Source organism: Xyrauchen texanus, chromosome 13 (assembly GCF_025860055.1).
Source record: "Xyrauchen texanus isolate HMW12.3.18 chromosome 13, RBS_HiC_50CHRs, whole genome shotgun sequence".
In the NCBI taxonomy this organism is placed as follows: domain Eukaryota; kingdom Metazoa; phylum Chordata; class Actinopteri; order Cypriniformes; family Catostomidae; genus Xyrauchen; species Xyrauchen texanus.
The window spans coordinates 36,125,661-36,197,749 of record NC_068288.1 but is presented as its reverse complement, the minus strand read 5'-3'; the positions used below and the strand labels follow the sequence as shown (position 1 = coordinate 36,197,749).

The 72,089-nt window shown below is 41.2% G+C and overlaps 1 protein-coding gene across 1 annotated transcript; it reads left to right on the top strand.

Moving 5' to 3' along the window:
• Window positions 1–43,490: 43,490 nt before the first annotated feature.
• lrrn1 (leucine rich repeat neuronal 1) lies at window positions 43,491–66,026 on the top strand. Its single transcript, XM_052140907.1, has 2 exons — window positions 43,491–44,280; window positions 62,854–66,026. Exon 2 carries the CDS (start codon window positions 63,095–63,097, stop codon window positions 65,246–65,248), a length of 2,154 nt encoding a protein of 717 aa, XP_051996867.1. The 5' UTR covers window positions 43,491–44,280; window positions 62,854–63,094; the 3' UTR covers window positions 65,249–66,026.
• The last annotated feature ends 6,063 nt before the right edge of the window (window positions 66,027–72,089 follow it).

Here is a 72,089-nt window from a genome sequence, read left to right as displayed (position 1 = left end):
TGTTGTCTGTGAAATTCATACATTTTTGCAATTTCCCAATTCAGTTTTTTTGGTACATATTTCAACTTGTTAAATGCCTGACCTGTATTCAAGATGATTGTAAAGCTTTAAGATTATCTGAGCTGAGGTGTAAAGACCATCACATTGTACAACAACTGAGTTTGACTGTTGACAACTATAGCATCATCAACAGCAACAATACAGTAATGTCAAGAACAATAAGAGGGTAAACAAAAATAAGGTCAATCATAACAGCTCTCTTGTATGAAGTAAGCATTTTCTGTCTATTGGAGTGTATGTGATTAAATATTAAAATGGGCCTGGCAAATGCTCTTACATTTTTCTGAAGGTGTATATCAAAAGTGGCATTGTGCCAGTACAAATATGAATGTGAATGATGATGGATATTACTCAGGAAACTAGAGCAGGGAGCAAAGAGGAACAAAACCCAGGTTGGAGATGTGACAGGAACATGTGCTGTTATTCTATAAAGCAGCAGCTTGCTTGGAGGTGACCTCTGGAAAACTTGTCACTATCATGTTTCTAAAATTTTTTGATGCAAAGTGGCTTTGATGACAAAGAACAGACTGTCATCTTTAGTGGTAAAGCTTTCATTATTCCACCAAAGCAGAGACTCTCAAAGCTGGTGCCATCATTATCTCAAAGCCAATTTTTTATTGTGCTGCCAGGCTGTTTTATATAAATGAAATGTTTTTTTTTTTTTTTTTTAGAATAAAGGGTTTTAATATATACAGAATATAAGTTCCCCGTCTGTCGCTCACTTCTACTTTGTGTCGAAGAAGCGACAGTAGGGGTCTCTCTTTAGTGCCAAATATACCTCTGATCTATAAAAAAAGGCCAATGAGAAGTTGGCGTACAGAATTTGCATGGTCCGCTCCCGGACATACGAGTATAAAGGTGGGGAAATGCATCTGTTTCATTTACAAATTTATCTTCGGAGCCGATGGTCCTGTATGCAGTGAGCTGCGACACATACCTGTTCCTCTACCTCTAAGCGATACTGCTGTTGGATCTACGGCGCACTTCAGTGGCTTTCTCCTTCTCTGCGCGACAGTGCAGTTTGCCCCTGGGCGCTTCGACAGTGCAAAACTTAAAAGACAATTACATAAAAGACTATTACATAAAAGAGTGATTTTCTCTAAAAGAGTAATTCCCTCTAAAAGAGCAATACACAGCTGCGTTGAACGTCCTTTTCAGGACTCATCTTTGTAAAGATGCCTTTCCGCACCTGTGTAGTTCCTGGATGCGGTAGAGTGCTCTCCACTTCAGACGGCCACAGGCGCTGTCTCGTGTGTCTGGGCTGCAATCACACCGAGGCAGCATTTGTGGATGGTTCATGTTCTCACTGTGAGAACATGACCATGGCAACGTTGCGTCGCAGCTTTCCTTCAACCGAAGGAACGACACTCCAGCCGCACCCCACATCGCTCCTTCTTCCCACGGGATTGAGGACGACGCGGCTGGTGATGGAGGCGATCCGGGGATGGCAGCGTGCACGGTTTCGCCGGGTACATCCCCACGAACCTCCCGACCCCCGGCACGCTCGTTGACTTCCGTCCGGGCTCGAGGCAACAGCGGCTCGCCTCACAGCCAGCCTGCCTATCCTCTTGAGCCCCCCGAGCTGGATGAGCTCACCGCTGCATCGGAGAGCAGTCCGGCATCTGACGCGGATGACTCGTCTGGGCTGCCGCCTTCGGGCAGCACGCCCAGGCTGAGGCTGATGCCGCCATGTATGCGGCCCACGCATACATGGCGATTCCCCAGGTGGATAGGGCGGTTGCGATCCACCTATGCCCCGAGAACGCCACCACCTGGTGGAGTCGCCCTGTGCTCGCCCCAAGGCCTGTAGGGCAACGTCATCATTGACCGCCAAAGCCTACAGTGCCACTGGACAAGCTGCTTCTGCCCTGCATGCCATGGCCCTACTGCAAGTCCACCAGGCCAAGGCACTTAAAGATCTGCACAAGGGTAGTCCTGATCCCGACGTGCTGCAGGAACTGCGCTCAGCAACCTACCTCACCCTCAGGGCCACGAAGGCCACAGCGCAGTCACTCGGGCAGGTGATGGCCACACTTGTGGTTCAGGAATGTCATCTGTGGCTGAACTTGAATGAGATGCGTGAGACGGACAAGACACCCTTCCTCGATGCCCCTGTCTCCCAGTTCGGCCTCTTCGGTGACACCGTTGAGGACTTCGCCCAGCAGTTTTCTGCGGTGAAGAAGCAGACGGAGGCCATTTCGCACATCCTGCATTTCGCACATCCCCTGGTGGAGGGCCAGAAGGAGAATACTTATTTGAATTTATTTCATTTGCCACACCCCTGCTGCCCCTGTGGCTGCAGTACCCACATTCTCAATAAAAGAGCGATTTCCTTTGTCTCTGGGTCATCTGGCCCACAAATGCTGTTCTCACGGCACTCTGCCGCCAGACCTCAACAGTCCCCTGGACGTGGACCCTCACAAGGTAAGTGCTTTGAGTCTTTTATTAGCACCAGAGACTCGGGACGCATTTCGTCTCCTGACGCCGTACTACCTGCTCCGCAAAAATAATCGTCCCTTTAGTGCCCCTAGCACGGAGCTTGGATGCATGGCTTTCACTTCCCAACCTGTCTCGCTGGCTGGCCAGGACCATCCGACTTGGTTATGCAATTCAGTTTGCCAGGCCCCCGCCCCCCTTCGTGGATGTCTGCTTTACTGCAGTACACGGCGAACATGCCAAGTCCCTGCACGCGGTAATCGTGACCCTTTTGCTAAAAGACGCGATAGAGCCTGTCCCTCCAACCGAGAGAAGAAGGGTCTCTACAGCCCTTACTTCATCGTACCCAAGAAAGGCGGTGGCTTACGACCGATCTTGGACTTGCGAGTTTTCAACTGGGCCTTACACAAACTCCCATTCAAAATGCTCACACAGAAACATATTTTAACTTGCGTCTGGCATCTAGATTGGTACACAACGTTAGACCTGAAGGACGCATACTTTCACGTCTCAATACTGCCTCGACATCGACACTTTCTACAGTTTGCGTGATGGCCAGTACCACCTGCTGACGTAGACACGATCAACCAAGCCAGAGCCCCTTCTACCAGGCAACTTTACGCCCTAAAGTGGCGCTTGTTCGCAAATTGTTGTTCTTCTCGTGGAGAAGACCCACAAAGGTGTGCAGTCAGGTCAGTGCTCTCATTTCTGCAGGAGAGGTTGGAGGGGAGGCTGACCCCGTCCACCTTTAAGGTGTATGTAGCTGCTATCGCAGCCCTCCACGACGCAGTAGACGGCAAGTATTTGGGTAAGCACGACTTGATTATCAGGTTCCTAAGAGGTGCCCGGAGGTTAAATCCCTCCTGGCCAAGCCTGTTCCCCTCCTGGGATCTCTCAGTGGTCCTCTCGGGCCTTCAGAGACCACCCTTCGAGCCGCTAGAATCAGTTGGACTCATGGCCCTCTCCTTAAAAACGGCCCTGCTGATCGCGCTCGCCTCCATCAAGAGGGTCGGGGACCTGCAAGCGTTCTCTGTCAGCGACACTTGCCTGGAGTTCGGTCCGGCAGACACACATGTGATCCTAAGACCGCGGCCGGGCTACGTACCCAAGGTTCCTACCAAGCCCTTCAGAGACCAGGTAGTGAACATGCAAGCATTGCCCCAGGAGGAGGCAGACCCAGCCCCTTCATTGCTGTGTCCGGTACGTGCTTTGCATACCTACTTGGCCCGCACGCAGAGCTTTAGATGCTCTGAGCAGCTGTTTGTCTGCTTCGGTGGACAGCGGAAAGGGAACACTGTCTCCAAACAGAGGCTCTCCCATTGGGTGGTGGAAGCCACATTTCATTGGCCTATCGCAACCAGGCTGTGCCCCCCCCTTGCAGGTCTGAGCACACTCAACAAGGAGTGTTGCGTTCTCATGGGCACTGGCCAGAGGCATCTCCCTGGCAGACATATGCAGAGCAGCGGGTTGTGCAACACCTAATACCTTTGCAAGATTCTTCAATCTCAGAGTAAGAGAAAAAGGCCAAAGGTCTGGGTAGAGTCAGTCTCATCCCTTGTTTTCCCAGGTCCGAGCCGGTAGAACTCGGTAACACGTTGACGGATTGACCGGGTGAATCGCTTGCACCTCGCACCCTTTCCCTCAGCTGAGGTAATACCGTGCACTTTTTCTCCCAGGAGAGCCCACTCACTGGATGACTCCTCCCTAGCGATGTGGGTCTGCAATTTGGCGGAGGAATTCGCCAACCCATTTCACTGCGGGTACTCAAATCTACCCTGTACTGGAATACTTGCTCCAAAGGTTAGGGCTTCTACGTGGATGTTCCGCCTGTGTGTATTTTCCGCGGTACGGTCTCCTTATGAGTGGACCTGCGTCTCACTTGAGCAGTTCCCACTGCCACCCGGTCGCCGTGTCTGTAGAAACTCCTCCCTCCGAAGAGGCGGGATCTACCACCGCACCACTTCCCACATGTAAACTGGGTAATAAACGCCTTCCCACGTTGCGTGTAAGTGCCCCAGCCGTTTTGCTCTATGTGAGAAACATAGACAGGAAATAGGCCCGGCTAGGCTCGGCCCGTTCCCAGGTTGGCAAACGTCGACTTGTTCCCCTGTCTAGGGTAACTATAAGGGTTCCAACAACTTTATGGGGCATTGAGGAAGGGTACGTGAAGTCTGATAAAGCTGGTCATTTTGGCATGTCAAGTACCTGCCCTACCGCTCCTGTGTCAGCAGAAAAGTACATGGCTCAGAGCATGGCATGATTTAAATTGGACCCCTAGTGTCGCTTCTTCGACACAACGCTGAAGTGAGCGACAGACGGGGAACGTCTAGGTTACGGATGTAACCTCCGTTCCCTGATGGAGGGAACGAGACATTGTGTCCTCCCGGCCATGTCGGTGAGCCGAGCCACTATTGTGGCCAGACCATTTCCGGCTCCTCAGAAAGATCCTGAATGAAACAGACGCATTTCCCCGCCTTTATACCTGTATGTCCGGGGCCGGACATGCAAATTCTGTCCGCCAACTTCTCATTGGCCTTTTTTCATAGAATAAAGGGTATATTCGCCGCTCAAGAGAGACCTCTAGTGTCGCATCTTCGACACAACATCTTGTTCCCTCCATCAGGGAATGGAGGTTACGTCCGTAACCTAGACTGTTTCAAGGCAGAAATGTGAAGTTTATCATTATAAAGAAAAACATTTATATAATTTTTTCTGTGAAATTTGGTTTGTCAACTTTTAGAGCTACAAAGTTGTTAAAATCTTAATTGTTGTGGTGGTCTACTAAATTACAGGGATTACAGGATTTACAGTGTTACGACTTCATGGCTACGGAGTTGAACAATTTGATAGAACTTTCCACAGAAAAGGTTAGTTAGTTATCAACTACAATCATGTTAACGGCTTGTTGCTATAACTTTGAAACAATGAGCATTTTAACGTTTACTGATTTGCCCCATTCACTTCAATTGTAAGTGTCTTTTTGTAACACAGATATTTTCTTTTTTGGTTTCGGTAACAAAAGTAAAGTACATTTTCATTTTTGGTGGGGTAAAGATCCATTTAAATGTAGCTTAGACCCAACAATGCAGTTGTACTAAAAGTTAGAATGCCTTTAATAAGTAATACATTGTAACCATAATATGTATCTTACAAAAGAGGAACTACTGATTTTATACACATATTGAAACATATTTTAATTTGACCATCATATGTGCAATTCTTGGAACAAATATTTACATTGCTGATCATATTTGATCTCATACAAACCCATTCAAGTTCTTGCTGACAGGGCAGACTGATAAATTGCAACCAAGGCCTGTTTTAACCCTATGTCATAACACATCACAAACACTCAGTCAGTTGTCTGTAATAACTCACAATAAAGTGTCATGGTAGAATTGACTGCAGAGCCAGATAATTCATTCTGAATAATATGTTGTCACTAAAATAAATAATGCTTTATTTTTAAATAGTGCTATGCATAAATCTTTGCTTTGATTGGGATACCCCTGTTCACAGTATGATTTAAAATTGACCTCACTTAGTGAAACGGCATTAATGTATTAACATGCTAAACCCCCAGGGGACACAGTCCCATCAATGCCGACAGTTTTTGCTCCACTGCCTCAGTAATCAGCACTTACCTGATATGAAATAGTGTAGCATTCAGAATACCCAAATGGAAAACCTTACAAGTACACATTTGGTGATTTGTGATTTTATTTCTGCCCTTTCTGAATTTATATTCAGTTGCATCAGAGATAACCATTGTCATTTTTGGAGTGAAATACAGCATGTTCCCTACTCTCACAGATGACGGCTTGTTCCCTCAGTCTTTTGGTACATTTAGGCCCAATTATTTTCCAGTAATCATAGACAGTATGTCTACTGAAATTGATGGAACTTTATATGGAGACAGCAAAAAATATTCTGTTCTGAAAATTTTTTAAAGATTGTGAACCTAAGATTGAGATATTCCCAGTGGATATTACATGCTTAGAAGAGTTTATTTGCAATTATTCCATATAGCTTGGTCAGTTAATAAGTCATCCAGCTGATTCAAACTCCCTGAAGAATAAGGGTTTCTAAACGGTCTTGATTTAAGCCAAGAGGCAAAGAAGTTTGTTTAACATAAGAGTTTCATCTGTGTCCCATAATGCACTTTTGAGAGCTATACCTGGCACACATTAAAGGGAGAGTCCACCCAAAAATGTAAATTCTATCATCATTTAGACACTCTTATGTTGTTTTAAACCTGTATGACTTTCTTTGTTTTATGAAATAAAAAAACAGTGATTAGGCAGAATGTTAGTGTCAGTCACCATTCACTTTCATTGCATCTTTGTTCATACAATGAAAGTGAATGGTTACTGAGGCTATCAGTCCCCAACAATCTGCCTAACATCTACCTTTGTGTTCCACTGAAGAAAGAAAGCCATTTGGGTTTAAAACACCATGAAGGTGAGTAAATGGTGACAGGCTTGTCATTTTTGGTTAAACTATCCCTTAAAGCACATGTATCACCAAATGTTGATATGCAGAGATTAATATATTATACACTTATAGGCACTTTAATGTTCCTTTTGTGATGTTGTATAGAAATATGATAGTTGGCATGCCTTTAAAAAGTGTCAGAATATGATTTTCAGCTGCTATTCAGCAATAATATAAAAAAGTGGATCAGCACTAAATCTCAGAACAGGCTGCTGGTCTTTCTGGATAAAGAATAGAAGCAGATATGGTGTTAAATGTTTCCAGACTATTGCTGCTAACATATTTTAGGAGGCCGAAATATAATTGACCGGTTTAAGTATTGTCTGAGCAACTGGAATACAATGAGTTGTAAAGAGAAATCAAATAATGATTTTATCAAAATCAGTAGCATATGCCCAGTCACATGCACCCATTTTATGATTAAACTGCAGCCCATTACTTTATTCAGGCCATCCCTTTGTAGGGAAAAATACAAAAACTTGTTTTGGCTTGGATTCCACCACTATGCAAGCACTTTTTTCTCAGTTGTTGGTTAGGACCACTTAACATGCCAGTTTTCAAGGTTATGTCCCTTGCACTGCCCAGGCTGGTTCATCCACTTCATTTAATGTTGCATATAACATACACTATACTCCTCATGCCCCATTCACAAACACCCACAGGCAAGCACTCTGTTGCAGAAACAGTGAAAGACATATTTATGGTGCAGGAGGAAGAGACATCCTTTAACATGGCAGTTCATTAAGATGACGCCTCCCGCAAGGAGACCTCATAGTCTCTGTGACTAATGTGTTTCCTGTAGCACGCATAGGAAATACAAACCTGAGGTTCATACTACGGCATAGCCTAATCACTATTAGTGATGGGTCATTCACAAACGAGTTGGCTCTAAGAGCAGGCTCTTGTAGGTGAACGTTGGGAACCGGCTCGCAGATCAGTAGAGCCGGATCTATTAATAAAAATATTGATAAAATTAAGATATGAATAATCAAAAGATTTAAATGAATAGAATTAACTAATTAAAAGAACGATAATATGCTGAAGCGCACACACATTTGTTCTGACTGTCTGCTCAGACTAAAAGCCTCACATGTTGTTCCTGTCAATCAGACACACAGTGTCAACCAATGAACCAAAGATGTGTGAGGAAGGGCTGAGCCAACTAATTATGTTGTTCAGATTGTATTAGTTTTGAATTGTTACATTTATATGCACTTTGTTTATACACATTAAAAAGTTATACTTTAAATGCACATGTGAAATACCAACCTTCTTTTTTACATTTATTGCAATTTGTGGGATGCTGCAGTTTTGCAAATTGTTATTTATTTTTCTTTGATATGGTGCAATATTCTATTATCAGTACCGCCGCTCCATACACGCATTCTACGCAATCTGCGTAGGGCACCAACTCCCTAGGGGGGCACCATCTTACCCTAGGAGGGCACCAGAAAGTCCACCGGCTGACTTACTCGCATGTTATACATTATTCAAGGTCCAGAGCCGGAATGCCCATCACTACTTAGTATAATGATAATTATTTTGTCCTCTCCTGTGACACTATGTAGTCTGCATTCCCCTGTGTTTAGTCTTGGACTTAATTAGGCAGGTCTGGCCTGATTAGAGGCAACTGGACAGGACATGAGCAGCAATTGCTGGTGGAATCTGTATTTTAAAGGGATAGTTCACCCAAAATGAAAATTCTGTCATCATTTACTCACCTTCATGTAAAAACAGCATGGCTTCCGTTGAACACAAAATGAGGGGTTTTGAAGAATGTTCATGCTTCTCTCTTCCATTCAATAGAAGATCATAAACATCCTCCATGTGGCTCATGCACTAAATTTGAAGTCTTCTGAAGCAATAAGATTGCTTTGTGTGAAGAAAAAAATGAAATTTAAATCATTATTGCATTGAAAATTGTGATTGATAGTGGTCACCATTCACTTTTGTTGTACAGACAAGAGCTGAAGAAAGAAATTCATATGGTTTTAGAACGACATGAGGGTGAGTACATGATAGAATTTTCATTTTGGGGTGAACTATTCCTTTAAGAAGTTCCTGCATTTATACACTGTCTGTGAATCATTTTTGATTCCCTTTGGTGTCATCTAAGTTCTTGTGTGTTTGTTTTATTTGCCCAGTGATTTATGGCTTTCATTATATACACTTGATGCAAATTAGCATAGACTTATCTTAGTTTATGGCTTTGCATTCATTCACTTTGGCAGGAACATCATGGGTTATATTTTGTTTGTAATTGGAGAGGTTAACTTTCTCTTTGTAGAGGATATTTTCCTAAATTTCTGGGGAGTAAATTTCTCTGTCATCCTTTCAAAACCCAAGAGTACAAGGCAAAAGGGGTTTCCCTTCTGTCAATCACTCGACGTTGTGTCGAATGAAGTGACACAAGGGGTATTCCTTGGGAGCCTCGGGTACCTCTGAACTTGCATGTCCCGCACCCGGACATACGGGTATAAAGGAAGTAAGCTGAGTTCTCCACTGTTCCACTCACATCTACGGGCAAGAAGCACTGCTGTTGGATCCTACTGCGCATTTCCAGCTGGTGTTCTCTCTCTTTGCACGCTGTACAGTCCACGCCCCTGGACGCTTCGACAGCGATTTCACTGCCTAAAAGAGTGTTTTCCCCTCCTAAAAGATTTTGAGTTTTCACTCATAAAAGAGCAATACACAGACAGGAGTTGAACGTCCTTTTCAGGACGTGTCTTTTTCAAGATGCCCCTGTCCTCCCTGAAGGTGAATGCCACTTCAGCCGACCCACTGCATTGCTCTTTTATCCCATGGGATTGAGGATGACCCGGCTGGCGGTGAAGGCGATTTGGGGATGACAACGGGCTCGTTTTCGCCGGGTAAATCCCCAAAAACCACCCGCCCCCCGACAGCTCGTTCGCTTCCGTCCGAGCCCGGAATGAGTGCGGCACGTGTCATGGCCAGCCGGTATTCTCCCTTGAGCCCCCGGAATTGGATAATGACATCGCCCCTGCATCGGAAAGCATTCAGGCATCTGACACAGAGGACTAGAATGGGCTGCCGCCTTCGGGCCAGCCCGCCTAGTCTGAGGATGACTGGTTTCTCAGCTCAGGACTGGTTTCTCCCCTCTCCCTGAAGACGGCCCCCTGAAAGAATAGGATCGGGAAAGATCACCTTCCCCGACGCATTTCATAGCGCTAAGATAGCCCCAGCCGCTTCACACTCTATGCGAGAGACATAGAGAGAGAAAAGGCAGCGACTGCCGGGCTTGCTCCCATGCTAGTCATGTAACGCCTGTTCCCCCTCAGGTGTGCTGGGAACCTAAGGTCTGTATATGACATCTCTTTTGGGGGCGTTGGGGAGGGTTACGTGCAGCCAATACAGTTGCCTCTAGCTTGCACCTGTCTCAGCAGTTCATATAACATGGGCTAGTGCGTGGCGCTTGTGAATGGGACCCCTTGTGTCACTTCATTTGACACAACGTCGAGTGAGTGACAGAAGGGTATGTCACGGTTACTGTTGTAACCTCCATTCCCTGAGGGAGGGAACTAGACCTACCACTGTAAAAGGCCGTACCTTATTCTCGGCTCCTCAGTGCAAAAACCTGACTGACAGACTCACGTACGCTTCCCTTTATACCTGTATGTCCTGGGGCTGGACATGCTAATTCTGTCTGCCAATTTCTCATTGGCCTTTTCTCAAATTCAGAAGTATGCGAGGCTCCCAAGGAAGATTCCTTGTGTCACTTCATTCGACACAACATCTCATTCCCTCCCTCAGGGAATGGAGGTTACAACAGTAACCATGATGTTTATTTGAATTAACTGTTGTAATACAATACACACAATACATTTTTTTCTCTTTCTATAAAACTCCAATTTCCTTCTTTATAAAGGTTAATTTGCCATAAATGGCATAGGGCTGGGTAAAAATAATGGTTTTAGTTTAGATAAACATTGCATTGTCCCTCCCACATTCAAATATAATAAGTAGAATCACAATATTATGCATATGACTCTGTAAATATATAATGATTATTTTACTGACTTTGCAAGGAAAGTTTCTTATTATTTTAAGAATGTGAATGACAGAATAATAGTAGAGAATTATTTCTTTCAGCTTTTATTTCTTTCATCACATTCCCAGCTGGTCAGAAATGTACATACAATTTGTTAGTATTTGGTTGAAATGCCTTTAAATGTTTTATCTTGAGTTAAACATATTGGGTAGCCTATCAAAAGCTCCTCACAATAAATTGCTGGAATTTTGGCCCATTCCTCCAGACAGAACTGGTGTCAGGTTTGTAGGCCTCCTTGCTCGCACATGCTTTTTCAGATTGAGGTCAGGGCTTTGTGATGCTACTCCAATACATTCACTTTCTTGTCCATAAGCCATTTTGGAGGTAAGCTTGGGGTCATTGTCCATTTGGAAGACCCATTTCCAACCAAGCTTTAAATTCCTGGCTGATGTCTTTAAGGTAGGGGTGGTGTTTTTCGGTTTGCAAGCATCACCCTTTTTCCTCCAAAAATAACGATGGACATTATGGCCAAACAGTTCCATATTTGTTTCATCAGACCAGAGGAAATTTCTCCAAAAAGTAAGATCATTGTCCCCATGTGCACTTGCAAACTGTAGTCTGTCCTTTTTATGGTGGTTTTGGACCATTGGTTTCTTCCTTGCTGAGCAGCCTTTCAGGTTATGTTGATATAGGACTCGTTTACAGTGGATATATATACTTGTCTACCTGTTTCCTCCAGCATTTTCACAAGGTCCTTTGCTGTTGGTCTGGGATTGACACTTTTCTTACCAAACTACGTTCATCTCTTGGAGACAGAATGCGTCTCCTTCCTGAGCGGTATGATGGCTGCATGGTCCCATGGTGTTTATACTTGCATACTATTGTTTTTACAGATGAAAGTGGTACATTCAGGCGTTTGGAAATTGCTCCCAATGATCAGCAATTGAAGTGGTGGTGGCGTAGTGGCTAAAGCACAGGGCTGTTAATCAGAAAGGTCGCTCGTTTGAACCCAACGGCCACCGCCATTGTGCCCTTGAGCAAGGCACATAACTCCAGGTTGCTCCGGGGCTATTGTCCCTGTAATAATTGCACTGTAAGTCGCTTTGGATAAAAGCGTCTGCCAAATGCATGAATGTAAATGATGAACCAGACTTGTGCAGGTCCACAATTGTTTTTTTTGAGGACTTGGCTGATTTCTTTTGATTTCCCTATGATGTCAAGCAAAGAGGCACTGAGTTTGAAGGTAGGCCATAAAATACATCCACAGGTACACCTCCAATTCAGTACACCTCCTATCAGAAGCTAATTGTCTAATTGTCTTAAGGCTTGACATCCTTTTCTGGAATTTTCCAAGCTGCTTAAAGGCACACTTAACTTATTGTATGTAAACTTCTGACCCACTGGAACTGTGATATATAGTCAATTTAAAATGAAACAATCGGTCTGTGAACAATTGCTGTAAAAAGTACTTGTGTCATGCACAAAGTAGATGTCCAAAACGACATGCCAAAACTATTGTTTGTTCATATTAAATCTGTCTAGTGGTTAAAAATTAGTTTTAATGACTTCAACCTAATTGTATGTAAACATCTGACTTCAGCTATATATATATATATATATATATATATATCTCCTGCATGTTAAGTTGTAATTTTATCAAATGAGATCTACTCAAAATTGCTAAGGTTGCTCAGGTTTAGATCCCATGTTTAAACCAGGAAGTAATTGCATTTGTATAATCATTGAGAAGCACAATTTAGAGGATAAATTTTTCCCTCTAACATTACCTTTTTACTCTATTGATAGTTAGATTTATGTTTGATGTTTGGGTTGGGGGAACAGTTTATAAAATATGCATTCCTCTTAACTGTATTACCCATGGTACGTACAGCTGAAAACAACTATCTTCACAACTCGCTTTTGGCGCCCCTCCATGGACATTTCCACCAGAAAATGAAGGTCACACATGCCCTTACACAACAACATTTTACTGCTTTTGCCACTGGGGGCAGTGTTTCCCATTTTGGTAAGCACAGACCAATTTCAGCTAAAGAAAATTTAACCTACTCTTTCCGAATTCATTGTTAGATCAGTCTGATATATCATCAGATTAATTGACTATACTGCTATATCGTCAGATTAATCGGCTAATATATCTGTATACGGAGCTTACCACTAGTAATTTTGTGTTAGAAATATAACTCTGGTAAAGATCATATAGCCATGCAGTGACATCCAAATAAATGATCCGATTCACCAACTCTATGAGCACTGTTGCCACTCTGCTCTCATAAGCCCTTCTTCCAAACTCTTCCAATTGATTATGCTGGCAAAGACCTTGAGTTGAACCACTGCGCTCTCCATTGAGTTTTGCCTGGTGTCAAACCATTGTCAGCTCAGCATTCCTTCATCCATCAACCATTAGTGGGCAGATGTTCCATTCTCATAGACGTTCCTTGAGAAAGTGAGTGTCGAAATGCAGACTGGAGGCTTGGGGGGTGGCAGGAAAAGGGTTCGTCTCCATCTTTCCCAGCCTCTGCTATAATGGGCTTATTTTGGGTTTCTGCAGCAGTTGTGAGTAGCTCTATTGAACCCTCACAGTGTGTAGGGCAAGAGGCTGTCGTCAGGGTCAAGGTGACAGTACTCAGGTTGATGAATATGGATGACGTTTATCCATCTGCTTCCACTGCAGTGTGTAAACAAACACAGGCGTGTGAAGAAGAGGTGGGTGATGCACTTCCACAAAATTACTCTTGTGTAGTAAGCCATAGCAAAGAGACATGACAATCCCAGCCTTTGGTAGGCAAATGGTGTGTGCGTGCAGGGTCTAGAATGAACAATTACCAAGAACTGAATGCAAGTAAAAACTGGCTTTGGCCCCCTATTGAGAGATGTGGCAAAAATGTCATTTTGGGCCTTGTTTGTGCATATGGAAACATCCTTTCATAGAGAACTGAGTGTGCTTTTGTGCTTCTGTTCTAGGCAACGTGTTGGGTGATGGTGGTTTTTAACCATTTAAAGAGTTTTATAAGGTTGATTGCATTGGCATGACATCTGTTATCTATCCACAAATAAACTGTCACAGTGCCTTGTCTGCAATTGTAGTTTACTCATCTGATGTATCTACGGCTTTGTCCTCTTTCATGTGTTACACTGATAACAGTCCCCTTAGTGTCTCAGAGTAGACAGCAAATGTCATGCTTGTATCAAGCCAGGTCACTGTGTGGCTCTGGGTTTCCTTCCAAATGTTTAGTATTTTTTAAAATGACTTCTAAAATGTGTCTAAAGAAAATGCTAATAAATGTGCATTTCCATCCACTACGTCATGCACATTGTCTTGAGGCAGCCCGTTGTGTCATGATGAAGCAGTTGAATTACCTTATTGCTTTAGGGGGAGTTGTATTTGTGGTATTGGAGCAATTGTACATTGTTTTATGTTTAATTCTGCCAGGAGATGTCACAGAATGAGTGTAATGTCTGATATAATGGCAGCTGAAATGGCTGCAATGCCCATACGCTGACCGCCTCCGTATACCTGGGAGTGCTCATGCTCAAAACTATTATGGCGAATTATAAGGACCTACTTTAATAAACAGCTATGTGTTAAGCACTTGTTTTAGGAATTGATTTGTCATGAGAGGGAGTGAAAACTTGTGCAAAAATGGTAAAATCAGTCATCGTTTTGCGAATAAACCATTTCCATCACCTCAATGCATATTTTACTCATTCAAAACACTCTAAAATACGCCTCTGTTTAGTGCATAAACTTTTACGCAAATATTAAAGTTTATGCACATTTCAAGCATTTCCATTCAGGTTTTCTTTAAAGCAAAATTTAAAACTTGCATAAAACTAGTAGGATGGAAACCAAGAAAATGTAAGTCTATGCAATTTTTTCACGTCTGATCTCTTGGAAAAAGTAATAGCACACATTTAGGGGTTTGTTCAAATCCTGATTAGCAAAGCCTTTTTTTTTATAATCATCTAACATAAAAATGTACAATGAAGGACTTCTAAGACTTTATTCTTTGGAGCCATTTAAAGTCATATATAATTGTATTTGCTAAGGCAGAGATTGCAGATGGCACTTAATCAAGATTTCACAAGAGGTCAAATTGATTATAAACTGTAAAAAAAAAAAAAAAAAATTGAGTAGAAGTCAATCACAGCATTGTTGTATGCCAACCACTTTAAGAAATGTAATCTCTTTGCAGTGGGGTGTAAAACATTGGCTGGTAGTTTGGTATAATGTTTGTAAGCCCCATGTGGTCCAAATTTGAAATGAAATGCCAATCAGTATTGGATATGTAATGCATTCCCACAGCAGTGTAGGGGTTTTAAAGAGGACTATTGTTCCTTGATTCTTTCTGCCTTAAACTAGCAGGTGTAATCCACAGTATGTATGTAGTTTAGTTAGACTAATCTCAAACTAGGGAGCATCTGAAAACAATGGCAAAGCCCATATGTCCATAAAATTAACTGATGTTTTAAGAAACAAGACAACTTGATAACAATAAAAAACAGTGTATGAGTCATATTCACCAACATTTCGCATAATATTGTACACAATTGTACATTTTGTACAATTGCTCACTACCACACGTTTGTTCCATACTGTTAAAATGATCAGACATGACCCCTTGTGTGTAAGAGAATGATAGTAAGAGGTGTTAATTTCAGATCTGTTTTAAAAGCATTGCTTATTCACTTTACCATACTGGTGTAAAGCAACTAAAGACCAGAGACAACAATGCCATCTGATAACTTAAATGCTAATTCCCCAAATCCCTATTGGATTGTATGGTTTGTCCCTGTTTGTTAAGAAGTGTGACTTCTCTATGTGAATTACTTCAAATTTACAAGTAATAATTCAAAATATTTGTGAACTTTTCATCTCTGGTGCCCTAATTAAAGACTCTGCAGAATAATATGAATAAATAAAGGAAATTTCCAAACTGTAATGGCTTTGCAATGAAATGTCCCTTATCTGTGTCTGCTGAAACAAATTGCGTTCCCAGTTTTAGACTTCTATTGTAAAACAAAACTAGGCTAAGGAAGCACTCTGCTGTAATGTGGGTGATTCAAGATAAATTTCAAGTTTTATTCTCAATCTGTGATATGATACAATTTTAATTTGTGTAAAAAGTACAGAATATAAATTACTTTTTCAGCTTTTAATGGCCTTCACACTTCCTCATTACCTCTATGACAAGGCAATTTTATCATGGGATGGTTTGGGTGTATCAACAATTTTTTTTTATGCAAATGCCATGGACATTATGTTATTCAATATATCTTGATATCACAAAATGAAACCTAAAGGGTTAAACAGATTTTGTAATATGCTTTGAAAGGTTATGGTTGCCGGTTAAACAAGGGATAATAATAGGCCTAAAACTATAAATATGGTAGAAGTTATTTTCACAGAAGAGTTACATTGTACTGAGTGCCTTATGTGTACTATAAATGTATTCTGAATGATCTAGTTGTATAGTTCTAGGATAGGGAATACATGGTTTATAAACTGGTAGCCCCAGACATTGTGACTATACTCTTTCATGTTATATATAAAATATTTAGTGCTATGATGAATCCATAGTTTGAGTTGGCTTGAAGAGAAGGAACTGATCCTAGGTTGTCTTTGCAATCCTAAATCAAATTTTTCCTAATCCATGGATATGTGGGATGTGTTCTTTAGATGCATTTTGTTGTTTATTTAATGTATGCATAAAGAATGACAGGATCTCCTGTGGCATTAACAATCCTACAAATTCGAACACCATATGTTTTTTATATTTGAACACAATGTTAATTGTGGTATTTGGAATTGGGTTTTAGAGGTCTGCACTCGACTGTTTTTTCCATCCAACTCCCAACCAATCCCGCAAGTTTCTTCACCTGAATGCTTCCACTGAATTTTACTTCATGTTCACCCGCTCTCTGGTCCCAGTGATTTTCATCCCAACCGCTTCCGTCCCCACACCTGTTTTTCACATAGGACAAAAGCCATACAGTACAAATAGACAACAAGTATACGCAAAAACATTTTATTTTTCTGTTATTACCATTGTTATATGTGAATAATCATCACATTTGTAAAAAAGCTAGGCCGAATGGAAGAACCTGATATTGGAAAGCTTTGCCCCAAAAGCGAACCTCAGGAACTTCCTGTGTTGTGGCAGAATGTCTATATGAAAATATGCGACCATGAGATCGATCGTGACTAACCAATCACGATGTTGAATTTATGACATGACTGTTCTGACAGTTAACATCTTGAATCTGAGCACCTAGACCGAGCGGTTCAAGCCTCAAAGATCTAAGATCGGACGCAATCCCCTTCCTTCTTGGGAACCAGGAAGTATCTGCTGTAGTAACCTGACACTCTCCCTAGAAGGGGAACATGTTCTATGGCCCCTATGACTAGGAGATTTTGCAGTTTTTGAGACAGTAAATGTGCTTGTTCCGGTTTCACGGTAGTGGGAACCACGCCGTTGAAACACGGAGTACGGCGAACGCATTTAATTCTGTAGCCTTTCTCTACTGTCCTTAGGACCATATAGAAATACCCGGCAGTAGTTTCCATGCTGCAAGATTCTCTGAAATGGGTAACAATTTTGATACTTCCCCTTGAGGGAATGTCAAATGTTCAACATCCTGGGCGAAAACAGGAAGCAACGGAACACCCAACATTTCGCTGGAAACAGCTAGCTCCTGAAACACCAGAGGCGGTGGGAATAGAGAGGCTGGGCGCAGGACCACCAGGACTTTCTCTTTCTGGTAATAATGGTCCTGAGGTCTTGCTTTGGAGGCTGCTGAGGGCGACGAGACGATCCCCATATCTTTGCGAGGGGGAGCATGACTCGCCACACTCCTTCCCTTCTAGAAAGACCTGGGGGAGGCTGGGTGGACGGCAGCCCCTCCCTCTGAGTGTAGTGAGGAAGGAATTGTACAAAGGCTTCCTTGTTTCTTTAAACCTCCCGAAACCTGGTAATGACCATATTCATCGAGTTAACGAATAGGCCAGAAGGTGAGATCGGGGCATCAAGAAGGAAAACATAGTCCTTAGCCTTAATGCCTGAAAGGCTTAGACACAGATGCCTCTCCGTGCTGACCAAAGCAGCCACTGAACGGCCGATAGCGTGAGCCATCTGCTTGGTCGCATGGACAGATGAAGCTGTGGCTCGAGCTCTAGAAATGCTTCCTCAACGATAGTACACTCCGCACTAAGGTCCTTTAATAAATCAGTCTGGTACGCCTGTAATACCGCCACGGTGTGTATGGCGGCACCAGCCTGAACTGCTGCTTGAAATGCCTTCCCCACAAGCGTTGAGGTAGTCCTACACGGCATTGTGGGGAGAGTTGGTCCTTTTAATGATGATGCCGAACCAGACGAGAGATAGCCCGCGAGCGTCTCTTCTACCCGTGGCATCACCGTATACCCCCGAGCCTTAGCACCCACAATAGTCGAATATGTCAACGTCGAGGGCACAAAGATATGGGAAGTATAATGTTTCCCCCATGAACGAGTCAACACATCATGGAGGTCATCAAAGAAGGGGAGAGATTGATTTTGAGTTCCCTTTCCCCAGCCACCAGACAGAAATCTGTCTTCTAATTTTGAACGTTTTGGGGTCTCTTGTTCATGTGGCCAGTCTAATTGTAATCTGGGCACCGCACGAGTAACCACCTCGAGCAATTTAACTCTGCAGTCCCAAGAGATTCATCGTCCCTCTCAAGAACTGAAGAGGCGCCGAGGCATGCTTCGAGATCATTGCGAGGGACCACTTGGATCTGCAGAGAGAGCGAGTGATAGGGACGAACCCGTCTCTCGCTCCTCAGCCAGATCCATATGTGAGGCCCACGACGAAATGATGGGGACTGGCTCTTTGAAATAAGTGAGATGAGTACGCAGCATCTTCACTGTGAGCAGCTCACAATGCTCACACCTGCCTCGCTCCAACGCAAGAGTAGCGTGTTCTTCCCCCAAACAAACAAAACAAAACTGGTGTGTGTCCGATTCAGCCATATGGAGTAAATGGGGAAACACGCCATTTGATTTGTTTATCGCTAATTTTCTCTTTGTATTTCACTCTAAAGTGATAGAAGAAGAAAAAAAAGAAAAAGATTTCTGCACACTGCCTGACAAATCTAACTCCTATCAGAGGAAATACAGAGTTTGAGGGGCTTGAGAAGCACAACACATCACAGAGTGGTCTGAAGACAAAAGACCTGACGATGCACCTGTGGCATATCTATTTATAGCCCTGGTAATGGTGCATTCTGATGATGTCACCAACAGAGACTATAAATTCTAGTAAATTCTATTGACGTGTTGCACACATATTCACAGCTGGTCACTCCTAAAAGACGTTCCCAAATTGCTGAATCAAGGGCAGCATTAAGTGCAGCTTTTGATAAGGGAACTTACACTTTTGTCTCCTAGCTCATCAACAGCTCTTCTTCATTCACAACTGTTGTGTTTACCCTCCCGCTGAGGAACATGGGAACTGTAGTTCGGATTCGGGCAGCCATCTTGGTTTGTAGTCTCAGTGCTGCAGCCAGCCAGACGGCACACACCTCCCGTCTATGACACACCCTCTCACGATGCCACAACATCCATGATATAAAGCTGCTAGAAATTAAAGACAAGGTAAAATCTAAAGCTGTAAATCTTTTCCAAAAACAAAAATGCCAACCCGATCTCATGAAAATCCGTACATAATTTTCAAGTTGGCTATTTTGTATGGTCTCGGACGATGCTGTTCGCATAAACTCGTACGACTTCATTACGTGCAAATTCCCGATGTCTAATGCGAAAGTAAGCACGAGTTCCACACACGAGGCATTAAGCACATGCTTATTAATATTATGCCCTTACACAAACCCCATATCTAATCTAAATCTTGTGTAAACTTGATAGGAAGCTGTTGTGTGACAGAAGCAAGTGTCACGTATTAGATGGAAAAGATGTCCAGCGACGTCATTGACTGTAGTGAAAGTCATAGGAATTCAAATGAGTGCAGTTGCACGATATCATACAAATTAGCCACATTTAGAAAAGTTATATGAATCCTGACAATTTCGGCATGAGAGTGTGTTGAAAATGACATACATGACACTTGGCTAACTGGACTGGACTATACCTACACATGCTGTAAAACTTATAACATTCTCCAAGAACATGTCTCTAAACAGAGTTGTTTTTGTAAAAAATTATTCTGGAATAAAACTTGGTAAACAACTTGTCTTGCAAATCCAATGACTGTTATGGTTGCTATAAGCTTGTATTAATGTTGAACTTTAAGAACAAATCCCTCCATTCAGTTCATTCTGGACCAAACCTGGTCCAGAAAAACAAAGAAAAGGCTTTGCTTGCAAAACTCTATCAAATAAGTTAGTTTTTACTTGCAATTTGGTGGATAACTTACATACATACAATTCTAATAAGATCTTCTGAAAGGCCTCAAATGTATGTACCACAGTTGTTTAGGATAGCTGAGGTTTAGGGCATATATGAGTTCTAGAAGGATCGCACAAGCTTTAGCCATATTTTCCAACACGGTCAAGACTTGGACCCCCTCCAAGATGATACTGAAGTCCTCCTGCTCGCCCAAAGTGCTGCATGAGATCTTGCTGAACCTCTGTATTAGAGCACTATAGCACAAACACACAAGCATTTGATACTTCTCATGTTGCAAGTATTTCTAGCATGTCAGCATTTTAAAAGTGTTGCACATATTTGTTTCTTTTAAAATACTTGTATCTCATTTTAATATTCTAAGACAACTATTAGTAAACCATATGTTGTCTGATTCCTCTGAAAAGTGTAAACATTGTGACTCTTCGACTACATTCTTAAAATCCATTCTGACTGGCTGTCGCAATGCAACTCTTATGAGGGGGGTGCACAAAATTAATCAGATAAAGTTTTGTTAAAGTAACCTGGCTGTAAAAATGAACACTAATTTATTACTAGTGTATTGTTCCTATCACATCCTTTTGTGTTTCACAGTGTGACAAACCAGACTGAGAGGCAGATGTAGGATCCATATACAGATTTAATAGAGTAGTCAAACAGGTAAAGGGTCGAAAATCCAGAAAACAGTATAGAAAGGCAGACAAATCCAAAAGGGGAAACACAGAGGCAATAACCACGATAAACTGGCAAAGGTCAAAAATCCAAAAAGGCAAACAGGAAAAATGCTTAGAATTGCAGACTGAGAGAGAACTGGCAAGACTTTGCACAGAATGGTAGAACCTCAGGGCTTAAATACACATATAATGAGCAAATAATGAACAGGTGTGAGAGAAAATGATGGGAGGCAATGCATGATGGGGGTTGTAGTCCAGTGAGGGATTAGTATTCAGGGGATGAGGATCGTGTGAACCGGATGGGAGAAGAGACAGCAGAAGATGTGACACACAAAGAGATACTTGTCCTGTTTTTGTTTTAAAATAGACAAAAGTACTAATGCATTTGTGCGTGCATGCGTGCGTTGCGTGTGTGTGGAAAGCATCATAAATGTTCATAATAGTTTCGGGTACTTACATCGTACTTTTGGAAGAGATCTTTCTCCTCCTCTCCAAAGTAATTTACCAAGCAACAGATTATATAACCTGTCTGGTCTGGTCAATGCTTCTACCTGGGTCCTGAAAATACATTTATTTATATGTAAAATATATATATATATATATATATATATATATATATATATATATATTTTTTTTTTTTTTTTTTTTTTTGGAAATGTATTTATTCGCTTTTAATTTAGGCGGTTTTTCTCTTCAATAAAGCTTTTTCAGTGGCCTTTTAATTTTATAGTCTTTAACAACCACTTTAGACCAGGGGTTTTCAATCTTGCTCCTGGGTACCCTCAGCTCTGCAGGTGGTATTATAAACGATCATGGCCCTTTTTTCATCAGACCATTTTCTATATTTTCTCCACAGAACACAGCACATTTAGATGTCTCTCTTATTTTACACACCTGATCCAACTAGCTCATCAGGACAGGCTTCGACATAAAATATGGGTGCCATCTAAAATATATGCAATGTTAGTGGTTCTCTAGAACTGGACTGAACACACCTGGTCAACATTTAACAAGACAATTAAGAAATAAAAGGAAATTAAAAATTATTAAAGCTTACCTTTTAGCATATACACTGATGTATGAGATGCGTTTATAATAATAACGTTATTTTATACTTTACAGTGAGTTGTGGTACAACAATCAAAGATGTCCATCTAGTGTGTGTTTACATGGCCTCAACGCACTTGTGAACAGCCCGTAATTCGCCCAATAGCCTACTTGGAAAAACTGACCCAAACCTGGCCCAAAAACCTGTAGGTTTGTCGGGTAATGTCAGACTCAGATCGGGATGAAAACCTCATGCAGAATAAGCAAATAGTGATTTTAGTATTTGAATACCATGCACATACCTATTAAAGACGCACAGGGGAAGTAATGGAATACATGTAACGAGATTATGTATTTAAAATACAAAATATGAGTAACTGTATTCCACTACAGTTAAAATTAAAATCATTGGTAATCAGAACACAGTTACATTCAAAAGTATTTTAATAACGGAAGAGATTACTTTGCATTTTATAGTAATTTGTCTGATTTTATATTTAGTCTTTTTAGTTGGAACACATATATGCTTTTGAAGCATTGGAATGAAGTGATCTGAGGAGCGTTTGAACAGTGGTAGAACATTATGATCTATTACTCGTACGAGCAGACAGAATGCGCTCTGATACTGTCATTAATGAATATGTGAATCTGAAGCCATTGAGGGTCTATAGCAACAAAAAAGGAGTTAGAAACAAACAATATGACAGATAAAATATACAGCTGAAGTCAAGTTTACATACATCATAGCAAAATACATTTAAACTCATTCAAAATCATTTTTTATTCGTAGAAAACTTTCCCTGTCTAAGGTCAGTTAGGATCACTGCTTTATTTTAAGAATGTGAAATGACAGAATAATAGTAGAGAGAATTATTTACTTGAGATTTTATTACTTTCATCACACATTCCCATTAGTATTTGGTAGCACTGCCTTTAAATTGCTTAACTTGGGTCAAATGTTTTGGGTAGCCTTCCACAAGCTTCTTTGGCCCATTCCTCCAGACAGAAATGGTGTTACTGAGTCAGGTTTGTTGGCCTCCTTGCTTGCACATGCTTTTCCAGTTCTGCCCACACATTTTCTATCGGACTGAGGTCAGGGCTTTGTGATGGCCACTCCAATACCTTTACTTTCTTGTCCATAAGCCATTTTACCACAACTTTGGAGGTATGCTTGGGGTCATTGTCCATTTGGAAGACCCATTTGCGACCAAGCTTTAACTTCATGATTGATGTCTTGAGATTTTGCTTCGATATATCCACATAATTTTCCTTCCTCATGATGCAACCTATTTTGTGAAGTGCACCAGTCCCTCCTGCAGCAAAGCACCCCCACAACATGCTGCTGCAACCCCCATCCTTCATGATTGCGATGGAGTTATTTTTTTCAGTCTTTCAATCTAGAAAGTTACATTTTTGTGCAATTGCAAACTGTAGTCTGGCTTTTTATGGTGGTTTTAGAGCATCAGCTTCTTCCTTGCTGAGCTGCCTTTCAGGTTATGTCGATATAGGACTTGTTTTACTGTGGATATAGATACTTGTCTATCTGTTTCCTCCAGCATCTTCACAAGGTCCTTTGCTGTTGTTCTGGGATTGATTTGCACTTTTTAAACCAAACTACTTTCATCTCTAGGAGACAGAGTGGTATGATGGCTGTGTGGTCCCATGATGTTTATACTTGCATACTATTGTTTGCACAGATGAACGTGGTACATTCAGGCATTTGGAAATTGCTCTCAAGGATGAACCAGACTTGTGGAGGTCCACAATTTGTTTTCTGAGGTCTTGGCTGATTTCTTTTTATTATCCCCTTTTTCTCCCAAATTTGAATGTCCAATTTCCACTACTTAGTAGGTCCTCATGGTGGCATGGTTACTCACCTCAATCTGGGTGGTGGAGGACAAGTCTCAGTTGCTTCCACTTCTGAGACCATCAATCCGTGCATTTTATCATGTGGCTCGTTGAGCATGACACTGCGGAGACTCCACATGTGGAGGATCGTGCTACCCTTTGCAAGCCACACGCAACTTTCCAAGTGCCCCATTGAGAGCAAGAACCACTAATTGCGACTACAAGGAGGTTACCCCATGTGACTCTACCCTCCCTAGCAACTGGGCCAATTTGGTTGCTTAGGAGACCTGGCTGGAGTCACTCAGTACACCCTGGATGTGAACTCACGACTCCAGGGGTGGTAGTCAGCGTAAATACTCACTGAGCTATCCAGGCACCCTGGCTGATTTCTTTTGATTTTCCCATGATGTCACGCAAAGAGGCACTATGTTTTTAGATAGGCCTTAAAAACATCCACTGGTAAACCTCCAATTTAGTACACCTCCTATCAGAGGCTTATTGGCTAATTGTCTAAAGGCTTGACATAATTTTCTGGAATTTTCCAAGCTGCTTAAAGGCACAGTTAGCATAGTGTATGTACATTTCTGACTGACTGGAATTGTGATATAGTCAATTAAAAGTGAAACAATATATCTGTTAACAATTGTTGGAAATATTACTTGTGTCATGCACAAAGCTGATGTCCTAAACAACTTGCCAAAACTATAACTTGAGTTTTAATGACTTCAACCTAAGTGTATGTAAACTTCTGACTTTAACTGTAAATCCAATAAATTCATGATTATAAGGCTATATGGTTTGTCAATTTTTGTTATGCAGTTTGGGTACTTTTTACAAGAATAAATGGCCCACAAAAAAACTGGGCCATGGGCCTCTCAGTTCTTAATCCATCCTTGGTTACAATTGCTCTGTTACACTCATTACAATGGGGAAACTCAAACTTTACAAATATCTACATACCTTTTACGCTAAAGAATTCTTTCACATGAAACCCAAAGAAGATGAAGATTAACATGTTTTGACATGAGAAATGTTGTATTTTACAATTTTGACAAGGAACATACCTGAGAAATTCAGGAGAAAAGAAGATAAGACACAAATTAGTTTCTTATCTAAGGTGTGGCTTGACAGCTTCTGATAGCTGAAAGTTCGTGTGCCACTAACATCCGTAAGCAGCACCCCCTTGTGGTTGCAGCACTACTGACTCATTGAAAACAAGGTTAAACAACCAAGACCTAAACCCTGAACTCTAGGTTGATTAACCCAAACATTGCCTACTGTATTCCGGTTCCAGAACACCTGTGAGTTTAATCAAACTCCTATTGGTAACCCATAATTAACGCACGTACGCGGTGAGTACAAATAGATATTGTCAATAACTATGTTTCCGTCCAAGGTTTTTTGCGGAAAAAATTTAGCGCATCAATATAAAGCTGATGGAAACGCAAATTATCGCTAAAATTTCACAAGCGTCGAAATAATATTTTTCTGATTAACTTTAGAGCATAAACTTCAAATGTTGTAAACTTTTTTTGATCAAATCATCTTCCATTTTCCACAGTTGCCATTAGTGTCATTGTATTAATAAACCCTCTTACATTTGTTGGATCTCCCAAAGTTGTCATCATTTCCCATAGATTTAATGTAATGTTTTTCAGTAGGCCACACATGATTATTCATGTGCATTATAAGATGAAGATCTGCTGTAACAGAGGTGGACAATGATAGGAGTTACATGTCCTTTTCTTTTTTGATGTGGCATTAAAACTTACTCACTGTCTTGTCCTTAAAAGACAATGGCTGGGCATTCTCATGTACATTATGGTCCATCTGCCTCCAGAAACGTGGTACTGAATGAAATGATGCTGTTTTAATTGAAGATCATATGTCTGATTATACATTATAGATGTTCATGATTTCCGCATTAGGGAAAAGTAACTCATCTCCTCCATGTTAATAGAAAGCTGTAAAAGGTCCCTATTGAAAGGCAGGATAAAAATGTAATTTAGAGAAGGACCATGTACAGCTTCTGATGGAGTAGAGGAGGCTGAGCATAATTGAATCACTTGACCTTCTAAAGGAGGGCACTGTAGGTGACTAAATAAAAGCAAGTCTCTTTTATTTTTCAGACAATAGAGTACAATGAACAAGTCTGGGAATGTGTGCATTTATAGTACATGAATTAAACTGATAAGAAATAAAATCTCTAACCTCTATGCTATATCTTTGGTTCATGAAATGATCACATATTATCTAGTTAGTAAAGAAGAATAACTAGTGATTAATTGCTTAAGCTTTTAATTGGCAGACGTTACCTGCATATTGATACTATGGAATGTCATTTTATAAATAAATAAATATTCATTGACTGAAGGAACTGTTAATAGAATGTGGGTGCTATAATAATTTTATTCTATGAAATGTCTTATTCATTAAATTTTTTATTAGAAGGGCTAAATATAAATACATAAAGCCCTGTCTTTATAGTGAATAGTGTGGAGTCATTTTCCAATGTGTTCTATATAAAAAAAATGTTTTACAGTAATAAAAACTTCCCATTAAAAGATAAAGCACAATGAACACAATTTGTTCACTTTTGAATTCAAATTTGTGGTATTTGAGACTGGAAATGCCAGAGAATAGAAGATTTGTGAGGTAAAGATTGCAGTTTACCATAATATTGCTTTAAAAGTATAATACTGTGCATAATGTGAACTTCCACGGCCACTGTGTCACTATCAGAAGGGCACGCATGCACGGCAAACATCTGGAACGTACAAAATCTACCTGAAATAAACGTACTCTGGAACATAACCTACACTGGAGCAGGTTATGTTCAGTGAGTAAGTTGCTATGGCTAGTTACGTAACCGAAAGCTGAGGTTATCTGCTTACTCTGAGTAAACTTACCTGGGTAAGACTCTTAACCTGCTTTCTGGAAAACCCCTCAGGACCGTGACACTTTAGAGCCAATCATTAAAGTGGGCATTTACTGTCAAGTCTTAAAGGAGAAGCAGCACCAAAACCAAGCGTTTAGGATCACAATGAGAGTTAATTAATTAATTTAATTATAATTTTATTTTACAAATATATGACAAAAAATGTTACTAATATTATAAGTGAACTTCAAGGAACATATTAAAAATAAAACAAGGCATGTAATTACCCCTTTAATTATTGTGTTGAATGGTGGAGACTTTATTTTTGTTGCTGAGATGAACAAACGTTCCATAGTTAAAAGATGAAATGCTAGGCACTATCCAAAAATAATCTCTCAATGCACTGGATTATACAGATTAATGTGATGTTTACACATCAGTTTTGTGTTTGGGCGGGTGGGGTTATAAGTAGTAGAAAGTGGCACACAATCAGATTTGAAGCCTAATGTGTTTTGATATAGGATTAGAGAATTTTTTTTTTTGGAATGGTTGAGTTCTCTTTTGATGCTTTTTCTTTTTCCTCTCTTGCCCTCTTTCAAACACAGACTGTAGTAAGCCACTGAACTAAATTCTTCACAATTTGATTGTATTACTGTAGCGTTCTGCCATTACCCATGGTGCTGAAATCCTGAGAGAAAAACAATTATCAAAACAAATACTGAAAATAGCCTATCCTACAGTATGCCTATACTCAAGTGCTTATCTGCATCGCTCATCACATATGCTTCATTGCTATTATAAATGTAGCCGGTGGGGTGAAAATAATCACCACAGGATACAAAAATATCTTTTGAGGTTTTTTATTCTTATGGCTGTTTGAAAAAATAGAGAGAGAAAAAAAACAATGGTCAATTGGACTGTATTGTATTCAAAAATTAAAAATAAAGAAAATACAGAAACTGAAATATGGTATTTAAATACAGTAGAGGCTAATGTCCAAATCAAAGGAAAAACAGGGCATTATCTTACCCATAGACCTCAGCTTACCACATCTTAATATATGCTTCTATCATTCACAGCATTTTATGCATATAAGTACTAGCTCAAACCACTCAAAGCATTTGAAAGCATTTGCATTTGACACATACTTAAACACTCACAGTATTTAACTTTTTTTAACCTGTCTTTAAGGACATGTATTGCAGATTAAAACAATATCATTCTATCAAAAAGACTCATATGAATGAGAATTGATCACTAAGTAGTGATAGAATAATTCCCTTGGCACAAGCCACGTCCCACAGTTCAGCACTCAGGTTTATCACTCGAACCGTCAGATCCTGCCGGAAGGAAATGACGGCAGGGGAGAGGAGCTTACCCCCTGGCAGGACAAGACCCAAACTGGAGGTGATGGGGTGGAGGGGGATAAATAACAAACTGCGACATAATGAGAGATAAACAACAGCTGGAGCTTATAAAGCAGAGGCTGGATTATGATTGGATGAGGTACCTGAATTGATTGAAAGGCATGGAACTACTAGGAGTCTCTCTGCGAGAACTACCGCTTACATTTCCATTTCTCTCAGGAAGACTCATATCAATGAGAATTAATCACTAAGTAGTGATAGAATAATTTCCCTTGGTGCAAGCCCCGTCCCATGGTTCAGCACTCTGATTTATCACTTGAACCATTAGATCCTGCCAGAAAGAGGAGCTTATCACCAAAAGGAAATTTGAACCTAATTTCAACTACAGTATATCCCCAAAAGAAGAGAACTAGTACAACTGAGAACACAGACATGATCTTCAGAAGCAGGAACAAATCTGAAAGAAGAATAATTTGTAAAAGATTATGAACATAACCCTGGATATGACATTGCAACTAGACCTCTAAAAAACTAGCACTAAACGTGCCATACCCTGAGAAGTGCAGAGTGCTTTATGAAATAGTGAGCCTTTTGAAAGAGAGAGAGAGAGACAGAGAGAGAGAGAGAGAGAGAGTGAGAGAGAGTCATGTCTAGTAATTTCACAGCCACACCAGAGTCAGCTCCAGGCCATGTCACAGCCATACCAGAGTCAGCTCCAGGCCATACAAATACATCTACTACAGTGTATTTAGATTACTTTACTAATTAATCTGTCTGAAAAGTATTTGCATTACTTATTACTAATTACATTCTAAAACCCTTATCAACCATGACCAGATGAAAAATCAGAAGGTCATTGGTTCGATCCCCACAGCCACCACCATTGTGTCCTTGAGCAAGGCACTTAACTCCAGGTTGCTCAGGGGGAACTGTAAGTCGCTTTGGATAAAAGTGTCTGCCAAACACGTAATTGTAAATGTAATATAGAATGGTTCTTTGTCTAAACATTAGTTTAGGTAGTACCATGTTATTCTTTAAAATTGAGTCAAAGGACGCCAGTAATAATCCCTTACTTTACTTTTTCCAATGAAAAATTTATTTAATTACAGTAATTAATTACATAGTAATGCACTACACCCAACACTGTATATTGTAAGCTCACTTGAACAGTTTTTTTATGTTTGTTTTTTGTTTTTAAACAGTGAAATGCATTGAGTGCTGGGCGCTTCCACAATTATGGATGTGACATTTTCAGTGAAAATGTGAAATTTAACTTCAAATATAAAGAAGTAATTGCCAGTATATCAAACCATTTGAATGGATAATCATATACACATGCAGAGACAATACAACAGATATATATATATTGTAAGTGTCTGCTGACCACACCATATGTAAAAAATCCTGTGAACCAAAATGCACAATCCAGAAATAACAACCGCCACAGAAAGCAAAAGGGATTGGCATTGCCACGATCATGCAATATCCAACATCCACTCATTGTCATTTTCACATAAATGGGGAAAAAAACATCATCTCTTCATTACAAACGTTACAGTTGTGAAAGCAGCACTTACATCATAAGGACAAATCATCAAATATGCCTTGAAACCTACAGACATCGACCCCTGAAACATTGTTATGATGTCCATCAAGGCTGCATAATGAATTAAAATAAGATTAAAATTGGCATTTTTCCATGGTATGGTTGACATTTCCATGGAATTGCGATGAAAGACGAAACTCCCCTTAATGAGAACTGTGATAGACCCATTATGAATCGAAGGAAGAGTTATGATTAATGTGACTTAAAACAACAAGCCTAGCTGGAATTGCTAAGACAGATACATAAGACAGTCCAATAAAAGAACACAGCCACAGAAAAATACTATGAAATATGAACTATGAAGAACATGTTTATGTTTAATAGAGAAAAATGGACTATGGCTACTAGAGATGCATACATAAATAACGTGCATGAACCTAAACTTGATTGCTCAAATGCAGGAATGTAATAGCCTGGCACACTTATGCTACTGATAGTAAACAACATGAACTTTGTTACCCACGTGTAACGGTGCCACAATCTGGCAGGAAGGATGTGAGCTAACATCCAACAGGAAAATGGAAGCAACGCCAATATAGTAAAAGTGAGACATAGTCACTTGACAAGCATTTACTGCTGATGAAAATAATGAAGAGTGAATGATAAACATGGGAACCTAAAACCCATCAGCCACCAGCTAGATGCATGACATTTGTTCCCCCAAAATAAAGGAAACTGAACTTAAATATCTTGATTGTGGGATCCAGCTGCGTTCCAGACATAAGCGTTTGTGGTTTGTGTGAGGAGCAACCGACAGAAAACACATACTATAAGATATTATAGGGCATTATAGGACATGTTGGGCAGTGGTGGCACAGCGGTTAAGGCTCTGGTTACTGACCAGAAGGTCAGGGATTCAAGCCCCAACACCACCAAGACACCACTGTTGACCACCAAGACACCACCCTTGAGCAAGGCCCTTGAACCTATCTGCTCCAGGGGAATGTATATGCAGAAACGTATGTATAATGTGTGACAATTGATCTATTTATTATTAATCATATCATACACTGAAAACTTATGCATAAATCAACATGCATGCATGCTGATGACCAATATAAGAATTTCAACATGAAAACAATGTTGAAAACAGATGAGAAAGAATGTGGACTAAAGGCCAAAACATACTTCAAGCAAATACGGAAACGCAGACATGAGCGCTTGGCCAACGCATGGCCAATGCATGGTCCTGTTGTACATACTTTATGTGCGCACTTGCATTGCTCTGGTGGTTACAACAGCAGGTTATAGCATGTGTTCCGCTCACATGTGTGAAAACAAACTGCGACATAACGAGAGATGAACAACAGCTGGAGCTTATTAAGCAGAGGCTGGATTATGATTGGATGAGATACCTCAATGAATTGAAAGGTATGGAGCTACTAGGAATCTCCCTGCGAGGACTACCTTACGCTTTCATTTCTCATTACACATGTTTTCACATATAACGCATATTACACTTATTTAGAAAACACTCTGGGATATAAATCATTAAATAAGATATGATTAATACTAAATTTGCATACCCCGTCCTCACATGTGCCGCAAACGTGGTCAAACTCCACACATGCAATCCATATGCTTCCTTCAAAAATGATCCATAACAAAAACTCAGTTTTAGCATACAATTCTTCTGAACACATATGTTATTCATTCATGTGTGAAATTGGATATTTACCAAAAGAATTCTGAACCAATGAAAAAAACGGGGAGCTCTCTTGCACGATGCATATTCTCACATCTCCAACACGAGAGTGTGCCGGAAAGCTGGTGTCACAAAACTCAGGTGTCACAAAACGCCGGTGCCACAAAAGTCCAGTCTTAAAGAACAGTGTCCAATTTATGACTTGAGTTAAATTAAACAATATTTATCCACTTGGCTACATAAATGATAACTAATTTTAACCAATTGCATGACTCATAGATGTTGTAAATTTTATAGGCTAAAAAATGACCTACTCACAACCTAAGCCGAGGGCCTGGAACATTCTATGAAATATTCAATTTGGACTGGACTGGAAGGACTTCCTGCAGCATGCATAAAAGATATATCTGCTAAAAGATAAGAGACCACATTATACTAGAAAGTTATACACGTTGAATAAACATCTTGCATAAACGTTTAAAAAGTAAAAGAGAGAATTAAATATGCTATAAATCAAATATGTTTCAAAATTAACCAGTATCATTCAAGTCAAAGAAGTTGGTTAGTGTTATTGCATAAATGTGAATATGTTGGGTTACGCCTATAAAAGGATCAGATCAGGTAGAAATGTACTTAAGGTACTTAGAAATGTTCATACTGTATGCATATATTTGGTTACCAGGCAGAGCTGCTTAATATTTAAACTGCAAGTCAGTGATGCAGTTCCAGTGAATTAGCTTTTTGACGTGATGTGGAGAGGACACTACCTCCTTTGAGAGAGAGGAGGAGATTCCAGGAAAGTATCTTGGACATTAGGAAATTAAATAGTTCAACTTCAAATTACATCTCTCTTGGTCTTCTATTAAAAGGGCTAGTTTGCTAAAGTGTCTCTTCAAATGTTATTGTTTTTTTTTTTTTTATCCATAAAAGCAAATTAAAACAAATCTAACTATATTTTTCTTTTATTAAAAATAGATTAGGTTGTATATTATAATACTGTAAAATACAGTGATTTATTTATTTTATGTTAAAAGTATAGACCATTAACACAATAAATCTATTAAATAATTATTATACTAAAATGCATCATTACAGATTATTGTGCTAAAACTACAAATGTAAAACATTTCAGTTCATCTTTGCTGCTTGTGATAATCAGGCCTCAAGTGTTTTGTTATTCAATTTTCCTGAGTGGTGGAACAATAGCAGTAAGTGTGTGGATGCAATTTGTGATTTGTGGCTCTGCATTGCACCAATTGCTCTAATTAATTTTGTACTTTCATGATTCAGGATGAAGAAAGTATGAGGCAATGCCCCTCCTTAGTGCACCTATGATTCTGTTTCTAAAAGGAGGAAATTGTGATCAGGAATTACAACACCTACAAAAGGGGAGAGAGAGAGAGAGAGAGAGAGAGAGAGAGAGAGAGAGAGAGAGAGAGAGAGAGAGAGAGCGAGAGTGCAGGAATGATTGAACATGTGAACATACTTTGCCACTGGGGATTAAATTCCCCCATCAGGAAGATTTTCCTAGTCAGTATCAAGCCTTCCAATCTGCCTGGCAACCATTGCTGTGCAAACACTTGGACTCTCTGCTGTATGTGAGAGAATTTCTTGCAATGAAAGGATCTTTCCTATATCACCCCGACCTTTTTCTCCTCCGTAGCCATTATCTGTGGTGCAGGTCATAACCCTGACCCCATACATAGTCACCATTGTGACCCCTAGACAAGAGATTTTGTCCTTTACCCCCAAGTCTCGCTCTTTGTTTTGAGGGAGGAGGAGGGGCACCAATGGTGGCACAATCATCCATCCTTGAGAGATTAATGAGACAAAGTGTTTCCTACAGAATTTAGCTCTTGCAGCAGGCGGAAAACTGCAGAAACTTTCGAAGTTGAATTAATAACAGACTTTGAATGAGTGCCACGTTCCAGATATGGTGAAATGCTCCCATCTCTTCTGTCCACAAAAACCTGGTGTCATAGGGTTATTTTAAATTGGTATTGTAAATGATTGCAGCCAATAAAAGTGAATTTGGACTTATAACACACTTAGCGTAATTTACCAAGCTGAAATTCATGATGAGATTCGAGCGAGCACAGAACCACTCTGAATCCATTGTATATGATATGACTCATGTATGCTCAGAACAGAGCTGCTCAGGAGCAGCGCATGTCGACTGTTTAATTCTTTTGCGGTTTAATAATCTCACAAGGCCATATCTTGATTTTGATTTTATTTCGATTGATCGTTCAGCCCAACAAAATGCCCAACAAGAGAAAGATGTGTGGTTTTTGTGTTATGTCACATTTTGAAATTAAATATTTGGGTTGAGCTTAACTGGCCATTAGGAGAAGTATGATTTGGACATAGCAAATAATATAGACCTTAATTAGTTTTCAAAATTTATGGTAGATTTTCTTTTTTGAATCAGAATCTTAATTTACAAAAAAAGGAATTTGTGGTGGTACCATGGTATGGCGATGGTATATGATGGTAATATCATGGCATTTTTGTGTATCCCATGGTCCTGAATGATCACTGTTTTAATGTACTGTAGTATTTACACAACTCCAAGGTACATATACAGTTATAAGTTTTGATATTCAAACTGATTCTTTATTACTACCATTATTACCAAACTGGTCTCATGACAACCAGTGATGATATTATGAGATTTTGAAAGCCTAAGAAATCATCCAAGTTGGCTTGTGCAATAACATACAACTTTTACTATTTTAGAGAAAAATAAATAATAATAAAAGTTAGTTCAAATTTGATGCCTGTACAGTACACAAAATGTTTATGTTTTTTTATTTGTTGGTCTCTATGGGAATAAAACTGAGCTAAGTCAGAGGATATCTTATAATCTCGTAAGAACTACTATAAATTGTCATGTGGACTATTTAAAAAAACATTTGAATAATGGTAATGTCATCAAATGATCAAATAACACAAATGGCAATTCATTTCAATGGGAATTATTTTGTTTTGTAAAGATTCATACATTTGCAATTTATAAAGGCACAATTTTATATTTGTCTACAAAACTAATTTTAAGCATCAAAGCACAAGCATTTAGATCATAAGGTTTTTAGCATCTTGTGAATCATGAATTAAGTCATGTGTATCCAAACTTTTGACGTATATTTTTAAAGAATAACATGGTACTACCAAGTTACAATAAATAAATAAATAATAAAATAATGCCCTAGTTTTCACTTGTTTTACATGCACCTATAATTCATACTTTACTTTACTATTAATGGGTGTTGTTAAACAATAAATCAATCATGTATTTCCTTGAGTCAAAGGATGCCAGTCATAATGAATAACAACTTATTTGACTATAGGATAATAGAGAGTGATTCAATCAAACTAATACAAAGTAATACAAACCAATACAGCAAAACAACAAGTGCTCTCATGCAAACCTCAGAAGTCCCTGTTTTTATATGCTTCTTCGTTAGTTCTTGAGTCAACATTCCCCATGACTGTTAATCCATCTCTATTAAAGCCACTGATGTACAGAGGACAAAACAATAAAAGCACTATTATTTTTTCACTTCTTTTGACCATTCAAATTAGTCGTCCTCTGTGGTCAGTTTCCTGCCCAATCTTATCTGAAATTGAGGTACATGAACACTTCATTCAGGTTAAACCAAATAAGGTAGAATGGTAGGCATGGAGACAAGTTGTGCTCACACTCAGTGAGAAAGGGGTGATATTCTCTTGTATGTAGAAACTGGGAGGTCTGGTGGGGGAAATTATGCATTATGGAGGAGATCTTGGAGTGGGAGGGAGAGATGAGAATGCCAAAGAGAAAAGTGTTCTTTGCCACAGAATGCAGCATATGTATTGAGCTATTTAAATTTTGTTCTTTTGTGTGTAATGATATGCTGTCGATACTGTTTTTTGGTGAATCACGGGATGATTGGGACCTGTGCGCTTTGGATTATGTATCTATGTGTACATGTGTATGGTTGTGTATGTTTGTGTTTAGGTGTGTATGAGATATGGATGGTTGATCGTTTGATCAGGGAGGCACAAATGGAGCCCACATACTGGCACAGATTCACATTCAAACCATCACTTCTTTTTCTTTTCTAATTGGAGTTAAAAAAAAAATTGGTAAATGCTTTTTCTTATTCACACATTTTACATTCCAAAATTAATTTTGGCGTTCAAAAATACATTTCAGGAAGGTCTTTGCATAAATTAAATATGATAGCATCAGTTATTTCTTATGCCTTTTTGTTTTTCTTTATTCACCTTCCTGATTTCTGTTCTTTTCTCTCACTGGTACGTTTTTTCTGCACTGCATTCTGATTGGCAAAATTCTGTCAGTGTGCAAAAGATGTGCACCAATCAGAATGGTGAATTAAACAGTTTAAAGGAATATTCCAGGTTCAACACAGGTTAAGCTCAATTGGCAGTATTTATGACATAATATTGATTACCACAAAAAAAAAAATAACAAAGAAAATAGGTTAGATGAGGTTAGAGTGAGACACAATGGAAGTGAATGGCGACAATGAAAATGAATGTGGCTAATTTTTGTAGGATTTAAACAGAAATGTGAAGCTTGCAATTTTATGAAAGCACTTACATTAATTCTTCTTTTAAAACTCATGTATTATTTGAGCTGTAAATTTGTATAACTTGTCATTTTTATAGTCATTTTTGTGTTTTAGGGTTTGTTGACATTACATCATCATGACAACAAAGTTGTTAAATTGGCCATTACTTTACACATCGTTTTTTCATCCCCCGCCCACTTTCCAAGATGGCAGCTTATCCTTTGTTCTGTTCTGTTTTTTAAGTGTTTGTTTTGTTTTAAATCGTTTTAAATTGTTTTTTAAATGGATTTTGGCATCTTCTCGAAACAATTTCTTTTTGCCTTAAAACAGCGTTTGGTGCAATCCAACTGAAAAGTTTTCACAGGAGAACTATTCCATGTGCTGTGCCTAAATCTGTTTGGCCTTCTAACTACAAACCATCTGCGGCTGAGTTAGGCATTTTGTCTGGATCTCTGCGTTCATTCTCGATGTAAACCGGTATCACTCTCCCTGCACTAGTTACAGCCTGGGTCTACATTTATTACAGCCTGGCTTTCTGCTTCAGCTCCAGCCTGGGTCTTTTTCAGCTACAGCCTGGGTCTATACAAACTAAAAACTGGTTATATCTACAGCCTGGCCTCCATTCCATCATCTACCAGCTTTCATCTACCAGCATCTACCAGCCTTCTAACTACAAACCATCTGCTGCTGACTCCAGCCTGGGTCTACTTTAGCTACAGCCTGGGTCTACATCAACTAAAAACTGGTTTTATTTATAGCCTGGCCTCCATTCCATCATCCACACTCTGGCTACCCTGCTTTATGGTGTGCAAATTCCATCATGGCGATTATGATTCTTGCCTTTCTGTCTTTGCTCTGTCTGTCTAAAATCTCAGACTATGAAGTTCACCAGGAGGTCCCAGTGAGTAACTATAACGTTTCTTTAAATAGATTTTATATGTTATCACAATCAAAGGTTACTGGTTATGCACAGGATCCAGTCGGCAGTCAGGTGAGCTGTATGTATGACACAATGTATGACACGAGCCTGTTTTCACAACATGGAGATTTGAAGCATCTATTAAGCCTGCTCCTTTTAAGTGACTTTTTTATTCCATCAAAAAACTCTTGGCCCAAAATCACAATGAGTGGGGACTCTAAAAAGTGCTCTAAAGATTGCAGAAAGCATTATGTGTTGAAATGTATCATTACACTTATGTTGTTGATGTCAGGAAATGTGCAACCTAACCCAGGTCCTGTGACAGATATGATATCACTGCAAACTCCTGCTGATTTTTTAAAGAGGTCAGGTATTGGTTTTGTGCACATAAATGTGAGAAGTCTATTACCAAAAATTGATATGGTTAGAATTTGGGCCAAATCAACAAATGTGGATATTATGGTGTTATCTGAGACTTGGCTGGGTCTACTCCTGATAGTTATATTTATATGGAGGGGTATAACTTATTTTGTACTGATCGTCGTGCTAAAGGTGGAGGAGTGGCAAACTATGTAAAAAATAGTTTACAGGCATCAGTACAATTATCCAAGTCTGTGCCTAGACAATTTGAATTGCTAGTGTTAAAAATTGAATTATCGCAAAATTATGTTATGACAGTTGCGGGATGCTATAGACCTCCTTCTGCACCAAAGGACACATTGTCCTCATTGTCTGATTGTTTGACTTCTATAAAATATACTGAGTTGGCTTTAATGGGTGACTTAAATTGGGATTGGCTAACATCTGCATCTGATCAAATTAAAAGTTTTTGTGACTCAGCGAATCTGACCCAAATTATAGACTCACCTACTAGGCCAAATTTTAAACAGCCGGACAAGTCTTCGCTTCTTGATTTGTTTTTAACAAATGTGCCGCAGAAATACAAAGCTACTGCTGTTTTTGCAAATGATATGAGTGATCACTGCGTTATTGCTGGTGTGAGAGATGCCAGGATATCTAAATGTAAAGCACGTATAATAATTAAGAGAAATCTGAAATTGTTCTGTAAACAAGCCTTTTTTATTGATCTTAATCTTTGTGACTGGACCAGAGTGAATTTGATACCAGATCCGAAATAGCTTGAAATATTTTAAATCACTATTTTGGACATTATAAACAAGCATGCTCCTTTTAGGAAATATAAGATTAAAGGGCGTGATAATCCGTGGTTTTCAGAGAAATTGTCTGATCTAATTCATGAACGTGATCTTGCTTGGTCAATTGCAAAGAAATCCAAAAATAGCTCAGACTGGCAAAACTTTAGGCACCTGAGAAACAAATGTGTCTCTCAAATTCAGTAAAAGCAAAATCAGATTTTTATGTAAATGAAATATGTGATAGTTCAGCTAATCCCTCAAAATTTTGGAAAGTTATAAAATCACTGTCTTCTGACTCTAGGGATACTGTCATGCCAAATATATTGAAGTTACACGATGAAATTATTACGGATAGGAAAAGTATACTAGATTCACTGAATCAGCACTTTATATCTTCTGGGTTGTTGTTTGAGCATGCAACAAAACAGAGGAGACAAGAGGACTACTCTTTGTCTAGGGAAAATGTACCAATCGATTTTTATCTTGTTCTTATTGGAATGAAGGAGGTGTATGATGCTCTTATAGGGTTAAATATTACGAAATCCGCTGGTCCTGATGGGTTGGACCCATACTTTTTAAATATTGCTGCTGAACATATTGCAGAACCTTTAACACACATTTTCAACCTGACTATTGAAACTGGATTAATACCAAGTGTTTTGAAGTCAGCATATGTCACTCCTTTATTAAAGGGTGGTGACCGATCAAACCCAAATAATTATAGGCCAATATCTAAGCTATCTGCTTTAGCCAAGGTTTTAGAAGAGCTTATAAGTGACCAGTTAAAAGACTATTTACTAACAAAAAATATTTTAAATGATTCACAGTCGGGTTTTCGTAAGAAACATAGCACTGTCACTGCCACTATGAAAGTGTTAAATGATTTTATAAGTGCTATTGATTCTAAAGAATATTGTGCTGCACTGTTTTTAGATCTTTCAAAGGCGTTTGACACAATTGACCACTATGTCCTGTCTCAGAGATTGGTGGATATTGGAATGTCTCCAAAAGCAGTCAAATGGTTTGATAATTATTTGAGTGGCAGAACACAAAGTGTTCGTGTTGATGGTGTGTCCTCAAACTCATTACTTATACAAAATGGTGTCCCCAGGGGTCCATTTTGGGTCCTATTTTATTTACTATTTATATAAATGACTTGAGTCAAAATGTAACAAATGCAAAGTGTCATTTTTATGCGGATCGATACTGTTTTGTATTGTTCTGCACCAGCCTTGACAATTGCTATTGAGGACCTGCAATCTGCTTTTAAAATTATTCAGATGAATCTGCAGAAATTGAGACTTGTACTAAACTCAGATAAAACTAAAATTATGTGCTTTTCTAAATCAAGGAAAATAGAAGATGCTTGTCCAATTGCTACACTAGATGAGAAAGTAATTGAACGAGTATCAGCCTATAAATATCTTGGTTTCCTTTTAGAAGAAAATTTGTCCTTCAAACAGCATATAGAGGGTCTAACAAAAAAACTAAGAGTAAAGTTGGGTTTCTATTATAGAAACAAAGGTTGTTTCTCTTTTAGTACGAGAAAAACACTTATACAAACAACATTTATGTGAATGCTGGATTATGGTGATATTTTATACATGCATGCAAATTAATCTTCTTTGAAAATGCTGGATTCAGTATATCACGCAGCACTAAGATTTGTAACTAATTCCAGTTTCCGTACTCATCATTGTAGCTTGTATGAGAGTGTTGGTTGGCCATCTCTGCACAATCGCAGGCTGGAGCACTGGTATATTTTTCTTTTTAAGGCCATCCTTTGTAAACTGCCTTCTTACTTATGCTCTCTTTTGACTATTAAAGTCACTACCAGGAAATGTAATCTTAGATCATATGGGCAAATCATGTATGAAATCCCACGAACGCAAACTGTCTTCGGTGAAAGTGCCTTTAAAGTTTTTGCACCGTTTTCCTGGTATAAATTGCAAAATCAACTAAAATTTGACTGTTTACCGACAATGACACAATTTAAATTGAGGATAAAGGACTGTTTGAGTACTAGATGCACATGTGCTGTTACTGAGAGCGGCTGGTGATTGTGTTCAGACTATGTTAAATTGCCAAAATGTATTCTTTTTTTTTTTTTTTCTTGTTTTTGTTAATGTTTGTATATGTACTTTTTAATATGGAACTATTATTCTGCTGTCTTGGCCAGGACTCCCTTGAAAAAGAGATTCTGAATCTCAATGGGACTATTTCCTGGTAAAATAAAGGTAAATAAAATAAATAAATAAAAACATAAAAGGTTAGTAAGGGATTTTTTCACACTAAAATCATGTTAACATACATACTGTTCATGTCTTGTGGCTATACTTTAAAAAAAAAGTGAGTATTTTAACTTTCAAAAATTGGCCTCCATTCACTTTCATTGTAAGTGCCTCACTGGAACCTGGATTTTTGCTTTTTTTGTAAGGGACGAGTTAAAATTAATTTGTGTGGTAACCAAAATTATGCCACAAATGCTGTCAATTGAGCTTAACTTGTAATGTACCTGGAATATTCCTTTAACCAAAATAAAATTGCAGCTTGCTGCGATTTAGAAATTGTGCCTGTTTATATAGTGCTTTTATTGGGTTTGCGATTAATTGTGTGGCACAACTTGAGTGTATTTCTATATCTAATATATCTTAAATAAAATACAAACATTTATTGATTTTTGATCTGGAAGGATTTCTGTTTTTGAACATTGATCATGCAAGATATCTTAAAACCGACAATATCTATAACCTCAGTTATCATAATTTCATGACTATCACCTTTGGCTAACTAAAGTTGCAAAAGCAGCCCAGACACATCTTAAGATGCATATATGCCACAAAAAAGACACATTCACTCTTTAATATTGCACAGATGCAACAAAATTATATTTACAAAGGAATCAGAATCACAGGAAATAATTAATCTCAGGCCACGTCCACACTAATACGTTTTTGCTTGAAAGTGCATTGATTTTGCTACATTTACACCTCTCATCCACACTGGAACGGTGTTATCCTCCAATGAAAATTTCCATTTTGAAAATGCTCTCTAGTGCTGTGTATTTTACAAAAATGTAAAATGGAAATCTTGACCTTTTGTAACACTTTATCCCATTTCACATTTTACAATGTGTGTACAGTCTAAAGTATAAAGAGCAGCTTGCTGAACAAGGCCATATGCTCCTGTCTCACCACAATAAAACACCAAGGTTCCAACTTATGGCAATATTTAGCCATAGTGATAGACTGACCTCTACCAGTACCCTGATGGCCAAAGGTCTCATCTGATTCCAAGTTTTTGTGAACCCTTTCGCAAAGCAAATGCATGATTGTAAAGTGAACTTCTGCAGATCCCTAAACAAACCCAGGCTGCTGTCGCTATCTTCCGTTTCACTTCTATTAACCTATGTGTCAGTCTGTATGAGATGTTGGCCATTCTTATGCCAGCAGTGCTGGTTCAGTGTTTTTACCGAAAGTTTCAGGAATTTCATATAATTTACATTTAATCATTGAGCAGAACATTTTATCCAAAGTGACTTACAGATGAGAAACATTATAAGCAGTTTATCATACAAATTAGCCTGTGGCAAATATACTAATTATACACTACCGTAATTCATCATGGTATGCCTTTATCCCTACAGTGCTCTATCATTTGATGTAAAGGCTATATGTGTGAAAGTACATGTGTTTGATCACCACCATCCATTTACAATGCAAATCTTGTCAGTTGAGCTACAATGTGCCAAAAGTGTTTCTCTTTACCTGCCATCTAAGGCCTTAAGAGCAGCAGTGATCTCGAAAAACTTTCACTATTTTATCTGTACCCACCCACGCACACACAAACACACTGACAGCACCAGGCTTCCATCAGTCTATATTTCACAGTGTGGAAAAGGCATACCAAGAGGGAAGCAAGGAAGGTGCTGTATTCTCTGCTTGTCTCCAGTTCTCCTCTTATATGTCTGAAGGTTAGGTGACTCAGAGAGGGTGCCTATGCATTAATCCAGTTTAGTCAGTAGTATAACCTATTGACTCCCAGGATAATTGTGACATCTAAATTCAGTAGAGAACTTGGTTAATTTGAAATGATGATCTTTCATGTCTAGCTTTGATTCAGTCAGTAGCGCCAGCTATTTCTGTTCAGTAATAGCTGGTGCTACTGACTGAATCAAAGTGTTCTTGTGTTCCACTTTGCTATTTTTAATTGTTTATCTAAACATGAGCTAGGCAAACATCTTTGTCAATTGAGATGCATCTCTCTGTTTGTCCAGGGTCTCTGTTAGAGACTATTCACACAGAGTGTATCCTTGCGTTTAAAAAAGCTAAAAGCAGTGCAACTAAAGTAACAGAATTCAGGCTTCTCGAAACACGATTTTAAAAGCTGAAGATTAACTTTAACTTGACACAGCATTTTAAAGCATTGCTCTTATGGCAGTAAAATGCTTCACAATGGTCAAATACCTCCGTATATCGCATATTTCAACAGTCTCATGGAAATTTTTATGAAATGGCAAAATTGTAAGATATTGGATGACTTTGCACGTACAAAAATGTGCAACTTGTAGAACAACCAATCAACAAACAGAATTTAAAATTCATATAATACGGGCATCACATTTTAGCTTGCCTCCTATCCAACACTTTATTTTAATAAAGGAAACATTTCTGAACACATTTGGTTACTCACTCCATAACACAAATGACTGATGTAATCTATGCCAAAAACCATTGAATACGGTTCCCATGCTCGTTCCAAAACCTGATGTTTTCTTTCTTCTGTGGTTAACAAAAGTTATTTTCCTTTTAAAAACATGGTCAACTTTGGGCAAGGGGCTAGACTTTATGTTAAGGTTTAGTTTTGGGTTACTGGAAAAGTCATACGTTTTTGTACAAGCCAACTCGTACCTTTTTTTTTTATGACTTTGCCATCTCTTTTCATTATACTGGGTTGGCATATATGCATAGAAAAACATTTCCAAATTCCAATTCCAAAACAGTGCACACTGGCTCAAAAAGCAAAAAAAAGAAGAACAAAAAAACAAACAGCTCAGCTAAAATGGGTAAAATGGGTCTCAAGCCACTTGTGTTTTGTTCAGTTCTGATTTCCATGTTTTATGGGGACTTTCCATAGACATAATGGTTTTTATACTGTACAAACTATATATTATATCCCCTAACCCTAACTCTACTCCTAAACCTAACCCTCAAAAAAAACTTTCTGCATTTTTACATTAAAAAAAAAAAAAAACATAATTTAGTATGATTTATAAGCTGTTTTCCTTATGGGGACCGACAAAATGTCCCTATAAGGTAAAAAAAAAAAAATCAGATTTTGGTCCCCACAATAAATACACGCTCACACACACGCACAATCGTATTTCACTGTTTCAAAACTCTTTCACTCTATAAGCAATCAATGTTTAAGAAGAAACTTTTATCTGGAAAATTCAGTTCTACCCTAGACAGGGGTCGATTAGGAAGAAGAACTTTCTTGAAAGTAAGCCACCAAACAAAGGGACATTGTCTCATTGTAAATCTTTGGCGAGTGGGACATTATGCAGAGTCCTCCATCACTACGTCGAGGAGGAGGAGAGTCAGTGGAAGACGTTCTCACAAGAGAATATCACCTCCTTAGCATTTCGGCTTCCACACCCGCGTTATCCCTGCCGCGCACCCCCAGTGCCCGCCTTTGTTCGCATCACAACAATCCCTGAACAGATGGTGCTCTGCTTGGAAATCGAGTGACAACCACCGGCTAGCAACCAATCGCCTGCACGGGAATCAGCTGACTCGCCTGGACATCGCCAGGTGCTGTCATCATATTTTCCTCAATAGGCTCTACGGTAACACGGAGACACTGCGGATGGTAGCCAGTCAGCGGATTCCTGGTGCAAGGATCCTCTCCCAGCAAACTTGACCATGCACTTGGCGAAGGTTGCACATGAATGTTCGCGGAGTGGATGTAACGAAATGATGCCGTTATAATCGAAGAGCAATTCATCATATGGAACTTAAGAGCGATATGGTGGTCTTCATCTAAGGATTTTCTTCTGTTCACAAGGGCATAGATACTGCATTCAGATACTGGACGTGCATGAAACAGCCAAGGAAAGGATTCGATGCTGGCAGCCAAAGAGGTATGTTGAGATGTATTTTGGTGGATACATACTGTATAACCATATATGCACGATCATCTCTGCATCTAAAACAAACAAATAAAGCAAAATGCACTCACCCAAGAGCAACTGAATACATAGCAACGTGCAATCATTTTAGTTTAAATTAATATAATTCTGCGTTCCTTTGCTTTTGAGGAATCGCAGCGTCTCTCTCAGTCATCTGGATACATGATCACCATTTACTGCAATTAATCGCAAGGACGTAACGACTGTTGCGCTCGCGATGTTCAAGGGCAAAACGCAATTTTTACGCAATTAATTTTTTGTTTATAATCACACAATCCATTAGGAGAACGCCAGGTAAATAATACCTCAACGAGTGTAGCATAAGTGGCCGTTAAAACCGAACGCGTTCTTGCGCTACAGAACGCAAATGTCTCGAGACGCGTTTTGAAAAGTTGACGTTCTTTTTAACTTAAAACGGTGTATACACAGTTTTCTTGAGCAACCACTGGGCGGCGCAATGATGATTCTAATTGCCTGTTTTGTGTTTGTGGTCTCGAGACGCAATGTAAAAACGTCCGAAACGAGCGATTCAGACGGAGATCAACAACCATTAAAGTGTTATTTGGAGTAAAAATAATTTTCATACACAACTTGATCAGTTTTTGGCTGTCATAACAACTCAAAGTTGTTAATGATGTTAACATAACTAACCTCGGACCATCGCTTCATGAGTCATGAATGACATCAACATAATTGAGTGAGGCACTGTCCAAAAAAACAACAACTGCCATCTCGACTATAATACTAAGTAAGTATTAAAGCCACATATTTGAAAAGGTTGTGAAATTTTTACAAATGTAATACTTTAAACATCACATTACCCGCTAAGAATATGCGCAGATGTGAGCGAAAACACTGGAGACCGGAAATTGAAACTGTCGAATTGTGGAACACTTCTACGTTAAGTAAAAAGGTGGATAAAAAATATGCAGTGAGACACTTAAAAACATTCAGCTTATGTTTGCGTAGAATAATATTAGAAAACAACACGCACGGACTGAAAAAAAAATATGTTTAGCTGTGAACGGACCCTAAGCTTACTTGAATATCCCATTTGCCTTGTTTAATTTGTTCATAGGGACACATAGTATATATTGACCCACATGAGTGTGTTTTCGACAATCGATAGCAAACTTTGATCTTATCGTATTGCTATAGTTACAGCTAGCGCGTGTGCTTGTGTCTGGTTAGCGATGCAGAAATGTGATTTGCATCTCAATGTCCAGACATTCTAGCAGATGTTTCGTGGCATACTAATTTGCAAAGAAGATGCTACAACTTCCCTAGGAAAATAATAAATGCAGGAAGATGTGTCTTTAGTCACTAGAAAGGATGTTAAATGAGGTTTGAGGAGAGGGCTTGTTTTGTCCCTGGGGACGCCACCCCTTGTTGCAGCTGTTGTGTCTGCAGAAGTTGTTTTCTGACATTTGAGGAGAAGTGTTCTCGTGTATCAACAACATAAGGAAAATGTTGAGATGAAGACAATAGCGTGTGCAACTGCAGGTACTTACAGCTCTGGAAGGCCTAGGGCAAATGCATTTTCTAAGTGAAGAAAATATAATTCTGAGTATGGTATACATACAATTATTGTATATCTACAATAATAATAACTGCATAACAGTCTCAAGGCATTGGAAAAAGGAAAACTAAACTATAAACTACACTGCATTTTACCATAATGTTAGACATTTAAGATAAAGGTAATATGTAAGATAAATTGGCTTGTAAATTCAGATTCAAAATTGGAATTAGAATCGTAGTGATTAGGTGGTGGCAAGTAACAACTGTCTGGCTTTTGTAATGGTTGTAGAGATAAGGAGTGGAATAGACCAGGCAGCTGTTTGACAAATTCTGTAACAATAATCTGGTTAATAAATCACCATGTGAAGTATTGCTTTGACAGCAGGCGAAGTAACAAAGATGGCGGATTGTTTTAGTGTAAGAACAAAACATGATGTGCTTATACATAAGACCTAACTACTGTTGAAGTCAGACATTTACATACACTTAGGTTGAAGTCATTAAAACTCATTTTTTAACCACACAGATTTAATATTAGCAAACTATAGTTTTGGCAAGTCGTTTAGGACATCTAATTTGTGCCTGACATGAGTAATCTTTCCAACAATTGTTTACAGACAGATTGTTTCACATTTAATTGACTATATCACAATTCCAGTGTTTCAGAATTTTACATACAATAAGTTAACTTCGCCTTTAAGCAGCTTGGAAAATTGCAGAAAATGATGTCAAGCTTTTAGGTAATTAGCTTCTGATAGGAGGTGTACTGAATTGGAGGTGGAACTGTACATTCATTTTAAGGCCTACCTTCATACTCAGTTCCTCTTTGTTTGACATCATGGGAAAATCCAAAGAAATCATCCAAGACCTCAGAATTATTTTATTTTTTTCTGAATTTCAATTTCCAATTAAATACAAACAATAGTACGCAAGTATAAACACCATGGGACCCTGCAGCCATCATACCGCTCAGTAATGAGACGCATTCTGTTTAATAGAGATGAATGTAGTTTGGTGCAAAAAGTGCAAATCAATCCCAGAACAACAGCAACAGACTTTGTGAAGATGCTGGAGGAAACAGGTAGACAAGTATTTATATCCACAGTAAAACATGTCCTATGTCAACATAACTTGTAAGGCTGCTCAGCAAGGAAGAAGCCACTGCTCCAAAATGCCATACAAATTTGCACATGGGGACAAAGATCTTACTTTCTGGAGAAATTTACTCAGGTCTGATGAAAAAAATGAACTGTTTTGCTATAATGACCATCTTTATGTTTGGAGGGAAAAGGGTGAGGCTTGCAAGCCAAAGAACATCATCCCAACTGTGAAGCATGGGGGTGGCAGCATCATCTTGTGGGGGTGCTTTGCTGCAGGAGGGACTGGTGCACTTCACATAATAGATGGCATCATGAGGAAGGAAAATTGTGTGGATATATTGAAGCAACATCTCAAGACATCAGTCATGAATTTAAGCTTGGTCGCAAATGGGTCTTCCAAATGGACAATGACCCCAAGCATACCTCCAAAGTTGTGGAAAAATGACTTAAGGACAACAAACTCAAGGTATTGGAGTGGCCATCACAAACCCCTGACTTCACACCAATATGAAATTTGTGGGCAGAACTTGCATGTAAGAGCAATGAGTCCTACAAACCTGACTCTGTTCTGTCTGGAGGAATGGGCCAGAATTCCATTGTGAGAAGCATGTGGAAGGCTACCCAAAATGCTTGACCCAAGTTAAACAATTTAAAGGCAATGCTACCAAATACTAACACATTTTTTGTACATTTCTGACCCACTCTCTGCTAATATTCTGACATTTCACATTCTTAAAATAAAGTACTGACCCTAACTGACCTAAGACAGGGAATGTTTTCTACGATTAAACGTCAGGAATTGTGAAAAATTTAGTTTAAATATATTTGGCTTTGGTGCATGTAAACTTCTGACTTCAACTTTATATTACTGTGGCAGGGTGGAGGGCGGGGCCGGGTCGTGATACTACACACCGGTCCCGTATTAGGCTAATTATGCCTCCGTGAGGTTTAAAGGCTGACTGCAGAGGGCCGTGCGGGAGAGAGAGATCGTTAGCGGACATGTCCGTCATGTGTGTTTATGTTGTCTTTTGAGTTTCTCATTAAAATATGATTTATATCGTCAAGCCGGTTCTCGCCTCCTCCTTTCCATTGAAGAGCTTTACAATTACCTTTAATAGTTACACTTTGGAAATGCATTAATCAATATATATAACAAAATAATAATGTTAGAACACTTACAATATATAGGTATATGTATGCATTTAAATGTTTGAACAGTACTTTGTAGTAAAGAACAGTACAGCACAGCATTTCTCCAGTTCAACCCTGGGCAGAGCTATGATTCACCATGCAATTAATAAAACTCCTCAGATTAAGAGCTGGCAGGCGTAGAAGGTCTTGAATGTTAGATGTGAAAGGATCTGCTCTCTTGGCCCTTAATAAAGCCTTCTCGATCCTAGAATAAAATTAATTACCATTCATTTCTCACTGTCTTTCTGTGACGATTTTCAGGAAGTGGGTCCTTTGGGGAGATTAGTAGAGGAAAGACTGTAGAGTTAGAGAAAAGTTGGTAATTTTTTGGAGTTTCCTGCATAAGCCATTTTAGCAGGCCTTAAGGGTTTTACCACTTGTTTATTTGGAATTTGGTTTTGTGGAGTCAGAATTTATTTCCTATTTTCCATGCTTGCAGCAAACTGTGTGCAAATAGACCTTATTCATGCAACCTTTGATTTTAATGGGAGTGACAACGAGGCTGTGAGAGATAGACTTACCATCTCTTCAATGACACATCCGGTATGAAGCTGTATAAAGCTTCTAGATCACATCTGATTTTCCACAACTCGTGTTGTCTGCAGTTCTTTGAATACTGAATGTACTTGGACAGATATTTTATCAGTGGTTTGTCCACGAAACGACCCAAAAACACTTAAACTGTAGTACAGCCCATTGAAGAGAATGTAAGGGTGTGTTCACACTTCGCAGGTTTGGTTAGATTAAAACGAACTCTGGTGCGATTGCTCTGTTAGTGCGGTTCAATTGAACAAGTATGAATGCTGCCATCCGAACCTTGGTGCGCACCAAACAAACACCAACACAAGACCCACTATTCAGGCGGTCTCGGTCCACTTCCAAACGAACTCTGGTGCGGTTTGATTGATATATGAATGCAACATGGACCAAAGACATCTAAACTGACCAAAAACAGGAATTAATTTGCCTAATACTGACTTCAAGGATACCTGGTTCTTGTCATCATAGGAGCTATGTTGCCCATTATAGTTCGCTACAGGCATCTGAACCGCCGTCAGCCATCCTTGCAGCATATCCAACGAACGCATTTAGCCCAGCAGCCAGCAGCCAGCATTGTTTTGGATGTTCGACAAGTTCCGTCCCAAAATACATGTCATAAATTCTGACCAATCAGGTTGACTTTTTCCTGATGCCTTTTGTTTCGTATCTTTAGGTTCAGTGTTAAAAATACCAGTGTGAACGCTAAGCGAACCAGGACTAAATGTATAATTTTCTTTTTTGGTCCGGACCAAGAGGACCAAGAGAACCGAACTACAAGTGTGAGCACACCCTAAGTCTATCCCTCACAGCCTCATTGTCATTACTATAAAAATCAAAGATGGATCTATCGTGAATAAGGTCATTTATTTTAGGAAATTTTAATTCATGTAGACTGTAAGAAAAAGATCAACATGCCTGTTTAGTTCATTTCTACAGTAAAAACAGTTTTTCTATCTTTCTGCTCATACTATAAGTGGCTTGTTATGAAATTTTGTATATTGATTAATTGCTACATAAAATTAGGCATTTTGGTGTTTAAGTAGGTCCATTAGTAGCTGGGCGTTCTGTAACCTTGATAATCATTCCAAATATCCATATTTTTATCATAGTATAAAGTAAACCCACCATTAGTGTTATTTATAGCAAACTATGACTGCAGTAGAATACAGATTTTCATGGGGTTCAAACATTGATTTTCTGTATGATTAAAGGAATATTCCAGGTTTAATAAACGTTTAGCTCAATTGACAGTATTTGTGGCATAATGTTAATTTACAAAAAGTTAAAAAAAAAATTACAGTGAAGCATTACAATAGAAGTGAATTGGTAAATTTTTTGGAGGGTTTGAAGGAAGAAATGTAAAGCTAATTATTTTATAAAAGCACTTATATCAATTTATGAATAATTCCAGCTGTAAAGTTTTAATAGATTTTCCCATGATGTTAAACAAAGAGGCACTGAGTTTGAAGGTAGGCCTTAAAATACATCTATAGGTACACCTCCAATTCGGTACAATAGTAGTTTCAATGTCGCCATGCCATTAAAATTGTATAACTTGATATAACTTTAAACTTTTAACATTTAAGGATTGGCCCCATTCACTTTCACTGTGTTATGTATGACCTTGTCTTGTTTTACCGTTGCCCCTTTGTTTTCCATTTTTGTCCCTTTTGTTATTCCATAGTTTTCACTTTTGTAGCTCCACAGTCTTCTTGTTAGCGTTCGTGTTTTCTGTCATTGTTTTCACCTGTCCTCATTAGTTTGCCATTTGCTTCTGTTTGTCATCTCGTTATCTTGTTTTGAGTTCTGTTTGTTCATTGGCCCCTTTGTCCCTTGTTCATGTATTTATACCCCGGTTTTTGGTTCAGTCCTTGTCTATCGTTGAATGTTTGTTAATGTAGATAGCCTGGTCTGTGTTCCCTGCCCTAGTTCTCTGTTCATGTTTATTTCCCCATTGAGGGCTTTTCTTTCTGTTTTGTTTATAATAAAGAAAGCTGCATTTGGATCCTCAACCTTCGTCTGCCTTCGTTGCCTTACATTCGTGACAGAACGATAGAACCAAAACAATGGCCTCCCGAGCTTTCCAGAGCTCCGCCTTCCGAGCTTTCCAGGGCTCCGCCTTCCGAGCTTTCCAGGGCTCCGCCTTCCGAGCTTTCCAGAGCTGAGCCTCCCGAGCTTTCCAGAGCTCCGCCTTCCGAGCTTTCCAGAGCTCCGCCTTCCGAGCTTTCCAGAGCTCCGCCTTCCGAGCTTTCCAGAGCTCTGCCTTCCAAGCCTCCCGAGCTTCCCAGAGCTCCGCCTTCCGAGCCTTCCGAGCTTTCCAGAGCTCCGCCTTCCGAGCTTTCCAGAGCTTCGCCTACCGAGTCTTCCAGGGCTCCTCTCGAGCTTCCCAGAGCTCCGCCTCTCGAGCTTCCCAGAGCTCTGCCTCCCGAGCCTCTCGAGCCTCCCAGGGCTCCACCCCTCAAGTCTCTCGAGCCTCCTACGGCTCTGCCTCCCGAGCCTCCTTCGGCTCCGCCTTCAGAGCCTCCTACGGCTCTGCTCCCAGAGACTCCAGAGCCTTCTAGGGCTCCGCCTCTAGAGCATCCAATGGCTCCGCTTCCAATGCCTCCTGACCCGGCCCCTGACCTGTGGCCTCCTCCCGGGCCCCCTGACCCAGTCCCTGTCCTGTGGCCTCCTCCCAGGGACCCTGACCTGTGGCCTCCTCCCAGGCCTCCTGACCCGGCCCCTGTCCTGTGGCCTCCCCCCAGGACTTCCTGCCTGCCCTCTGTGCCCCCTTGGACTTCCTGCCTGCCCTTTGTGCCCCCCTGAACTTCCTGCCTGCTCTCGTGCCCCCCCGGTCTGCCCGTCTGCTCCTGGTGTTTTTTTTTTTTTTCTTTGTGTTTCTTATTTCGGATCGTCTGGGATCCGATCCTTTGAGGGGGGGCTATGTTATGTATGACCTTGTCTTGTTTTACCGTTGCCCCTTTGTTTTCCATTTTTGTCCCTTTTGTTATTCCATAGTTTTCACTTTTGTCCCTTTTGTAGCTCCACAGTCTTCTTGTTAGCGTTCGTGTTTTCTGTCATTGTTTTCACCTGTCCTCATTAGTTTGCCATTTGCTTCTGTTTGTCATCTCGTTATCTTGTTTTGAGTTCTGTTTGTTCATTGGCCCCTTTGTCCCTTGTTCATGTATTTATACCCCGGTTTTTGGTTCAGTCCTTGTCTATCGTTGAATGTTTGTTAATGTAGTTAGCCTGGTCTGTGTTCCCTGCCCTAGTTCTCTGTTCATGTTTATTTCCTCATTGAGGGCTTTTCTTTGTGTTTTGTTTATAATAAAGAAAGCTGCATTTGGATCCTCAACCTTCGTCTGCCTTCGTTGCCTTACATTCGTGACACACTGTAAGTGCATCACTAACCCATTTTTTCTTTATTTTTTTAAGAAAATGAGTGACAATTCATTTTTGTGGTAATCAACATTATGCCACAAATCCTGTTGATATTGCTTAACATGTATTGAACCCCGAATATTCCTTTAATTATGCACTTTACTGTGCTAAAGTGTTTAGGCATGTTGTTTTAGGTCTGCATTGTATAAATCTCTGTAGGGATTGCACATATAATTGTGCACTCTCTTGAAATTTCATTCTGAAAATGTCATTAACAGTAATGCTTTGTGTTTGTATTCTCGTAACACTTGAGAGAACACCTTGTCAGTAGGGCTGAAACGATTAGTCGGAGTTATTGACAATTTTAGTTGTCAGATATTCGTTTGATCTCATTCAAGTAACATGAGATCACATTAAACTCTAATGATGGCGCGCGAGAGCAGCACTGCAGTCCGTGCCTGACTGAGGAGAGGAAGAAAACAGCTCACAGATGCACTCTAAACTTTCCAACAAGCTTCAGGTGTTGTAGATAACAAAGTATGAGAGAATAATATAAAAATACTAAATAAGTAAAAACAGAAGCACTCTCATTGTGGAATAAGCAGAGCCAGAGCTGCCGCTCCACTGAAGCAAAACTTGCTTGTTGAGCGTCTTTAAAGGAAACACCTCAGAGTTACATCCTTAATGCAGTTATATTGAATGCATTATAGCTTTATTAAAGTTCAAATAATAAGGAAGATGGTTATGCAAATAACTACAAACTCCAAAACAGGCATTTCTCTGTGTGGTCAGCGCCTCTTCTATGAGTTGCGTGAATGTCCCAATCTGGGGGGGACAGATTGAAACTTCACCAGGCTGATGCACACTCAGTCACAGGGACGCTCGTCCCTCGAGCATGCATGCTTAATGCAGCTAGATTATAATGTGATGGCTCGTGATTTATTGAATCGTAATATATGTGTCATTGTGTGTTTATTATCATGAAGAAAATTTGCAATAGGCAGCTTTATTAATAAGATAGAGTTTGTTTTTTGTGAGTTAAAGATGGATTGAAGTGAACAGAAAGGTGAGAGAGGGTAGTCTTCGCCCCATTATACATGCCAACAAAAAACGTTTATGATTAGTTTTTGTTTTGACTTGTTTTTCAATATACATTTCTAAAACTCCTGTAAAACAACATACATTTACTTTAGAAGCTATAATGCAGAAGAAATTTCTGCAAATTTTATCTGAGAATGTTGAATATAATATTGAATTCAAATTTAAAAGACAAAAACGCTTGATAACAATAGGATTTTTTGCAGTAAATGTTTTTACTGAATTAAACTTAGTAAAAAGTATTTTTACTTTTATTCAGTGAATGTCATTTAGAGATACTTTTAAAAGATGATTTTGTCCTCTTTATTGTTAGCAAGCACATTTAATACATCCTTTTGAGTCAGGCACAAGCTGAATAGTCAGTTCCCCTTCTGTCGCTCTCTCCACGTTGTGTCGGAGAAGCGACACTAGGGGTCTCTCTTGAGCACCGATATCCACCTCTGATCTATGAAAAAAGGCCAGTGAGAGTTGGCAGCCAGTATTTGCATGTCCCGCCCCCGGACATACGGGTATTTAAGCAGCGCGAATACGGGAGTTCATTCAGAAAATTTCTTCGGAGCCGATGGTCTGTCTGCAGTTTGCTGCGAGTTACACACCACTATTACGTTCCTGTTTCCTCTGACGATCTGCATGCTATTGGATTTTACGGCGCACAACAGCGGCTTTCTCCTACTTTGCACGCCGTGCATTGTTGCCCCTGAGCGCTTCGACAGCGCAGACACACACACATACTGTGTATTAAAAGAGTTATTTCCCTTAAAAGAGTGAATTTCTCTAAAAGAGCAAAACACAGCGGCGTTGAACGTCCTTTTCAGGACGCGTCTTTTTCAAGATGCCCTTCCGCCCCTGTGTTGTTCCTGGATGCAGTAGAGTGCTTTCCGCTTCAGACGGCCACAGGCGCTGTCTCGTGTGTTTGGGCCGCGATCACACTGAGGCGGCGTTTGTGGATGGCTCATGTTCTCACTGCGAGAACATGACCATGACCACGTTGCGGTCGCGGCTTGCTTTCAACAGAGAGCAAGCCACCCCAGCTGCACCCCGCATTGCTCCTTCTTCCCACGGGATTGAGGACGATGCGGTTGGTGCTGGGGGCGATTTGGGGGTGGCAGCGGGTGCAGTTTTGCCGGGTAGCCCCCCGCGAACCTCCCGTTCCCTGACACGCTCGCTGGTCCCCGTCTACGCTCGCGGCGATAGCGGCTCGCCTCACGGCCCGGCTGTCTATCCTCCCGAGCCCGAAGCAGATGAGCTCGCCGCTGCATCGGAGAGTGTGATGTCTGATGCCGAGGACTCCCCTGGACTGCCGCCTTCGGGCCAGCAGGCCCAGGCTGAGGCCGACGCTCAGATGTCTGACATGCTTTCCCGGGCCGCCGTGAGCGTGGGGTTGGATTGGAACCCTCCATCCTCCCCACAGCCTTCACGGTTGGATGACTGGTTCCTGGGGACAGCACGCCGTTCGCGGCCACGCATCCCCCCGGTCCCGTTTTTCCCGGAGGTGCATGACGAGCTGACGTCTACGTAGAGAGCCCCGCTCTCCGCTCGTCTAGGTGCCACCCACTCCACTCTCATCACCCTCGACGGTGGAGAGCGCCACGGATACGGGGCGATTCCCCAGGTCGATAGGGGAGTTGCGTACCATCTATGCCCCGGTAGCCCTACCTCCTGGCGTGGCCGCCCCGTAGTCAAGTCGCTGCGTGCCACTCACATCCCTGGCAAGCTCAACGTCGTAGCGGACGCGCTATCACGACAACGCCTGCCTGGCGGGGAGTGGAGGCTTCACCCCCAGTCGGTCCAGCTGATTTGGGAACGGTTTGGCAAGGCCCAGGTAGACCTGTTTGCCTCCCAGGAAACCTCCCACTGCCCGCTCTGGTACGCCCTAACAGAGGCTCCCCTCGGGACAGACGCGCTGGAACACAGCTGGCCCTCGGGGCTGTGCAAGTACGCATTTCCCCCAGTGAGCCTTCTTGCACCGGTGCTGTGCAAGGTCAGGGAGGACGAGGAGCAAGTCACGTTAGTGGCCCCCTACTGGCCCACTAGGACTTGGTTCTCGGAACTCAGACTTCTCACGACAGCTCCTCCCTGGCAAATTCCCCTGAGAAAGGACCTCCTCTCTCAGGGACGGGGCACGCTCTGGCACCCGCGCCCAGACCTCTGGAACTTCCACGTCTGGTCCCTGGACGGGATGCGGAAGAGCTAGCCGGCTTACCGGCGACCGTTGTGAATACAATCAACCAAGCCAGAGCCCCCTCTACCAGGCACCTTTATGCCCTAAAGTGGCGCTCGTTCGCAGATTGGTGTTCTTCCCGAACCGAAGACCCGCAGAGATGCGCGGTCAAGTCAGTGCTCCTGTTCCTACAGGAGAGGCTGGATAGGAGGCTGTCCCCGTCCACCCTCAAGGTGTATGTGTCTGCCATTGCCGCCCACCACGATCCTGTAGACGGCAAGTCTTTGGGTAAGCACGACCTGATCCTCAGGTTCCTGAGAGGCGCCCGGAGGTGGAATCCCTCCCGGCCAGACCTAGTTCCCTCCTGGGATCTCTCAGTAGTCTTGGCAGGACTCCAGAGACCCCCCTTCGAGCCGTTTGAATCAGTTGGACTCAGGGCCCTCTCTCTTAAGACGGCCCTGCTGATCGCGCTCGCCTCTATCAAGAGGGTCGGGGACCTGCAAGCGTTCTCTGTCAGTGACACTTGCCTGGAGTTTGGTCCGGCGGATACGTCTGTGATCCTAAGGCCGCGACCGGGCTATGTGCCCAAGGTTCCTACCACACCATTCTGAGATCAGGTAGTGAACCTGCAAGCGCTGCCCCGGGAGGAGGCAGACCCAGCCCTTTCGTTGCTATGTCCAGTGCGCGCCCTGCGCATTTACCTGGACCGCACACAGAGCACCAGACGCTCTGAGCAGCTCTTTGTCTGCTTTGGGGGACGGCAGAAAGGGAATGCCGTCTCCAAACAGAGGCTCGCCCACTGGGTTGTTGACGCCATCACACTGGCTTATCACACCCAGGCCGTGCCCCTACCCTTGCGGGTCCGAGCTCACTCAACAAGGGGTGTTGCGTCCTCGTGGGCACTGGCCAAGGGCACCTCCCTAGCAGACATCTGTAGAGCCGCGGGTTGGGCAACATCCAACACCTTCGCGAGGTTTTACAACCTCCGCGTTGAGTCGGTTGTGTCTCGTGTTTTCTCAGGTCCGAGCCCGTAGAACTCGGTAACACGTTGACTGACCGGCCGGGTGGATCGCTTGCGCCCTGCGCCCTTTTCCTGATGTCAAGGTTATTAGTGCGCCTTTTTTCCCAGGGCGCCCCACTCCGAGTCGGGACCCTGGTCGATTCCTCCCCAGCCCTCCGGGTCCGCGGTTCAGCGGAGGAACTCGCCGACCCAAGCCACTGCGGGTACCCTGATGGCTACCCTGTACTGGTATAGGTGCTCCACAGGTAAGGCCTCCTGCTCGGACTCCCCTGTGTGTAATTCCACGGTTCTGTCCCTTACGAGCGGACCCCGTGTCTCCCTTAGGCAGTTACAGCTGCCCGGTCGCCATGCTGTATCAACTCCCCTTTCGAGGCTGGATCTACCACCGCACCATACTTTCCACACGAGTCCTAAGACGGCCGTGTGAGCGTGTCTACCACTTTTCCTCCCCAAGAAAAAGGGCAGGTGTGGTCTCCGCGAGGGTCTGGGTAAGACCCCTTCCCTATATGCGTGTAAGGGCCCCGGCCGTGATTGCTCTATCGCGAGAAACATAGAGAGAAAGAGGCCCAGCCAGGCTGGCCCGTTCCCATGTTGGCAAACATCGCCTTGTTCCCCTCTCAGGGTAACTAGAAGGATCCCGATGTTCGTATGGGGCATTGGGGAAGGGTACGTGCAGCCAGGTACAGATGATGCGCGGCACTGGATGAATCCCTGCCCGCCTCTGTATCGGCAGTCCACGTACGCGGTTCAGCACATGGCAAGATTGGAATGGGTCCCCTAGTGTCGCTTCTCCGACACAACGTGGAGAGAGCGACAGAAGGGGAACGTTTGGTTACGTATGTAACCTCCGTTCCCGAGGGAGGAACGACACGTTGTGTCTTTCCTCCGCCATGTCGCTGAACCAAGCCACTGTTGTGGCCGGACCATTTCCGGCTCCTCAGAAAAATCCTGAATGAACTCCCGTATTTGCGCCGCTTAAATACCCGTATGTCCGGGGGCGGGACATGCAAATACTGGCTGCCAACTCTCATTGGCCTTTTTTCATAGATCAGAGGTGGATATCAGCACTCAAGAGAGACCCCTAGTGTCGCTTCTCCGACACAACGTGTCGTTCCCTCCCTCGGGGAACGGAGGTTACATACGTAACCAAACGTTAAGAGCTAATGATTAATCGTTACAATAATTGCAGAATAGTCGAATAATCGTTCAAATAATTGTTAGATTAGTCGATTATCAAAATAATTGTTAGTTGAAGCCCTACTTCTCAGACACTAGCAGAACAATGACCCAAAGATTAGACATTCCTTCAAAACAGAAGTCCTCACTCTCTGCAGAGAATAGATCTGCATCTGTTGGTGATCTGAAATGGCAGGTGTTTCAAATGGCTCCCATTGAATTTCACAGCTGTCATTTGTTATAGAAGACAAGGGGAAGTTAGGGATGACAGGCTGGACAACAGGAAGCAGGCTGAATGTAGAAGTTCAGCTAATGAGTTTGGAATAGCATGAATAGCCATTAATTTACCTACAAATGTGGAGCTGATTGCCTTAGTTCCTGTTTAGCCACAAAGAGTGAGAATTTATAAGGACCTTCAGGGTGTGCAGACCTTAGGCAAATTATACTTTGAGAAAGAACTCTTTTTGTTATATCACTATCCTTCCCTTCATAATTTTTGCCTAGAATCAAAAATAAAGGTAATGAGGGGTTTTCCTTTTTGAACCATCAAACATCATATTCAAATAACCAATATCATTATTTACCAAGAACATCAAGGCCAGACTTTAAAGAGAAACATATAAAGCCCCTGGCCTTTTACTATTTACTAAAGACTTATTTCACCTCTGAAATACTGTGCATCAATGTCAGTTTTGTTTGGTTACTAGTTTGGAATTAAGTCAGCAAAAAGATAAATAAAACCTCAAAGTAGACTTAATGAAACTGAGGTGAAGCCAAAAAGCTAGACCTTAACCTAAAAATATCTGAAATTGGGGCTTAATTTTAAGCTTTCTCTGAGAATATACAGTCTTAAATGAAATTGTGATCTCTGGATTACTTTATCCTACTTAGTGGAAAGGGTTTGGCCCTTTAAGAGCTGAATCTGAGATTGACCTCAATACTGGCAAAAATGAAACGTATTTCATGTGAGAATAGCAGAACAAAAGAAGATTAGGGGAAATTTCCACCCATTGTTTACTGATTTTAAACAATAGGAAATATTGTAATGTAGTTAAAAACATTTTTTTTTAAAAACAATGAATTTATTTTATAACTGATTACTTAATTCAGTTTGATGGAATTTTGTTATGACAATTAAATGCGTAAATCTTACAAATATTATTTTGTAGGTTGATTTTACCTGAAACACTATCAAAAAGCTTTAAAAATGTATTTTTGAGGATTTCGACCAGCCAGACATAATTGCATTGTTTCAACCAATGGCGTGTGTTTTGGGGTATGTTTGTCCAACCAATGGAAACCATGGGGATTGTTTGAAAACAATTGTTTTTGCAGTTTCGTTTGGGGATGCTAGTGGTGCAGAAATTAAACACTTCAGATTAAAGTTTTTACATATAAGTTTAACCTTTCATTTTACTTGCCTGATTAAAGTTGCACTCAGTAATTGTTTCCTCACATAAAAAGTTTAGCTCCTAAAGAAATAAATTTACATTTTGATATGTATAAATCATGAGCACTCGCATGTGATAAACACTCCACTCATATCAGTAATCTTATAAAAGCTGTTTAAATCTACATGGAGAGGGTCTGCCTATGGGAGCTGCCATGTTAGAGTCACATGACCAAACAAATACTACTTGCTTAATCTCAGTAACAGCCCTGTTTAATGATTTAAATGAATCATGGCTGACTTGAGTATTGTGAATTTCTTCAATGGCGTCAATAACGGAAAACTATTACATTTAGATGATGCTGCATCCACGCCACTAGGTGTCAGTGTAAGTCTAAGAAGACTTTTTTTAAAAGTGTGCACTTTTAAGGTACTTCTCTGAAAAATAGTAATTGATGTACTGCATTACAACCCACATACAATGTATCTTATATTTGTTTATTGTTTAAGTCAAACCAAATGAATGATATGCTTTTACTCATCGATCTTTGCAGTGTTAGTAGAGTGAATTGCAAGAGTCACCCATTAAAGCATTTAGTTAATTTGTCTTCTGCCTTCACTTATTTAGAAGGGCATTTTCAGTGTGAGATGTCATTCTGTATTGCATTACAGAACATTTAAAGGATGGGGCTGATAACAGATAGCACAGGCCAGGTCCCATCTGTGTACTGCACTCTTTTTTGAGAATTGCTGATTGTGGCACTTACAGTCAGCTCTCATTCTAAATTGCCCTGATGCTCATTCAGCCACAGGGGGAAGATCAGGGGCCTCTTATTGATTTCCACTCTCACATTAAAGGACTCATTTACACCAGCTGTACCATGTTTCCTCCATTGATTTGATTGGCATTATGAGACTTAAAATCGCCCTTTACTGTCCAAGCTTTTTGTTTGAGAATAAGAATACATGAGAGACACCACAGCTCTGAATTGAATAAACGTAGCATATTGTTGCCTCTTGTAAACTGGACTGGTGACTGATAAAATCATTTGCAAAAGTTTATGGTATGATGTGTAATTCTGCGCACTAGCATCACCAAATAGAAGTGCAAAAAAATTATGATTTTTTTTTAAACAGGTTTCCCAAGACCCTCCCCCCATCTTCTACTGGTTGAATAAACATAGTCCTGCCCCAAATTCGCACCATTGGTTGAGCCAATGCTACAGTGTCAGGCTACATGGGATGCTCAACAACAGAGCAATGTTTGATACCTCCACATTACTGTACGACCCATCTCATACAATTTCATATGATTTAGCCAACTCATACAAAACCTTGCGGATTCTTTGTGAGAGTGTGTAAAAATATAAGTATGTATAATGTGTGTGTATATATATATAGAGAGAGAGAGAGAGAGAGAGAGAGAGAGAGTATTTGTTCTCTAATGTGCTGAAGGTGGTATTCGACCTGGACTAAATCCCCCTGGCTTGCTGTTTGTGTTATTGAGTCAGCATGAGCACCATATGGGACAGCAGATGCCCAGTTCACTGCTCTGTCAAAGACACTATAACATGCCACTTTGATGTGCCACCTTGATGTGCATTTCGCTTGAGATAGGATGCTTTACTTGCTTGGCATTTTCCTTCCGAACCTCAAAATTACACTGTAGAGTTAAATTAGCCTCAGCAATCTAGGACAACACTAAAATCCTACTTCAATAAACAGAATTAAATAGGGATTTACAGCTAAATATAGAGACCCCAGCAGTAATAAGCAAAGAGAGCTAATACTAATTGACACCTTGACAGAAAAGATTATGAATGAAATGTATAAAATAACTGCAGAGCCCTGTACTATAATCATCAGTGGCAAATTTTCAGGGCCAGCAAAGCCGTCTCTGCTGGCCTAACATGCCAAATAAATAAAACATTTTCATCCTTTCTTTCTCAATCAACTTTTTGCCTGTGTATTTTTAATCACCTTCCACTCTTAAGTAATCTACAAACTAATTGAGAAAAATAAAAAGTTTATCCAGTCAGAATTTATTCCTTGATTCTTGCAAGCAAAGTGTGACAACTGTTTCACAAATCGCATGCCCGAAGCAGTGCTTGAGTCTGAGCTCCACCCCGTCAGGCCTTCAGAATTTCTTCAGAATCCCTCAACAGTGCAAATGAATGCGCAACTAAAGTCAGATTGTCTGATTCATCAGCCAATCAGATTGCTATATTTGTTCTTGGTGGGTGTGATCTTTAGGATATGTCCCAGTCCAGGCCTTCTAGCCGGCCTTGAGTAACGCAATCACGCTTTTAAGTTATGTACGTAATTCAAGATCGAAAAGCGTAAGATCAAGCTGTCTGACGAGTCGTCTGTCATCACTGCATTTAAAAACATGAGATGTGCTGCATGATTGTGTGACTGATTAATCTATTAAACAGGAAAAGAGGACTGATTTTTCACTTCAAGTAATTTGGTAAGTGCTTTTTGCATTGTTATAGCAACATCAGCTGTTTTCTATTTGTAAATTAGGCTGCTTGAGGATTCAGTGTCGGATCAAGTTTTGAAAAGTAATGCTGCGGATTTTCCAACTCCCTACTAGGAAAAGTGCAATGGAATGCATCTTTAAGTCAGAGTTACAACTTGTAGGCTTGTGCAGACATTCTCAACTCCAGTTTCGCCGTAATGCAGGGGCATGATGTCACACAAACATGTCAAAACACAGAGAGATATACAAAGTAAATTATAGACATTCACTTTATTAAATAATATCGATAAATTTGTTTGTTTCCACATTACATGATATTAAAGCGTGTTTAACAAACGGCTGCTGAAACAGGTGTATAAAAACATGGTAAATTATCTTAAATCTCTTTGATAATCCTACACCTGAAGCACAAATGGTAGCGCTGCAGCATTGTTTATCAGTTGGGTTGATAGGAGACATCTCTGATGAGAGTTAAACACCTTATTTAATTATTTGATCAAGCTATTATTTACTTCTTTTCTGCCACCCTTTCTTTCCTCTTTGATCTACCCTTCAAGGTAGTCATATTAATGCAAAAAAAAGCTCAACACAAACACATTGTCCTTATTTTTGATCCTGGTTTGTTGTATTTGCAGTATTTAAGAAAATAAAATCTAATACTTTAAAAAATGGAGAGCTAACACAACATATATGCTTCTTAAGTAAACTTAAGGGAATGGTTAACCCGAAAATCAAAATTCTGTGATCCTAAAAGGAGGTGTTTGGCAGAATGTTAGTGTCAGCCACTATTAATTTTCATAGTATGGAAAATAGATGCAATGAAAGTGAGTGGTGAATGAGGCTAACATTCTACCTAACATCCCCTTTTGTGTTCCATGAAAGAAAAAAATACATAAGGTTTGTAAATAAATGAGGGTGAGTAAACAATGACAAACCTTTCATTTGGGGAAGAATCCCTTTAATACAGGTGTTTGTAACTGGACTCTGTCACAAATTGTGACAAATCTCAAGTTTAATATAAAATTATGTATATGACTAAATGATTTAGTCTCTAATGATGATCTTATGTTTTTGAGCCTGTTGGATAGGTGAGAGCCTTTTATTGAATTTGATCTCTTTATAAGCTTACCCACTTCTGAGAAGTGTTTTATATTTTGCTACTGAATAATAATAAGCTGTTTTAGCCTTTATATGAAAAATAGCAAATTTATTATATTTCATTATAGACAAATTTTTAACTGTTGAAGATTTTGAATTTTAGTAAACTAATACAGTAAGTGTAGTATGCCTTGTTGTAATTTGTGATCTTTTCTTTATTCGTGTATTGTTTACATTGATGCAATCCTTAATTTCAGTTTTTCTCAAAACCTCCTAAAAGTCTTTTTTTTATATAGTTTATGCTCATATAATATAACTTTTCATCTTATGGAATTTTGCCATTCATTGTTGTAACATCTTCTCTTTGTTTGTGTTTTGTTGTTTTAGGCCAACTCTCCAGTCTCAGGTTCAAGCTGTGTGGAAGTTTCAGACCTATATGAGCTCACATGAACTGCATTCTTTTAAATCTTTCGTAAGCTTTTTGAATCAGCTCTTCAAGCTTTCAGAGGGATAAAAGTGCTATTCTGCTACACTTCTATTGAATGAGAATATAACTTTGCCATCTCAGTCTATTTGTCGCTATAGGAATTCCTGCTGATATCTGAGAGGTTAAACAATTGCTGTAAGAATGGCAAGAGGGACATACTTTTTTGTTATGAAGGGCCAGATTTGTTTCTCCCTACTTCTGGCTTTACTTGGCCTCTCATCTGTTCAGACTACAGAATGTCCTCAGCTTTGTGTATGCGAGATCCGGCCTTGGTTCACACCCCAGTCCACCTACAGAGAAGCAACTACTGTTGATTGCAATGACCTTCATCTTACCCGCATCCCTGGAAACCTGTCCTCTGACACACAGGTGTTGCTTCTGCAAAGCAACTACATTGCCAGAACTAGTGAGGAGCTAGAGCAACTTCTGAATCTCACAGAACTGGACCTGTCCCAGAACAATTTCAGCAACATACGTGACATTGGCCTGACCAACATGTCACAACTCACTACGCTTCACCTGGAGGAGAACCAAATAGTCAAGATGCCTGACTTTAGTCTGCAAGATCTCACCAATCTACAAGAGCTGTACATTAATCACAATCAGATCAGCTCCATTGCACCCAATGCCTTTGCTGGTTTGCGTAATCTGCTTAGGCTCCACCTGCACTCCAACAGACTCAAGGCAATTGACAGTCGTTGGTTTGAATCAACCCCCGACCTTGAGATACTAATGATTGGGGAAAATCCTGTGGTTGGCATCCTGGATTTGAACTTCAAACCTCTTACTAACTTAAGAAGCCTGGTGCTCGCAGGCATGGAGCTCACAGATATTCCAGGCAATGCATTTGTTGGACTAGACACCCTGGAAAGTCTCTCTTTCTATGACAACAAACTTGTTAGGGTGCCACAGACTGCTCTGCAGAAACTTCCGAACCTGAAATTTCTGGATTTGAACAAGAATCCCATACATAAAATTCAGGAGGGAGACTTTAAGAACATGCTAAGGCTGAAAGAACTTGGCATCAACAACATGGGAGAACTTGTGTCTATTGATCACTTTGCCCTGGATAACCTCCCAGAGTTGACCAAACTTGAAGCCACAAACAACCCTAAGTTTTCCTACGTGAGCCGTTTGGCATTCCGTGATTTGCCGTCCCTAGAGAGTCTTATGCTCAATAACAATGCTCTAAACTCCCTATACCAGGTGACGACAGAGTCTCTGCCCAACCTGAGGGAGATCAGTATCCACAGCAACCCACTGCGGTGCGACTGTGTTATTCAGTGGATGAGCGCCAACAAGACCACCATTCGATTCATGGAGCCTCTTTCCATGTTTTGTGCAATGCCACCAGAGGTTCGAGGTCAGCGTGTGAGAGAGGTGCTTTCTCATGAATTTTCGGGCCAATGCTTGCCCATGATATCTCACGACACATTCCCCAATTACCTCAACTTAGATATTGGGATGACGGTAGACCTTGATTGTCGTGCAATGTCTGAACCTGAGCCAGAAATATATTGGGTTACACCATCAGGTAACAAGGTAATGATAGATACCATGTCGGATAAATACCAACTCAACAATGCAGGAACTCTCCGCATATCCCATATTCAGGTAGACGACTCTGGCCACTACACCTGTGTGGCCCAAAACACTGAGGGAGCTGACACTCGTGTAACAGCCGTTCGAGTCAATGGGACTCTTGTGGATAGTACACAGCTTATGAAGATATATGTGAAGCACACCGAGTCTCACTCAATATTAGTGTCCTGGAAGGTAAACTCCAATGTCATGACATCCAACCTCAAGTGGTCATCCGCAACCATGAAAATCGACAACCCTCACATCACGTATACTGCTAAGGTGCCTGTAGATGTTCACGAGTATAACCTTACACACCTTCAGCCAGCCACTGAGTATGAGGTCTGTCTCTCGGTCGCTAACATCCACCAGCAAACCCAAAAGTCTTGCGTCAATGTCACGACCAAGCATGCAACATTTACTGTGGAGATCTCAGAACAAGGCACCAATGTGGCTCTTGCAGCTGTCATGGGCACAGTTTTGGCCATCATCAGCCTGGGCTCCATCATAGTATACATTGCCAAGAGATGGAAGCGGAAGAACTATCATCACTCCTTGAAGAAATACATGCAGAAAACCTCCTCCATCCCCTTAAATGAACTGTATCCTCCCCTTATTAACCTATGGGAGGCAGATAACGAAAAGGACAAAGAGGGCTCTTCAGAAACTAAGCCCACCCAGGTTGACACAACGAGAAGTTATTACATGTGGTGAAGCTTACAAGACTTTTTTTGTCATCAGAGCACAAAGACTCGGCATTGCTTATTTGTGCGTAAAAAACAGACCTTCTTTTTCTGCTTTGCTTACTGCAAGCGACTATTCAGACTGATATCTCTGACTTTTTAGTAGAGTGTAATGTCTTTTCCTCTTCTTTGACTTTCAGTCTAGCAGCTTTTGTTTAGCTTCTGAGACATTTGAGTAGTTGTGCTTTTTTTGACCATTATATTTTAATAGCACAGCATAGGTAATGTCAAGGATTTAAACTTTGGGTCAATTGATGCTCTAGCACAGTATCTGGTCTGATATTGATATGTCTTTGGCAGTATTCATAGAGAATGCATTGTTTCTTTCTCTCTTTCGTAAAACAGTTTAACTGTTGTGCACTGAAATATATTAACACGTTTGTCCTTGGACTCCAGTGTAAGCTGACAAGGTGAGTTTAGACTTGATACACTGTCTATTGAATAATGTTAGCAATTGTTCTGTAATGTTGTATCAACTATAGTTTGAACATTTTGGATTTTCTCAAAAAAGTCATTTTTGATTTAGACGTTAACTTTGCAGATAAAAGAACTGTAAACCAGCAATAGAAATGTGAATGTTTAATAATTAGGTAATAGAGAAATGCTTTTTTTAATTACTCAGATTCTCCTTTTTTAATTGGCTAGAATTGGTTAATTATTTGATTTTGTTGTAATTTATACATGCAATATATGTTGCATATTTACAGCGCAAACAAAAATAAAACACTTTTGTTCAGATATTTTTTATACAATGATTTTCAAGTCAAGTGTGATTATTCTAATGATTCTACTGCTAGTCTGTCTTTCAGAAAGCAAATATCTCCTGTACCAAATCACTAATATTGATAGGGTCAAGTAAGGCAATTCTGAAAATATGATTAAAGTTTCCTCTTATTCTGTCTTCGGTGTTGTCACAGAGTCCTCAATGACAAATTATTTATCAAAGTAACTATTAATGAACCATTTGAATTACTGTGATACTAAACTGTTGTAGGCATTTTTCATCATTTTGTCTTAGTGAAATGGTTTTATTGGTATTTAATGGCAGTGTTTATGGCCTTGTACCAGTCACATATTGGTTTAATGTGTCAAATCATGAAAAACCCAAGACCAAAAAGGTTGTGTTTATGGGTAATGTGGACAAGTAACTAGTTTCCCCTGGAACATTTAGCCTACATTCATCAGCTAGGTTTTAATCAGCCAAATGTTGGGCCTCTTGCTAATATCAAGCATTCACAAAACTAGATATCGCAAATAGCTTAGGAGATTCATAAACCCAAAGAATTTCCTAAAACAATATTAAAGAGGGATATCAGGACTCTTATATTGCCCATCCCATTTTTGATTGCCTCTTTACCATTCAGTAGCCCTACAATGGGAAATTATGGCTCCACCCACAGGTTTTAATATTTGTCTCTCTTTCTTTGTCTGAGAGAATCCTACCATTGGTTTGTCTTCTGCTACTAGCATCTCATGACAGTATAACCAATTATATGTATTTAATTCATGGAAAGCAAAGAGCATGCACCGTTATTAGATAATACAGATAATGTGATGTCGACGATATGTGTTTTATGTGAGTCTAGACACTGAAAACAATGTTACTTAATCATCTGATTATAGAACGTGATCCCCATTGTAGTAATTTAAAAATGAATTACTGGATATATATGATACCCCCAAATGTCACTCCAAATACAATGGCAATGAGAAAGAAGTGTCATATTTGCTTATACATCTATGCCACATGTATTATACTGTGGATATATATATATATAGGTCCTTCTCAAAAAATTAGCATATTGTGATAAAGGTCATTATTTTCCATAATGTAATGATAAAAATTAAACTTTCATATATTTTAGATTCATTGCACACCAACTGAAATATTTCAGGTCTTTTATTGTTTTAATACTGATGATTTTGGCATACAGCTCATGAAAACCCAAAATTCCTATCTCAAAAAATTAGCATATTTCATCCGACCAATAAAAGAAGTGTTTTTAATACAAAAAAAGTCAACCTTCAAATAATTATGTTCAGTTAAATTTTTATCATTACATTATGGAAAATAATGACCTTTATCACAATATGCTAATTTTTTGAGAAGGACCTGTATATATATACACTGGAGGCCAAATTTTTGAATATGTACAGATTTTGCTCTTATGGCCAAATTTTGGAATAATGTACAGATTGTGCTCTTATGGCCAGAAATTGGTACTTTTATTCACCAAAGTGGCAGGACTTTAATAATAACTTGAAAATTTACTATTAAAATTTGAAGAAAAAAAAAAAAAATACTTAAAAAATCCTCCACATGCAGCAATGACAGCTTTGCAGATCCTTGGCATTCTAGCTGTCAGTTTGTCCATATACAAACTTGGGTGACATTTCACCCCACACGTCCTGTAGCACTTTCCATAGCTGTGGCTGTCTTGTCGGGCACTTATCACGCACCTTACAGTTCTAGCTGATCCCACAAAAGTTAAATGGGGTTAAGATCTATAACACTCTTTTCCAGTTATCTGTTGTCCAATGTCTGTGTTTCTTTGCCCACTCTAACCTTTTCTTTTTAAAAGTGGCTTTTTATTAGCAATTCTTACCATAAGGCCTGCACCCCTGTATTGCTGGAAGTTAATTTTCCCTGTCTCACAAGCTGCTGCCTGTCTGTCTGAAAGCTGGTGATCCACTGACTGATAGACATGGGAACAGAGAGTTGGTGTAATTTGTTCTGGAGTATAGCTGGGATGACGGTTTTCAAAGCCGAACTGAAGTCCACAAAAGGATCCTTGCATATGTCCCTGGTCTGTCCAGATGTTGCAGGATATGATGCAATCCCATGTTGACTGCATCATCCACAGACCTGTTTGCTCGACACCCAACACCTTTGCAAGATTCTACAATCTCCGGGTTAAGCCGGTCTCGTCCTGAGTCTTAGCAGGAACTAATGGGTAAATCTGGGGGAGGGGCATGCAAATACCACTCGCCAATTCCCATTGGTCTTTTATCAAAGATTAGAGGTGTCTCACGCTCTCAAGAGTGACCCCTAGTGTCACAACATCGACACAATGTCTCGTTACCTCCATCAGGGAACGGAGGTTACAGAAATAACGTTTGGTTACGTATGTAACCTCCGTTCCCCGAGGGAGGGAACGACACGTTGTGTCGGAGAAGCGACACTAGGGGTCTCTCTTGAGCGCCGATATTCACCTCTGACCTATTGAAAAGGGCCAATGAGAGTTGGCAGTCAGTATTTGCATACCCCGCCCGCATACTGAGTATTTAAGCAGGGCAAATACGGGAGTTTAGTCAGGATTTTTCTGAGGAGCCGGAAATGGTCCGGCCACAACAGTGGCTCGGTTCAGCGACATGGCGGAGGAAAGAAACAACGTGTCGTTCCCTCCCTCGGGGAACGGAGGTTACATACGTAACCAAACGTTCCCCTTCTGTCGCTCTCTCCACGTTGTGTCGGAGAAGCGACACTAGGGGACCCATTCCAATCTTGCCATGTGCTGAACCGTGTACGTGAACTGCCGATACAGAGGCGGGCAGGGATTCATCCAGTGCCACGCATCGTCTGTACCTGGCTGCACATACCCTACCCCAATGCCCCATACGAACATCGGGATCCTTCTAGTTACCCTGAGAGGGGAACAAGGCGTTGTTTGCCAACATGGGAACGGGCCAGCCTGGCTGGGCCTCTTTTCTCTCTATGTTTCTCGCATAGAGCAATCCAGGCCCTTACACGCATATAGGGAAGGGGGTCTTACCCAGACCCTGCGGAGACCACACCTGCCCTTTTTCTTGGGAAGGAAATGTGGTAGACACGTCACACGGCCGTCTTAGGGCTCGTGTGGAAAGTATGGTGTGGTGGTAGATCCAGCCTCGAAAAGGGGGGAGTTTCCCAACCCGCGGCTCTACAGATGTCTGCTAGGGAGGTGCCCACGAGGACGCAACACCCCTTGTTGAGTGAGCTCGGACCCGCAAGGGTAGGGGCACGGCCTGGGTGTGATAAGCCAGTGTGATGGCGTCGACAACCCAGTGGGCGAGCAGCCTCTGTTTGGAGACGGCATTCCCTTTCTGCCGTCCCCCAAAGCAGACAAAGAGCTGCTCAGAGCGTCTGGTGCTCTGTGTGCGGTCCAGGTAAATGTGCATGGCACGCACTGGACATAGCAACGAAAGGGCTGGGGGGACAGCGCTTGCAGGTTCACTACCTGATCTCGGAATGGTGTGGTAGGAACCTTGGGCACATAGCCCGGTCGCGGTCTTAGGATCACAGACGTATCTGCTGGACCGAACTCCAGGCAAGTGTCGCTGACAGAGAATGCTTGCAGGTCCCCGACCCTCTTGATAGAGGCGAGCGCGATCAGCAGGGCCGTCTTGAGAGAGAGGGCCCTGAGTCCAATTGATTCAAGCGGATCGAAGGGGGGTCTCTGGAGTCCTGCCAAGACTACCGAGAGATCCCAGGAGGGAACTAGGCCTGGCCGGGAGGGATTCCACCTCCGGGCGCCTCTCAGGAACCTAAGGATCAGGTCGTGCTTACCCAAAGACTTGCCGTCTACAGGATCGTGGTGGGCGGCAATGGCGGCAACATACACCTTGAGTGTGGACGGGGACAGCCTCCTGTCCAGCCTCTCCTGTAGGAACAGGAGCACTGATCTAATCGCGCATCTCTGCGGGTCTTCAGTTCAGGAAGAACACCAATCTGCGAACAAGCGCCACTTTAGGGCGTAAAGGTGCCTGGTAGAGGGGGCTCTGGCTTGGTTAATTGTATTCACAACGGTCGCCGGTAAGCCGGCTAGCTCTTCCGCATCCCGTCCAGGGACCAGACGTGGAGGTTCCAGAGGTCTGCGCACGGGTGCCAGAGCGTGCCCCGTCCCTGAGAGAGGAGGTCCTTTCTCAGGGGAATTCGCCAGGGAGGAGCTGTCACGAGAAGTCTGAGTTCCGAGAACCAAGTCCGAGTGGGCCAGTAGGGGGCCACTAACGTGACTCGCTCCTCGTCCTCCCTGACCTTGCACAGCACCGGTGTAAGAAGGCTCACTGGGGGAAATGCGTACTTGCGCAGCCCAGAGGGCCAGGACCGGGAGGCGTCGGTTGTGACCACAACGACCAGAAGATGGCGTTCCTGGACCACTAGGGTGGCCATCGTCTGTCCGAGTGCCTGCGCTGTGGCCTTCGTCGCTCTCAGGGCGAGGTCGGTCGCTGAGCGCAGTTCCTGCAGCACATCAGGAACAGGTCCACCCCCGTGCATGCTTCTGAGAGCTTTGGCATGGTGGACTTGCAGGAGGGCCATCGCATGCAGGATGGAGGCAGCGCGTCCAGCCGCACTGTAGGCTCTCGCGTTGAGCGAGGATGTTGTCCTACAGGGCTTGGATGGGAGTACGGGGCGACCGCGCCAGGAGGTAGGGCTACCGGGGCATAGATGATGTGCAACTGCCCTATTGACCTGGGGAATCACCTCGTATCCGTGGCGCTCTCCGCCATCGAGGGTGGAGAGAGTGGAGCGGGTGGCACCTAGACGAGCGGAGAGCGGGGCTCTCCACGTAGACGTCAGCTCATCATGCACCTCCGGGAAAAATGGGACCGGGGGATGCGAGGCCGCGAACGGCGCGCTGCCCCCAGGAACCAATCATCCAACCGTGAAGGCTGTGGGGAGGACGGAGGGTTCCAATCCAACCCCACGCTCACGGTGGCCCGGAAAGCATGTCGGACATCTGAGTGTCGGCCTCAGCCTGGGCCTGCTGGCCCGAAGCGGCAGTCCAGGGAGTCCTCGGCATCAGACACCGCACTCTCCGATGCAGCGCGAGCTCTTCTGCTTCAGACTTCGGGAGGATAGGCGGCCAGGCCGTGAGGCGAGCCGCTATCGCCGCTGGCGTGGGCGAGGACCAGCGAGCGTGTCGGGAGCGAGGAGGTTCGCGGGGGCTACCGGCGAAACCGCACCCGCTGCCGCCCCAAGCGCCAACCGCATCGTCCTCAATCCCGTGGGAAGAAGGAGCAATGCGGAGTGCGGCTGGGGTGGCTTGCTTCTATTGAAAGCAAGCCGCGACCGCAACATGGTCATGGTCATGTTCTCGTAGTGAGAACATGAACCATCCACAAACGCCGCCGCGGTGTGATCGCAGCCCAAACACACGAGACAGCGCCTGTGGCCGCCTGAAGCGGAGAGACTTCTACCGCGTCCAGGAACGACACAGGTGCGGAAAGGCATCTTGAAAAAGACGCGTCCTTAAAAGGACGTTCAACGGCGCTGTGTTTGCTCTTTTAGAGAAATTTGCTCTTTTAAAGGAAATCACTCTTTTAATACACAGTGTGTGTGTGTGTGTGTGTCTGCGCTGTCGAAGCGCTCAGGGGCAACAATGCACGGCATGCAAAGTACAGAGAAAGCCGCTGTTGTGTGCCGTCAAATCCAACAGCAAGCATATTGTCAGAGATACAGGAACGTTCAGGGTGTGTATTCTCGCAGCAGACTGCAAACAGACCATCGGCTCCGAAGAAAATTTTGACTAAACTTCCGTAGTTGCCCCACTTAAATACCCGTATGCGGGGGCGGGGTATGCAAATACTGACTGCCAACTCTCATTGGCCCTTTTCAATAGGTCAGAGGTGAATATCGGTGCTCAAGAGAGACCCCTAGTGTTGCTTCTCCAACACAACGTGGAGAGAGCGACAGAAGGGGAACCAGGATGATAGTTGTAACAACATCAGTGTAATGACAATAAGGTTAGATTGGCTACCATTAAGGGAACTTGTCAAATACTGTGCACAATCAATCAATAGATAGCACCATTCTACAGAAATCCTTTGGAAAA

Excerpts from the sequence above, each read along its gene's own strand:
- lrrn1 (XM_052140907.1), top strand. The coding sequence starts at position 63,095 with ATGGCAAGAGGGACATACTTTTTTGTTATGAAGGGCCAGATTTGTTTC.